Source organism: Strigops habroptila, chromosome 4, assembly GCF_004027225.2.
Source record: "Strigops habroptila isolate Jane chromosome 4, bStrHab1.2.pri, whole genome shotgun sequence".
Taxonomy (NCBI): Eukaryota; Metazoa; Chordata; class Aves; order Psittaciformes; family Psittacidae; genus Strigops; species Strigops habroptila.
Genome location: NC_046358.1, coordinates 764,649 through 828,517, shown reverse-complemented (window position 1 = coordinate 828,517; position 63,869 = coordinate 764,649). Strand labels below are relative to the sequence as shown.

Below are 63,869 nucleotides of genomic sequence, written 5' to 3'. Positions count from 1 at the left end.
CTCCAGTTTTCCTCCCATCGCAGGGGACCATACAGGAGGCAGATCAGATGTGATCTGGTGGGATGCAGCTGTGATCTGGTGGGATCCAGCTGTAAAGCTACTTATTTGTGGTGTGAGTAGGGTGAGGGTTGTTGTTATGAAGCAAAAAGGACAAATGCACAGCTGGGTACAGGTTGAGGGACTGGCTCAGGGTTCATTCTCTGGTTGTGATGGTGCTGGGCATGGATTGGGTCTGGCTGGGATCAGCCTGTGTTGTATCAGTGAAGGCCCAGAGGGATGAGGAAGCTGCTTGTGCCGACAGCACTAAGTAGCTTATGGAGGCAAGTTCAGAGCTCAGCTCTGACCAGCAATTAAAACAAGGATCAGGAATTGGCCTGGCAGCTCAGCCCCCAAGGGTGGGATGTCTCCATCGTTTGCTGGGACCTGCCAGCCCTGTGTGGGCAGGAGGACTTTCTCCTGGCAGAGGGAAAGACCTTGTCAGTGCTACCTGCAACAGCCAGGGTTAGGGCTGTATTTCACAGTGGTTCTTCCATCCTTCCTTATACCTGATCCTATTCCCATCTGCAGCTTTGACCATCACCTTCACAACAGTCCAGAACCCACCAGAGCCACCAAGCTGGTTTTAGGGAAACCCCCCCTGCTAGGTCTAGCTTTTCCCAATGAGCCTTTATGGTTGGAATTTAAACTCTTCCTTTGCAAGACTGTAATATTCCTATTCTGAAGGTGGTGTGGCAAAGCTTAGATTCACCAAGAAGAAGAATGACACATTAAGGTTGTAAATAAAAAGCTCTCCCCGTGTTAAAACCTCCCAGTTGACACCATGTCGTTCATCTGGTTTTGTTTTCCTCGGTGTGGACACACTTATATAGGCTGAGACTTTCTCTTGTCCTTAAACCTGTTAACACCACGTTAATGCACCGAAATGAGGATGGGAAAAGCAGGAACTCCTTAAATAAGCCTTTCCACAACAGAAGGAGGAACACAGTCCTCTCCTCACAGGGCTGGAGCAGGAGGGAAGGCAGTTAAATACTCCCTGGAGCTCTCAGGCAAACTACCCTGCTGAGAGATGAGATTAGTGAGGCTGTGAGTCTCCTGTAGCTGACACCTCCTGTGGTAGCCCAGGGTGATAACACGGGTTGTGTCAGCCTGCAGAGCCATGACACAGAGCCACGGGGGTGGTGGCACTTGTCACCTCCTGCGAGTGATGCTGGTAATGAAGGGAGTGGGCTCAGGGCTGGAGGGACCCGGGGTGAGGGGGAGATGTTGGAGCTGTGGCGGGAGCATCACACACTGCGTGTGGAGTGCATTCTGAATGCAAACTCTTCTGTCTGCTGATGCAGAAGGGCTCTATGTAAAGCACAGAATTACACAATCCCAGAGTGGTTTGTGCTGGAAGGGACCTTAAAGCTCCTCCGGTTCCAACCCCCTGCCCCGGGCAGGGACACCTTCCACTAGAGCAGGTTGCTCCAGGCCCCTGTGTCCAACCTGGCCTTGAACACTGCCAGGGATGGGGCAGCCACAGCTTCTCTGGGCACCCTGTGCCAGCGCCTCAGCACCCTCACAGGGAAGAGCTTCTGCCTCAGAGCTCATCTCAATCTCCCCTCTGGCAGGTTAAAGCCATTCCCCCTTGTCTCATCACTGTCATCACTTGCTCCTTTTGCCAGCAGTGGTGCTCTGCTCGTTGCTAAGGTGAGGTGCATTAACCCGCATGGAGCCTGTTCTGCTGTAACCAGACTGCTCAGGTACATTACCCACACTGCTTAAAGCTTGCTAAAGCAGGGACAGAAGTCCCCAAGGGCAGCTCTACCTCCAGCTAACAACACTTTGGGGAGTTGGAGGGGTTTTAATGGGATGTTTTTCCTCACTGGGGAAATGTCAGTTCAGGAAAAGGCTTTTCCCACATGACAAGCCCTGTGGCAGCAAATCTCCTGCTTCAAAATACCAACTGTATTCTGAAATCTTGGTGCTGTGGCCCTTTTTGTGTCGCCAAACCAGTGCCCATACCCACAGACGGCAGGAATGGGCTCATCTCCCACCTGTGTATTCCTCAGCATCACTCCAAATCCCCCTTTGTGCAGAGCTGTGCCACTGCACAGCTCTGAGACCCATGGTCTGACCAGCACATGGTGCCTCCTGGTGTCCTCCCTGCCATGGTCACTAAAACCTGTCCTTCTGGAATGAAAACGTGGTGCCTGAGACTCCCTGCCCTGCAACGCTCCCTTTCCAGCAGCAACTTCCACACCTCTGGCCGGAGCAGATGCAGTCGGAGCAGAGCAGGGCGTGCAGAGATGCAGTAGATCCTTTGCAGCTTGGTGAGCCTCGGCCATGTCCTGCTGCCTCCCACATCTCATACCAAGAGCATTGGGAACATTTATTCCCTTTGAGAGTTCAGGTCTCTGGGATCTGCTGGGATTTACTTCAAACACTCCATAGGCTCTACATATCCTCCCTCTCAGTCTCTACTGGGGCTATGTCTAGCTCACTGCTCCTGCCTGGAGCTGAGAGAACCAAAGGCTGTGTTAGCACATGGGTCACACCTTGCACACAGCATCTCTCCACCTTTAGCAGACCTCATATATGCTGTGAATCACGGCTGACGGCATATGGGAAAAACTCCTGTTTCTGGGACAGGGTGTATAGAGAGGGACTAACACCATATCAGGGCTTTCCTGAAGACTCAGCCCCTTCCAGAGAAGTGGTCCCACACTTCCACTTATTCTTAGGGTGTAAAAAGAAGGTGTTTGCTCCATTTGGTTCATTATCATAGAATCCCAGCCTGGTTTGTGTTGGAAGGGAGCTTAAAGCTCATCCAGCTCCAGGCCCTGCCCCGGGCAGGGACACCTTCCACTAGAGCAGGTTGCTCCAAGCCCCTGTGTCCAACCTGGCCTTGAACACTGCCAGGGATGGGGCAGCCACAGCTTCTCTGGGCACCCTGTGCCAGCGCCTCAGCACCCTCACAGGGAAGAGCTTCTGCCTCAGAGCTCATCTCAATCTCCCCTCTGGCAGGTTAAAGCCATTCCCCTTGTCCTGTCCCTACAGGCCCTTGTCCAAAGCCCCTCTCCAGGTTTCCTGGAGCCCCTTTAGGCACTGGAGCTGCTCTAAGGTCTCCCCTTCAGGAGCCTTCTCTTCTCCAGGCTGCCCCAGCCCAGCTCTCTCAGCCTGGCTCCAGAGCAGAGCTGCTCCAGCCCTCGCAGCAGCTCCGGGGCCTCCTCTGGCCTCGCTCCAGCAGCTTCACATCCCTCTTGTGCTGTTGCCCCAGAGCTGGATCAGGACTGCAGGGGGGGTCTCCCCAGAGCACAGCAGAGGGGGGCCAGATCTCCTTTCCTCTGCTCCAGACGGGTATTTCAGTGCCAGGCTTTCCTGTGCTGTCACACGCTTGGCTATAGCATATTTTGCAGAATCAGTCTGAAGTGTGGGACTCAGGAGCTGCAGGAGCCTGGGAAGGGGATGGCTGCTTTTGCAGTGTTTGATCTCATACAAGGGTTCAGCCAAGTCCTGCAGGACCACCCTGTGCAGGCTGTTTGCAAGGTTTTCAGCCATGACTTTCAAACCTTTTTGAAGCTGAGGCAGGCATTGGAACAGACACAGGTAATGGGGGTGTGCTGGCACAGTCCTCCCTGGCCTTCCCCAGGCTGAGAATTCGTGCCCCAAATCCTCCTAAGGATGAGTTAGTGTGGGATACGTGAGGATGCTCTGAGGGAATGGCTCTCTCTCAGTCACACTGGGCAATGGTGTGAACATATGGGCTGCTCAGAGCAAACGTGGCTGTGCTCCCAGCACGAGGCACTGCAGAACATGGTACAATACAGCTACAGTCAGATTTTCCCTGCCAGGACAGTGCTGGAATGGGCCTCCACGGGCCTCCTGCCCCTTCAAACACACAGCAAACTCACCACATCTCTTATTTGCTTCAGTTTGCAGTGTATTGGTGCCCAGAACCATAATTGCCATATGCCTGGTACCTTCTCAGCCCATGGTGTTGTGTCAGCAGCTACCCCAAGGTTTCCTGCAGTCACCCTGAGGAACAGAGAAGGGCCCTGCATGGACCTCTCCTTCCTGTGCTGTGTGTGGGCCGTGCTCCACCACACACACTGGCCACATGGGATGGACACAAGCAATAACTGGCCATTCCCATTGCCCATGAGCCTGATTCCTCTGTCCCTTTGAAATCTTGTTTCTTACACTGATGCATGCACTGGGGAGGATGCTTCCTATGGACTCTGTGCAAATACTGCAAGGTGACAGCTCCTCCAAGCCCCCCCCAGGACAGAGTGGTCACTAATGGCTTTCAATAGACACTAAACCTGATTTTTCAGTAGTTACATTTCTAAGTATTTACAGCATCAGTGCCCCTACAAGCCAGAAAAAGGGAATCATGGATCAGTCCATCTGACCCGTGTAATGGAGTTGCACGGAGGAAAGAGATGGGCACAGCAGACCAGGAGCTCTAAAAGGGAAGCCAAAATTGCATCCAGAGCTTTCTCTGTAGGCACCAGAACCCAGGGTTTTGGCTTAAGCGTCAGCCTAGATGTAAGTGACTGATCAGATAAACAGGTCTGACTCAGGTCTTGGCATTTGGGGGCTACAAGGATGCTGGAGAGGGACTCTTCATCAGAGACTATAGGGATAGGACAAGGGGTGATGGGTTTAAACTGAAACAGGGGAGATTTAGGTTGGATATAAGGATGTTCTTCCCTGTGAGGGTGCTGAGGCACTGGCACAGGGTGCCCAGAGAAGCTGTGGCTGCCCCATCCCTGGCAGTGTTCAAGGCCAGGTTGGACACAGGGGCTTGGAGCAACCTGCTCTAGTGGAAGGTGTCCCTGCCCGTGGCAGAGGGTTGGAACTGGAAGAGCTTTAAGGTCCCTTCCAACCCAAACCACTCTGGGATTCTATGATTCAATCCGTGACTAAAGCACATTTCTGTCTCTAAATTAAACCCCCCCTGAAGCTGCAGAAGCTCCATTCGCCTGTAAAATAAGCTGTGGGCAGTGAAGGTGGATGGGGTGGGTTTGCTGACACAGCAAACGGACCTGCACTCTGGCAAAGGAAGCAATTTCATGGGCTGAGGCAGCAGGTTTCTGAAGCAGAAGAGGCCAGGATGCTGCTGTACCCATGGAGATTGGCCAGCACGGGAGGTGCCTGGCTCTCAGCAGTGAAGTGCTCCTGCTGCTTTACTGCTCCAGTGAGCAGTGCCAGGCCGGGGTGAACGTGGCTGCAGAGCTGTGAGACACTGCACACAGCCTGGAAAGCAGCAGCCTGCTGCAGCCCAAGGCAGCCTCTGGGCTCACAGCCCTGACCACGGGGACTCTGAGCCCACAGAACTCGTGACATGAGTGATTTGAACTGTCCAAACCATCACGGTGGTATCACCACTGCAAGCAGCCAGCTTCGAGTGAGGTCTTCCCCAGACCCACTGCCTGCAGGAAGGGAGGCAGGGATTCATCCCTACCCACAGAGACTGATCCAGAGCACTGCCTCCAGCCTGCTGACTCACCATCCTGCTTTGCCAGGCATTGTGGAGGAAAGCCTTCCTCTGGATGAAGGATGGTCTCAGCTTGAAAGAATTGCCTTGTGAGCATCAATGCAGTTTGGGAGCCCATTTGCTCATCCTTCCTGCTCACTCTTGGGGTTTTATTGTGAGTGGATGAAATCTTGGGATCAGCACATGCCTCTCCTGGAATAGCACCGAGATCTGCTCCAGCAGTCTCAAACTGGCCAAGCACAGAGAGGTCACAGAGTGGCAATAACCTAAATGGCAGCAGGGACTGGGGACAGCATCAGCTTCTAGTTAATGGTGTGTGCTGATGGGCAGCAACCCCACTGCTGCAGTGCAGGGGCAAGAGCCAAGGAGTTTGAAGGAAGTGCAAGGTCCTGCACCAAGGAAGGGGCAATCCCAAGGCTGGGGGAGACTGGATGGAGCAGCCCCTGAGGAGAAGGACTTGGGATGTTGGGTGAGGAGAAGCTTCCCATGACCCGGCTTCAGTGTGCGCTGGAGCCCAGAACCCCCCCGTGTGCTGGGGGCACCCCCAGAGCGTGAGCAGCAGCTCAGGGAGGGGATCCTGCCCCTCTGCTGCGCTCTGGGGAGACCCCCCCCGCAGTCCTGATCCAGCTCTGGGGCAATAGCACAAGAGGGACGTGGAGCTGCTGGAGCGAGGCCAGAGGAGGCCCCGGAGCTGCTGCGAGGGCTGGAGCAGCTCTGCTCTGGAGCCAGGCTGAGAGAGCTGGGCTGGGGCAGCCTGGAGAAGAGAAGGCTCCTGAAGGGGAGACCTTAGAGCAGCTCCAGCGCCTAAAGGGGCTCCAGGAAACCTGGAGAGGGGCTTTGGGCAAGGGATGGAGGGACAGGACAAGGGGAATGGCTTTAACCTGCCAGAGGGGAGATTGAGATGAGCTCTGAGGCAGAAGCTCTTCCCTGTGAGGGTGCTGAGGCGCTGGCACAGACTTTTCCCAGAGAAGCTGTGGCTGCCCCATCCCTGGCAGTGTTCAAGGCCAGGTTGGACACAGGGGCTTGGAGCAACCTGCTCTAGTGGAAGGTGTCCCTGCCCATGGCAGGGGGTTGGAACTGGAGGAGCTTTAAGGTCCCTTCCAACACAAACCACTCTGGCATTGTGTGATCTCAATGAAAGGCACCATCTGCAGGCGGGTGCGAGCCCAAGCAGCAGGTCCAGGCAAAGGTCTCGGGGCAGCTCCTGCTCCGTGCCAGCCTCCCCCTTGGATGTGGGCAGCACAACATGAACATAGCCATACTTGCAGCAGCCTGTTGGTGCCGGTTGCCAGAGGACTGCAGGACCTGCTGGCTCTTTCTCTGTGCTGGCACTGGCTGCTCAGAGCCAGACACACAGAGCAGAGCGGGGAAGCAGCAGAGCTGGTGTCTGGCAGAAGGGCAGGGGCCTGGTTTGGAGCATCACTGAGCATGGCTGCTCCAGGTGGTGGGAACGCCTCAGCTGGGATAACCATGTGGTGTGTACACAGTCCTGCGGCTGCCTGTCAATCGCTTCAGTCAGGGAAGAGAACCCTGAGGATTTGCCCTAACTGGAAGGAGTACCAGTGTGTAGGAATATTTCCATCTCATTTTCCTGCCCAGGTGCTTGGGGTATCTACCCAACCACTGAAATGGCTGGTTTAAAGCCCCAGGACCCTAAGGGGATGGGGTGGCAGGAGAGCAGCACTTGCTGAACAGCAGAGCTTCTGCCTGTGGCATGGGGTTGGAACTGGATGAGCTTTAAGGTCCCTTAACACAAACCCCTCTATGATTCTCTGATATCCCCCAATCTGTGTGGACGTGGCACTGCCTGTTCCTGGCAATCCAAAGAGGACCAGGTCTTCCTGAAAGCAGAAAGGGCAGCACACAGCAGGGATTGCTTTGTGACAGCATCAGTGGAGATGAACCAAAGTGATCTGAGCCAAAATAGCCAATGGCAAACGGTAGCCAAGGGATGAGCACGTGCTCCAGCCCCTGCCCTGCTGCAGGATGGGCATCACGGAGCCAATGTGCCCGGAGCATGGAACACTGAGCTCTGCCAGCGGGAGCCAGGACACTGTGAACTGAGCTCAGTTCTGCCCAAGGAAACACTGATTTACAGTGAAGGGAAACGAATTGTGCTGAAAGTAACTTTGCTAAGAGAGGGCCCCGTGAAATGAGCCACATGCACTGTGACTGGTGCAGAGCAAATCCATCAGGATATGCTCTTGGTCACATCTGCCAGCTCATCATATTAAAGCCTTGGTCTGCCTCCTTAGACTTCTCTAAGGATATGCCTGGCTTGTATTGCTAAGGCTTGGCTTGTACTCCTAACAGGAGCCTTCTTACTGACTTGGGAGAGGGAGGAAGCTCCAGCCTGGGGGGCTTTGCACACACGCAGCAAGTGAAGTGTTCACTTCTGACTCAGACTTCTCACAAGACAGGAGAGCTGCAAAGACATTTTGCTTTCTGTCTGTGAAAGAAATGCAGTGGATGGTGAGCAGGAGGGGTGGGAGAAGGAATGAGCTCTACAAAACCACGAAAAGAGATGCTTCAAGTAAAAAATGTATCAAAGCTCAAATACAAAGGTTTTTTCTCTTATCTCTTTCACAGGTTAAGCAGAAGAGGTGAGAAACCTGTCTTCAGTAACAATTAGTGTCAAAAATACCCAAGTCCCCTCCAGGCTCTGTTCCACAGTCCCCGTGGCAGCCTTCCTCCCTCCCCCTGCGTCCTGTGCAGCCCATGGGCAGGAGGTGCCCGGCTCTCTCAGGAGCTGTGCTTGCTGACCTTTTCCATGTGTGAATTCCTAAGCCTCTCACTTGCAGAGGTTTCCAGCCCTGCTTGTAGAGCTCAAGCCCCCACCCAGCAGGCTGCCTGCTCTGGGATGCCTTTCATGAAGTGAGGAGCAGCTGATGGATCCCTGAAGTTTCCCAGTGTCAGCAGCAGCAAATTGCTGTCTTGGATGACAGAAGGGTTTTTGCAGCACAGCAGCTTCATAGTCACAGAATCAGACTGGTTTGGGTTGAAGGGACATTAAAGTTCATCCAGCTCCAACCCCCTGCCACGGGCAGGGACACCTTCCACTAGAGCAGGTTGCTCCAAGCCCCTGTGTCCAACCTGGCCTCATCAACCTGCCTCACCCTCAGCCACCTCCACGTCACCCAGGGGCATCTCTGTCCCATTCACCTGTCCATAGATTTCTTTCTCCTCTTCCCCTCTCCCCTTTCTCTGCTCACCAGCCTTTTTCTCTTTTCCACATGTATCCATTAGTGTCTGTTGGCTTTTTGACATTCCTGACCTGACACCTCCCTTGTTTGCTATTTCCCTCTTTGCTTCTCCTTTTCTTCGGTCACCTCTCTGTCCCTCTCACTCACCCTCCTCCACCTCCCTTCACACCAGAGGGACACCAGGGACCAGCTGGACCCGACTGATGCTGGCAGGTCTCGGATGCAGGTTGCCATGGCAAAAAGCCAGCTCCCAATCTGATGAAGAGCAGAATGAAGCCAACCTGAGGTACCAACCTACTGCTGCAGCCTCATGTAGAAATAGCCCCAAGAGGGATGTGAAGCAGTGCTTCACATTGAGCTGGGAGTGCAAGCTCTGCCTTAGTCCCTGCTTAAGGACAATCAGAACCCCATTAATCCATGTGTTGAATTCTTTGCAGGGCCCAGGGGAAACTGCCAAGCTGTGGGAGTGAGGAAGTGTGATCACCCCCGCTTCCCAGACAAGGCTCATGAGGCTGAGCCAAGCTCAAGGCTGTAAGATGTGGCTGTCTGTCAGAGCAGTGGGATGTTTGCAGTTCAACCCATCCCACCATCCCTTCCGCTCCCGGGGATTTATTATTATCATCACTGTCACAAGTAGTATTATTTAGCATCGAAAAGAAAGGAAATAGCACCCAGGTCCTGTCAGCACGTTAATGCCAGCCAATCTCTTCAGCAGATACCAGGTTTCTGTCTTTCCTGCTGAGCCACATCATCCAGGCTCCTCGCAGCGTACCCAGCCCTCCCAGGCAAGCAGCATTTCTGTGCAGGGCCATGGTCCTCATGGCCTCCAGCCCACACTCGGAGACTCACCCACCCTGGCATTAGGAAAACCTTTTTGTTCTTTCAACTGTCTCAGGCATTTAAGTCTTTAAGGCAGGAAGGGCTTATTCTAAGCAGCTAGAGGATTACTGGGAGTTATAGGATACTCGCTGATCTAATACTCTTCCTTTTTGCTTCAGCTTTTATGCAGCATGAAGAGAAGCTGTGTGGAGACCTCAGAGCAGCCTTGCAATATCTGAAGGGGGCCTACGAGGATGCTGGAGAAGGACTCTTCCAGTATCAGTTCAGTTCTGGGCCCCTCACTACAAGAGAAACATTGAGGTGCTGGAGTGGGGCCAGAGAAGGGCACCAGAGCTGGTGCAGGGCCTGGAGCACAAGTGTGATGAGGAACGGCTGAGGGACCTGGGGGGGTTTAGTCTGGAGAAGAGAAGGCTCAGGGGGGACCTTCTTGCTCTCTGCAACTGCCTGACAGGAGGATGGAGCCAGGAGGGGGCTGGGCTCTGCTCCCAAGGAACAAGGGATGGGATAAGAGGAAACGGCCTCAAGCTGCACCAGGGGAGGTTTAGATGGAGTTGAGGAACAATTCCTTCCCCAGAGGGTGCTCAGGCATTGGAACAGGCTGCCCAGGGCAGGGCTGGAGTCACCGGCCCTGCAAGTGTTCACACCCCGTGTAGCCGAGGCCTCAGTGCCATGGGTTAGTGGTGGCCTTGGCAGTGCTGGGCAATGGTTGGACTTGAAGAGCTTAAAGGTCTTTTCCAACCTGGTTGATGCTATGAGTCTATGATTCCATGCCCTGCGGTGTCCCGCAGAGCTCCAGCCCCGCCAGCCGGGCCGGGGCAGGGGATGGGGACTTGGCCCGGTCCCGGTGCTGCCCCCCGCGCCGTTCCCCCCGGGGCTGCCGGCAGCGCCCCCGCACCCGCCCCGCGGCCATTGGCCACCCGCGCCGGGCCCGCCTCCGCCTCCGCGGACGCGCAAGCGCCGCCACCGCCGGCTCGGGAGCGTTCAGCACCGCGGGTGCGGACAGCGCCCCGCGGCCATGGAGGCCGCGCCGGGCTCGCCGCGCCGGGAGCAGCGGCCCGGGGGGACGCGCCGCGGCCGCCGCCCCGCCTCGCCCAGGTACGAGAGCGGCGGGAACGGGACACCGCGGCCGGGGGCACCGGGGCCGGGGGCAACGGGGCCGGGGCAACGGGGCCGGGGGTTCCCTCCCTTGCAGACAGCGCCGACGTACCCGGAGTGGCGGGCGGGCGAGGTCCGGGCTGTGCTCGGGCCGGCGGGCGGGGGTCCGGGCTGTGCCCCGTGCGGCGGGGCCGAGTCGGCGCTGCGGAGCCGGTGCCCCGGCGGGCAGGAGCTCCCGCCCCGCCGCCACTCCCGGCTCCGTGTGCGCGGAGGTGTCCGGCGCCACCGCGGTTCTGCCGGGGCGGAGGGTGCGGAGCCGGGCTCGGCCCCACCGAGGCGTGCCCCGTCCTCCCACCGAGGGCGCGGCAAAGCCCCGAGCCGCTGCCGAGCCGCCTCCCCTCGGGCCCGGCGCTGGGAGAGGTGCGTTATCGGGGCTGGGCTCCGTTCCCCCTGGCCGGCTTTCACCGTGAGGCCCCGCCGTGCCGCAAGGGGTGGGCTGCTGCTGGTGGTGAAGCCCCGAGTCCCCGCTGCACTAGGCTAAGAGCAAGCACGGTTCTGACTCCAAACATCTCCACTGTAAAGCCCCGCAGCCCCCATCGCCTCCCCCCTGTGCCATATGCTCCCTTACCTGGTGTCTCAAGCCGGGCTGGCAGCCACAACCATTGTCATTGTCTGGAAATGTCAACAAGCCTATAATCATGGGCAAGGAGCCATCCCCAAATTTGCAAGCAAATTGAATTCGTTACACTGGAGGCAACACATCTTCTGAGCTCCTCGGATTCTGTTTGACCAGAGCCCTCCCGAGGCCAACAGCACACAAATTCCTTCTGAAAGGCAGAGTTTCAGCGCTGTCTGGTACAGGACATTGGTGCTGAGACATCCCCACCTGCCTGGGGAGCCAACGGGACAGTCCTTTCCCTTCACACAGCTCTGAAGAGCTCAGCCAGAGGCTGGTGGATCTCAGTGCTGGCCGAGTGACTGTGGCACAATCCAGTGCTGGTTTGGATCCTGGGCATTCCACAGGGTTGGGGCTGTGTTGAGGCACCATTAGCTTTGCTCACTGGAGTAATCCCTGCTCAAACAGGTCTTTTGACATGGATGCTGCAGCCTGTAAGAGTTAAAGAGATGAGTTAAGCCACCTGAAACAGGGGTATGTCAAATTCACCCGTGCTCAAGAACTGTGATTTCTGGCAATAAAGCTCAATAAAGCTCTCGCTCCTGGGCATGCCTATATCCAAATGCTCCTTTACTCAAGGTTCTTCACATGGCTGCCAAAGGGCTCTGCAGTCCCATCCCCTACCCCCAGCCAATGCTCTTCATCACCAAAGCTCAATCCATCATCACTAAAATACAGAGGTTTGAAAACACCCTTCCTCGAGGCCTGGTATGAAAGGTGGCATTTTCTTTCCCTTTTCATTACATTTCTTTTTTCTTCAAAACAAGGCTTAGCAACCATGGCTATACCAGTGCATCTTACACTGGTAGACCACTGCTGTGCAGGCAGCAAATACACCCAGAGCTCTCTCGATGCTGAAGGCTGGGCAAGGATCTTGGATCCCTTGTGTCTTGGTGTTGATTGACAAGAAGCTCCCCAGGACCCGGCTTCAGTGCGTGCTTAAGCCCCCCAGTGTGCTGGGCTGCACCCCCAGAGCGTGAGCAGCAGGTCAGGGAGGGGATCCTGTCCCTCTGCTGTGCTCTGGGGAGACCCCCCCTGCAGTCCTGATCCAGCTCTGGGGCAACAGCACAAGAGGGACGTGGAGCTGCTGGAGTGAGGCCAGAGGAGGCCCCGGAGCTGCTGCGAGGGCTGGAGCAGCTCTGCTCTGGAGCCAGGCTGAGAGAGCTGGGCTGGGGCAGCCTGGAGAAGAGAAGGCTCCTGAAGGGGAGACCTTAGAGCAGCTCCAGTGCCTAAAGGGGCTCCAGGAAACCTGGAGAGGGGCTTTGGACAAGGGCCTGTAGGGACAGGCCAAGGGGAATGGCTTTAACCTGCCAGAGGGGAGATTGAGATGAGCTCTGAGGCAGAAGCTCTTCCCTGTGAGGGTGCTGAGGCGCTGGCACAGACTTTTCCCAGAGAAGCTGTGGCTGCCCCATCCCTGGCAGTGTTCAAGGCCAGGTTGGACACAGGGGCTTGGAGCAACCTGCTCTAGTGGAAGGTGTCCCTGAGGGAGTGGAACTGGATGAGCTTTAAGGTCCCTTCCAGCCCAAACCCCTCTGGGATTCTGTAATCCCATCACACATATCTGTGCCTGCAGCAGCAGCAGCAGCAGCTGGGTAAGGGTAAAGCTGTGCAGAGGAGTCAATGGGAAGGGTTGTAAAACTAAACTCCTCTTGGCAGACTACGTGGGAAGCAGTTTTGCAGTCTCATTAATTTTTCATGCTGATTTAACGTACTCGAGAGTCTCATTAACAAAAAGATTTTAGGTCTGCTCAAGGATACACGACCAAAAAAGCCAAACAAACTGCAACTACACAGAAATGTTTCAGTGCACCAGAGTTTGCCGCAGCCTGGGGAGGAGATGAAGTGCTCAGAAGGTGCCTTTCTTTCCCCATCACTGGACATGGGGAGAGATACCGAGGTGAGAGTGAGACACCACGAACCCGTCCCTCATCTCCAGACAGGGGCACTCATCTCCTTAGAGAGCAGAAGCAAAAAAGCAGAAGCAAAGCTTTTTCCCCAGAGCTCCACTACTGCTTTGCTGTGGTGTGTTCCAAGAGAAAACCTCTATTTAAATCCCATTAAAATCCCCTCCCCATTCTTAAAAAGTCATTTAGAGCTTTCAAAGAACAAGTCCTTAATCTAGGTGGAAGCTGCTTTATAGAATCAGAGAATCCCAGAGTGGTTTGGGTTGGAAGGGACCTTAAGGCTCACCCAGTTCCAACCCCCTGCCACGGGCACAGACACCTTCCACTAGAGCAGGTTGCTCCAAGCCCTGTGCACATGGTTTTAATTCAGAGTGAATTTATATTTCTTCTTGATTTGGGAAGCCTGTCGAGCTGATATACAAGCAAACCCTTGCTGGAGTAAGAACATAAAAAGGAAAGAAAATAAAACTGCCTTCTTCCATTATGAATTAGATTTTGCAGCATTAGATTGAGCAAAGCTTCCTGGGGAAGGGTTGTAGTTAGAGACTCTTGCCCTTTCTCCCTCTTGTTTTTATCCCCCCTGAGATTCTCTGTCAACGGGAGGGGTTGTGGTTGTGGTTCGACTCAGGCATCAGACGGCTCCATTCACTCGGGAGGTGTTTCCCGTCTTTCATATGCAAAGTGCTGCTTTCCCGATCCTCTCCTTAGTATGCAAAGGGTGAGAGAATCTTTCTATTACAGGAAGAGAAGTGCTTACAGAAATGGTTTGGGGATGAGGGTGGACTTAGGCAGAGTAAGAAAGGAACCATCCCTTCAAAACACTGAGTATTTTGGGCTGTTTCTCTGAGACACACACATTCTGTGTGGCTCAGAGGGAAGCAGGACCTGAGACGTGCCAAAAAGATGGAATGGCTGAATTAAAAATGACCAAACGCCGTCATTCCCTGCCCTGCCAAGCTGCCTCCATCATTCCCTGCCCTGCCAAGCTCCCTCCATCATTCCCTGCCCTGCCAAGCTGCCTCCATCATTCCCTGCCCTGCCAACTTCCTCCATCATTCCCTGCCCTGCCAACTTCCTCCATCATTCCCTGCCCTGCCAAGCTGCCTCCATCATTCCCTGCCCTGCCAAGCTGCCTCCATCATTCCCTGCCCTGCCAACTTCCTCCATCATTCCCTGCCCTGCCAAGCTCCCTCCATGTGCTGGCTTAGTGAAACCATCCCAGGGGAGGGAGCTGGGGCAGGCAGGAGCACAGCACGCTGCCCACAACCCCTCCTGCTGGGGTGGGATGCTGAGGCACGTAAAGCCATGTCCTGCTGAGGGGAGCAGTGTCCGAGCTTCCCGGTGGGATGCTGGTCTCTGCGGGGTGGGACACAGCACAGCCCATGCCTGGGGGTGCACTCACTGCATTCAGCCCTCAGTGCCTCCCACTGCTCTGCATCCCAGCAGAGATGGAATGGCAGAAAGGTGTCTCCTTGGGAATCTTGACCTTATCTTGCCTGTTTTCAGGTGGGAAGAAGCTTCTGGCCTTTTGCTGGTGCCCCCCCTGAGGTGGGCTGCCCGTGCCCCAGTACTTGTGTCACGGCTGCACTCCAAGTGACTCGGGCAGTGTCATGAACTGCATTATTGTGCTGTGCAGACATCTCAAGGGAAAAGATGGGAAAGAAGATAGCCTGAGAAACACAACTCATTGCCGTGGGTAGCAGGAGCAGATAACTCCAGCCTACCCTTTGCCCTGCACCTCCCTGTTCTCTCTTTGCCCAGCACCTCTTTGGTTGCACCCAGCTGAGCTTGAGGAATAAACTAGGGGGTGTCTGGCTGCCTCTGTGAGCTTTTCTGTGGCTGAGACACCATTTCTGCCCACTTAATCCCCAAGATGTCAAACATCTGACATGGCCCAAACTGGGAAAGAAGCCAGTTTTAATCGGGAATGTTAAAAGAACCTGTTTCTCTTCCCCTGCTGTTAGTCTCAGTTAGTGTCAGTGGATCAAGCAGAGTCCAGCATGGTGCTGTGCCCACCCCCTGTCCTGCCTGACAGTGATCAGACACCAAAAACTCCCCCAACCAATTTTCTAGCATAGTTGAGGGTCCTGTGGGCCCAGAAGTGTAACAGCAACGTGGTTGCAGGCAAAGAACCAGCCCACATCTCTGGTGCAGAGCTCAGCACATCAAACATTAAGCCCAGCAGCACTGTGGCTAATTGGGAGAGCAGCAAGTGAAGACTCGCATCCTGCAGCACTGCCAGCAGTGATTACCCAAACCCATCATTATCTGTGAGCTCCAGGTTTCCCTGGAGATTCTGGATAACCGAGGTCACATCGTCATGGAGCAGGAGAGAGATGAGCATAAGGCAGCTCCTATCCAGAGGGTGATTGGCAGAGCTGTAACTGTTTAGTCTGGAAGGGAGATAATGAAGAGTCGTAAGTGAATGATTTGAAGCACCAAAGTTATCCTAAAATAGGAAGTCACTGCAGGGGATTAAGAGACAGCATGTGAGAGAAGAGCAGAACTTGATGGTATTATGCAGCAAAGATGGTAAACAAGAAGAGTGGGCTTCATGGGAAGCATTAGAATCAAATATATTAGCATAAGTGCATAAGGACTGCAGCTTATGTGTGATATCCAGGAGTCTGGATCTGCTTTCCCCACCAGGTTTGGTAGCCAAGGGGCCTTTGGAGGAGGAATTTGTCACTTTGTGCTTCCTGCATCTCCCTGACCATCCTCAAAGCCCATTTTGTGTCCTGTGCAGCATTACCCATTCCCCAGCAGATGAGGCAGGCCCAGCAGGACAGCCACGAGACTAACCCAGCCTGACAGCCTCTGCTCCCACCTCCTGTGTGGATCCAGTTGTCGAAATGAAAAGGAATTCTGGCTTTGCTTTGAAACAAGAAAGAACACAAATACTGTGCAGGTGTGGGAATACCATCAGCACAAGCTGTCGGTGCAGCAGTGACACTGGGAATTATCATGCATTGTAGGAACCAGCACCTGCCTGAAGTGTACAAAAATAAGGGAAAAACCAACAGGACCAGGGTAGAGGAAAAATAGGAACTCAGAGGCATCAAAAAGGGGATGAGGAAAGGTCTAGACTTTGCCAAAGCATAACACTGCCACAAGCCCAGCTCTCTGGTGAAACCTCCATGAGCCAGGACTACTAGTACAGAACTACAAACCCCAAGTAAGATGCACAGGCATGCCAGTCATTGGGAAGAGTGGGAGGAATTACACGTCAGGCTTGAGCATGGATTAAGGGATCTCCAGGTCACACTCCAGGGGATGTGGTCATGTGCGGTTCCCTTTGGTTTCCATCTCCCTGGATCTCTGTAACCACTCTGGTCCTGCCTTAGGACCCTGCCATTACCATCAACCAGTGCCCCTCCACAGTGAAGTATCTTGGAGAGTTATTTGAGGAGTTATTACCCAATTTTCCAAACTTTTGGAGCAACATGCACAAAGATGTGTGTTGCAATCCCTGAGTGAGTCATGGATGGCTTTATAAACCCAGCTCAGCCCTCAGGCTGGCTCTAGCTACAGCAATCAGTGGGTGAGCTTTCCCATCCTGTGATAGGTGGGAGGCCTGTAAGAGTCTCCCGTGTGTAGGTCACAGTTCCCCTGCACAGCCTCCCTCCTGCTCTGCTGTTTCACTATGCCCTTATTTTCTCTCACAGAGAAAAGCCAAACACAGGACCTTGCCAGACCTGCCTCGCCATGCCAGAAATCGGGAACACCGAGCCCAGCTACAGCGGCACTTCCTGGGAAAGAATCTGCCCGGTCCATCACTGCCCTGTTCCTGCATCCCCCAGGCTGGGAGCAGATCATCTGCCCTCCTCCAGCCACACGTTGGGACCAGTCTCCACCCAGTCCAACGGCCAAGTGCCATCCAGCTCCCTGGACTCGCAACAGCATCATTTGTATTACCCCTGCAGCCAGCAGGAGCCCGGAGGCAGCTATGGCCTGCCCCCGCTGCCTGGGCACGGCGAGAGGCCCGTGCTGTGTTCCCACCTTTCCAGTGGTGATCCTGGGCCAGCTTCCCACCACGAGGCCTCAGAAACTCCCTGGAAACAGTGGTCCCCAGGGGAGCGGCGGCCGGTGCAGCATCACATTGTAACCGTCAGGTAAGAGGCACGTGGAGAGCAGCTCAGGGCCTTCAAAAAGCATCTCCTGAAGTTGTGGTGGGAAGTGGGAGGTTGGGAAGGGTCTGAGTGGGGATGAATGAAACATGGGGTTGCTCCTCAGCTTGGGGCAGCTGCTGCCCCACACCAGGGAGAGGCTGGACTGGCTTCTCAAGGGGACTCACTGGATAAAGCCAAGGTCCCTCTGTTGCTCCTAGATCATGCAGCTGGGATGATGCCCAAAACCAAGGTCCCTGTGTTGCTCCTAGATCATGCAGCTGGCATGATGCCCAAAACCAAGGTCCCTCTGTTGCTCCTAGATCATGCAGCTGGCATGATGCCCATCTTCTTGTATCTATTTTCTCCTTTTGCACTGTGAGACATCCAGCTGCTAATCCTGTATCTTGGCAGAGTTTCTCAGTGATAAGAGCGGAGATCATTTCTCTCTCTCTCCCCACCAAAGCTGCTGCCTGTGCTGGAAGGGAGAGGCAGCAGAGAGTGAGCACTGGCTTCAGCCAAACAGTGGGGAATAAAGAAGTGGGGAAGATGATTTGGGTTTCCAGGTTGGGCAGCACAAGGGTGTAAATTCTGTATTGTCCAGGAGAGCATCAGGCAAACCCCATCTGTGTGTGGAGCACCCCAGAGCCTTGCTTGGCAGGTGGATGTTTCTGGGGCAGCACACACAGGATGGGTTTCCCCAGCAGCCTGAGCGAGCAGCTCTGCTCCATCCAGCCAGCACCACCCCTCCTCTCTGGGGGTGCCTTTTGGAGTCCACTGTTGGCACTAAAGACTGTGATCCCTTTGCTACTACAACAGAAGTCACCAAAGTCTGATATAAGATGGTGCCGGAATCCTTCCTTGCCTGTGTACAGCAGGGCAGGGTTAGGCACAAAAGCCCTTTCTGGTCTCATTTTGGGAGATGTGGACCTGCTTGAGCAAGTCCAGAGGAGGCCATGGAGCTGCTGCGAGGGCTGGAGCAGCTCTGCTCTGGAGCCAGGCTGAGAGAGCTGGGCTGGGGCAGCCTGGAGAAGAGAAGGCTCCTGAAGGGGACACCTTAGAGCAGCTTCAGTGCCTAAAGGGGCTCCAGGAAACCTGGAGAGGGGCTTTGGACAAGGGCCTGTAGGGACAGGCCAAGGGGAATGGCTTTAACCTGCCAGAGGGGAGATTGAGATGAGCTCTGAGGCAGAAGCTCTTCCCTGTGAGGGTGCTGAGGTGCTGGCACAGGGTGCCCAGAGAAGCTGTGGCTGCCCCATCCCTGGCAGTGTTCAAGGCCAGGTTGGACACAGGGGCTTGGAGCAACCTGCTCTAGTGGAAGGTGTCCCTGCCCGTGGCAGGGGGTTGGAACTGGATGAGCTTTAAGCTCCCTTCCAACCCAAATCATTCCATGATTCTATGATTTTCTAGCCATTAACAGAGGATTTAATTTGCTTGTATTTGCAGCATAGAGTGATTGCAGTAAGAGAAGTGGAGCCTGGATCTGTTTTAGCTCCTACACTACCAACAGGACTGTCAGCTACATTCTCTGTAACAGGTTATTGCAGTAGCTGGATTGTGATTCCCTGGCAGAACGTGCAGCACTGGCAGACAGAAATGTGATAATATAATAACACCAGAATGGGGGGTTTAATCCAAGCAAATCTGCTTGAGGAGCTATTGTGAGGGAATTAGCACAGGCTGGGCACTGTGCTGTCAGAAAGAGACCTCTCTGTCATGAGCTGGTGAGGATTTGTCTTTGCTCCTGTCTCCCAAACCTACAGAGCATTAGTGCGATGAGGGGGACACAACGTAATGTATTACATGTGTCCCTGAGAGTGACTCTGCCATGGGGAACTCTCCTCCATTGCTTTTCCTTTCTTCCAACAACCTGCCAGGAAGGATGAGCTGCCACAATTCACGAGCTGGCTGCTGGGATGGAGCAGGGCATCTGTCCCATGCAGCTACTGGGGTGCAGCAGGACCTTCTCCCAGTTTGAGCCAAAAGCACAGGAGAAGGGTGAAGAGAGGAGGAGGAGCACTCGCTGAGCTAAGCCTGGCATGGCTGTGGAGGGGGGGAAGCCAGAGCTGGGAGCAGGTCACTGGAAGCTGCATTGTAACCCAAGGCTGGGGCTGATTTCAAGGGGGCATTTTAGCGTAACCAGAGAGAGCAGAATGAAAGGTCCTTCAGATGTGGTGACCTACCGAGGTGCTGCCTTTCCGTTCAGTAGGAAGCCTGTGCTCAGGGATCCATTAGCAAACGTAACCTTGGATCCCTGGGGAAGGCTGTTTGTTCCTCAGAGCACTACAAGTAGGAATGACAGACGCTCCTCTGTGAAGGAGGCCCTGGTGAAATGCTTTGGCCTTCTGCTCCTCCAGGCTGGACACACGCTGCCTTTGGAAGGGACCAGGAAACAATAAGATCCACCTTTTTGGAAAACCCTTGCTGAATGAAACAGGAAATCAAAGCTATCTATAGGCATTGCTAGCCCAGCTCATGAAATTCAATAAAGAGGTTTGCTTTTGTCAAGAAATGATTGAAGAATTCAGAAGGAAAGCACTTAAACCAGAGAGGTTTTCATGGATAAGAGTTGCAGTGTGATTTCTATGGGACCGCGTTGCTTGTGGCTGCTCCTTCCTATGGGGTTTCCTTAGAGGGGCAAAACTGAGGAGTGGCTCCATGTCTTCCCATCCCATTCAGTTCAAATGCCAATGGGAGAGGAAAAGACCCTGTTACTCATTAAACTACTCCATGTAGTGCCAGTGCCAGTCAGTCATGGAGGCAATGGCTCGGCTTGGTGCTGTGCAGCCCCTGGCAGGGTTTCCTTGCAGGAAAGCAATAAATGAACACATCTCTTTTCTTTCTGTCTGCAGACATGACAAAGCCTTCAGGATGCCAAAAAGGTATGTTTGCTCTCAAAAGCTTCCTGCCCTTCCCCCCTATTACCATTGCTCCCCTTCGCTGCTCTTAGGAGATGCAGAGTGTTATTGCTCGTGACATCCCAGCAGGCCCCACTTCAGAGGTAAGGTCAGTGCTTCCCACTCAGGGCTTCCCATCCACCTGGAAAATCCCAGTTTGCTTGTGGGATCGATTTATCTGCAGTAATGGATAGCAGCAGTGTCGTGGTAGCTGTTCTTGGGCAGTGCCTAGCTCTACTCCACACAATAGCTTTACATATGTACATATGACAATCCATATGCATGTGTGTGTGTGTACATGTGTGTGTATATACATATATAGAATTAATCCAGCCTGACCCACCAGATGAGTAATCAGGACATAAAATCCCCATCCACAAAATAAGTTCACCTTTTTCCATATAACAAGAGGATTTGTAATGCATTTCCCCAAATTAAAATAATCTGTCTGCTTTCAACTTTTGTTTAGAAGCTGATTTTTGTAGTCTGTGTTTTGGGTATCTTCCACCATCATATACTGCAGCTCCTTCTTTATTTCCTTTTTCTTTCTTTTCCTTGTAACTGGACATGGAATCACCCAAACCAGCCTCCACAAATCAGTTATTCTAACACATAAAGGGCAATTTTGCTTCATTTTCATAGCAAGGACTTCAGCTATGAAAACACACTTGATAAGGCAGTCTTACATTGAAAGAATACCTGATCAAAAGGCACGTGGAAAGCTCTTTGAAGGGCTGTGATGATTTCTAGTGATGAGCAAGAGCTGCGCGATTTGACTCACTGAAGTTAGGAGCCAAAGAACAGGCAAGCAGGAACATCACACCCTGAGGCAGATGCTCTAGAGTTCAGCAATACTTCACTGCCCCATGAAGCTCAAATATTTGCCAACTACTTTTAAACAAAGACTTTTTTCTATTTCAGTAGATGAGAATACAGATGAACTACCTACAACCTGCCAAAGCAGAGCAGGAACCATTTTGGCATCTTGTATCTCATAAGATATTTTTAAGGAAGACAAAAATGTTCCTGCAGTAAAACCTGCACTGGTAAAAAGTTGTGGGATAGGAACTTTGGTAGATCATCCTATAGGACAGACAGTTTGTCCCAGAAGAAAAACAGGACTTGGATGGAAAATGTTAGACCAGCTCTTAAGAAATAAAATAACTGGCAAAATACTTTTGGACAGAGTGAGGTGCTTCTCTGGAAGGGTTTTGTTTGCATGGAAATGGCATTAAAAGTGCGTGTGCCACACTGAGAGGTGCTCCAGGCAGAGCCAGGCCATGGGCTTGCGTGTGCTCTCCACACCCTGAAGGGTACCTTCTCTGCTGCATGTGTAGAAGCTCCTGTAGGTTCAGGGATTGGTTCTGAGGCTGAGATCAGGATTCAGGATCACTCACCCTGAGGATGCAGAAGCCACTTGCCCACACTGTGTTTGCTGCTGGCAATCCTCCCATCAGTTACACATCACCTCAGCAGCTTCCATCCTTTTTTGCCGTGCAGATGTCCATACAATTCCCTATGTAGTGAGGGAATTTAGCCCAATGACTATGGACTTGAGTTAGTTTTCTTTAGGTGACCCTTCAGATTAGCCCAAAGACTCCTCATGGTCCATAGGTTGAGAATGTGCTGGCCAAACTGTGTGGCAGCTACAGCTTCCACTGCACAAGGGGGAAAAAAGGAAGAAGCTCTTTTTAAATGCAATCTTTTAAGTTAAATATGTAAAGCTTCATTTTGCCCTAGGATGCAAGACTCTGGGTTTTCTTATTTCTGACTGAACAGGCAGGAAAATGGAGGGAGGCAAAATGTAATTCCCCAAGTTAATTACAATTGCCTGCAAATATGCAGTTTGAGGTGTAACATGTTCATGAATCACTGCACAAGAGCCTCTGAGCTTCGCAATGGTCAAATCCAGAAAGCCCAAATTCTTTTAGTTCCTTTTACTAACACTACATTGGTTCAGCAGCAGGTGTGTGCTAACAGCAGAAGCACAGTAACAGCCGTGTCTTCCCTTCTCCCGCTTGTTCCAGTTACTCCCAAGTGATGGCAGAGTGGCCGGTGGCTGTGCTGGTGCTGTGCTCGGTGGTGGCTGTGGTCTGCACCGTCACTGCTCTGCTGGTTGGAAACCTGCCTGACTTTTCAGAACCCTTACTGGTAAGCGCCTACAAATCATATATCGATATGAGCATAAGGAAAATCCATAGCCAGACTGATATATCCTTTCTGCCATGTAAAATGAGCCTTTAATTTCCTTGCCACACAAACCAGGATGCTCATTTTGCTCCCCTTCCACTGCTGGAAAGCTGGGGTTGTCCAATAGGACAAGCTGGGTTGGTGGAGATGGGATGGAAGATCTGGCTTTGGCTCCTACAGCCTCTGTGTGAGGCTCTTGAAATGGAGGGACTGCCCCATTCTGAGCACTGCTGCACAGGAGCCTGTTTTCATGCAGGATCCTGCATTTTCTAAGTCATCCCTGTCTCTCATTAATGAAAAATCCTGGGAAAAGTAAGAATAGACTAGACTTTGTCCAGGAAGAGGAAAATTACTCCCATTTCTGTGAGTGACTATTTTACTTGAAGAGGAGAGCAAGAGTCTTCATGTTCTCAGGGAGAGAGAACTGTAACCATCCTTCCCTAGAAAGGAAAGGGGATTTTTTGTCCTGTCAGCTCTGGGAATGCAGTATTTCCAGAGGAAATTCAATTTGTGTCTCTCTCCAAGATGCAGTAATAATCTCATCCAGTTTCTATGTCAAGGAGGAGGATTAAGGAAAGCTGTGCTGCACTAAAATGCTGATGACAAAGCCCCTTTGCTTGGCTGCAGGGTTTCGAGCCGCGGGATACTGACATTGGCAGAAAGCTGGTTGTGTGGAGGAATGTTGAGAGCCACACAGGCTACAAGAAGACCTTGTCCCTTTCTCCATACGCCAAGAAGAAAAGGTATTTGAGTTCAGTTTGGGGAGATTGAGACAAATGCTGGCTGTAAAGTTACTGATTCAGTGTTGCAAGATACCTATGTGAGTTACAACATACATGCTATACTTCGAAGCAGGCAAGGCACTGCAGAGCTTCAAGTCTCTTTGCCTGCAGTGGATTTGGGCTTCCTATTCTGGAAAGCAGGAATTAGGCTCTAAGCTCTTCCTACCTTCACTGATTACCTTTAAGAGACTGCAGAGGCGACTCAGCACGTCTGCACAAGGGGATGTGGTTTCCCACTCAGGCTCATGAAGATCCCTTTAAAGGGGCACAGTCACCCTGATACTAAAAATCTCCCAGCCAAGCAATGCTCTTTGAGGGCTGTGCTGACCCCTAATGCTGCAGCAGCGTTGTGTGTGGCACCAGAGCCTTGTCAGGGAGCGTAACTCAGAGCCAGATGATCCCTAGCTACAACAATGATCTGATCTCTTGCTAGCTATGATGACATTGGCATTAGCAGAGGACAGAAGGCTGTTCAGGGAGAACAAGAAGTGAGGACACGGAGAATGGTGGAACAAATCTATGGAGCAGATGGTTTCTTCTGTGGTCCCCCAGGTGAGTGAAGTCTTATTGACTGAGCATCACACACCCAGAACTCATCACAGAACTATCAGAGTGGTTTAGGACACAGGGAAACGTTGTGAATATTCTCTAAAAAGGCAGCACGCCCCAGCCCACCCTCGGAGAGCTGTGCCACCTTTCAGGTAAAACATACATACATAGAAATAAACCTTACATCCACACAGAGAAATACACCTTATATACATACATAGAAATACAGCTTATATACCTGCATAGAAATATACCTTAAAAGCACCAGTAAAAGGACTAATGTTTCCACCAATACCCATATCAAAACTGAATACTCTGAAAAAATAGCACATGCCCCCCACCCTCTCTGTACCACTCCCTCTCTGTTCCCATTCCCTCCCTGTTCTTTCTTTTCAAGAAACATAAATGTCAGTAAAACCTGGACAGAAAAGCAGAAAACTCCAAGACACCCCAAATTTGTCCCAAAATGGGCGCTAGTAAGTAGAAGAAAGAGGAACAACATGCAGATACATTGACTCGCTCCCCTGCCTCTACTCCCCCTCCGAAACCAAACCCCAAACCCACAGGACATTCGGAGATGTTGGCTGAACCCAAGCTCCCCACATGGAGCAGGGGTGCAGAACCAGGTGCCAGCCATCACTAGAAGCATGCTGACAGCATGGAGAGTGTGTCTGAAAACATCTCAGTGCTGCTCTCCCGCTGCTGACAGATGGATGAGGAGCAGAGGTCAGGTCACCCGAGGCAGATGCTACCACTCACTACAAGTCTTTGTGACCTGCTTCCCTTCAGTGATCTAGATGTATTTTTCCCTGTGAAGAGTCCACCCAAGCAGCTTGGCTGATTCATCCTCATTATCTAATCCTTTTTATATATATTTTTATTTTATTTCTTTCAGAAAAGAGCTATTCCCAGCTGGTATTTATGTCCACAACTGCTGGGAGCTTATGGAACTTGCAAGCTATTCAGTCCATGTGCCAAATTGAACAAGACAAGGTTAGTAATGTCAGGAGGAACACAGATACATGCTGTCTCTTTTCCAACTGCTGTGATCTTTAATCTCTAGCTGAAAGGGAGCCAGACAAAAATAACAGAAGCTGCAGAACAGGTTTCAGCCTAGAAGACGCCAAAGCATTGCACCTACTTAGCAATACACCTTCCAACCCAAACCATGCTGTGATTCTGTGAGTCTATGATTCCACCTGCCACTAAAGTCCAGCTGCAAAGTAGCAGCTGCCATTAAACAGGAATAACCAGACACCGAACAAGGTCCAGACCCAAAGGTGTCTGCCAGGAGCTGCTGAGAATTTTGGGTAGCAGAACCTAATTATTAAAATGGAGCTATAATTTTGGAGGCTGTGACAGCAAGTTTTGTGAGTAGGAACTTTAAGTGGATTAGTTGTGTTTGCCGTAGGATCCAAAGTTTCACATCAGAGGTTATAAAATATAAATCACAGAATCCCAGGCTGGTTTGGGTTGGAAGCAACCTTAAAGCTCATCCAGCTCCAACCCCCTGCCACGTGCAGGGACACCTTCCACTAGAGCAGGTTGCTCCAAGCCCCTGTGTCCAACCTGGCCTTGAACACTGCCAGGGATGGGGCAGCCACAGCTTCTCTGGGCACCCTGTGCCAGCGCCTCAGCACCCTCACAGGGAAGAGCTTCTGCCTCAGAGCTCATTTCAATCTCCCCTCTGTCAGGTTAAAGCCATTCCCCTTGGCCTGTCCTTACAGGGCCTTGCCCAAAGCCACTCTCCAGAGGCATGACTGCTTTGCCTGGAGGGGAAGGTTACTGTGAGGACCAAGGAGCACTGTGGCTCTGTGTGCAGAGGGGGCCTGACGTGACCCTCCCCTGTCTGTTTTTCAGATACGCTCCCATGTTCACTTTAGAGACCTCTGCCAACGTACCGAAGCCAACGAATGCTGCCCGAGCTGGTCCCTGGGGAACTACATTGCTGTCCTGTACAACAGATCTTCGTGTCTGGAGATAACCCAAGGAGACATCTCCCATACCCTGGCTCTCCTTCGTGCCTGTGCTCCAGACTACCACAAAGGCATCCTCACTCCATCCTGCATAGGCCCCGAGCCTGTGAGACAGAAACACTCTCAGTGTGCCCAAGTACCAGAAAAATGCACCCGTTTCAATGCCATTTACCAGCTTCTTCACTTCTTGGTCGACAGGGACTTTCTCAGTCCCCAGACAATAGAGTACCAAGTGCCATCTCTCAAATACAGCCTGCTGTTTCTGCCTACAAGGAAAGGTGCATCTATGATGGGGATCTACTTAGACAATCTTGAATCCTGGGATCTGTTTGATAACTATACATCGATCACTGGAATGGACCTGGGCCTTAAACAGAAACTATTCCAGCACTATCTTTTACTGGATACCAAGTACCCAGTCCTGGCAATAGTAGCTATTTTTCTAAGCATTTATTTTTATTTACGCTCAGTCTTTATTACCTTGATGGTCCTGCTCGCTGTTGTCAGCTCCTTAATGATCTCCTACTTCTTGTACAAGGTGGCCTTCAGATTCACCTATTTCCCTTTTGTAAACCTGACGGCAGTCATCATTCTCAGCAGCATTTGTGCCAACCACACCTTCGTCTTCTTCGACCTCTGGAACCTCAGCAAGAACCAGAACCCTTCTGCTGGGCTTTCTCAGTGGGTGAGTCAAACCATGCACCATTTTGCATATCTCATGCTGGCATCTTGCTTCACAACGGGTGCTGCCTTCTATGCCAGCTACATTAGCAACATAACCGCCATCCGCTGCTTCGCCATCTATATGGGCACCACCGTGCTGGTGAACCTGGTGTTCATGGTGACCTGGCTCCCTTCCTCGGCTGTGCTCTACGAGCGCTACATAGCAACCACCTGCATTTACAAGCCAGAAGACTACTGGAACAACAGCGGCCATAAGAGAGTCACTCTCTCCCTCCATTACGTTCTCAGGGGTCTCCAGAACACGCTGTCTGAAACCTCCAAGCTGCTCTTTGAGAAGCTTCTGCCTTGTGGGGTCATCAAGTTTCGGTACATCTGGATCTGCTGGTTTGCTGCCCTGGCGATAGGAGGTGCCTACATCTCCTGTTCCAACCCCAAACTCAAGCTCCCGACTCTGGAGACGTCGTCCCTCCAGGTGTTTAGACTGAGCCACCCCTTTGAGAGGTACGACTCCGAGTACTGCCACCAGTTCATGTTTGAGAGGCTGGAGCATGGAGAGGGGCAGCGTATGCCTGTCACCATAGTCTGGGGTGTTCTGCCCATGGATAATGGGGACCACTTCAACCCGAAAAGCAACGGCACCCTGGTGACAGATGTCACCTTCACCATCCAAAACCCTGATGCCCAGAAGTGGCTCCTTGAATTCTGCCAAAAAGTGAAGAATAAAACTTTCTATTACCCTGATGCAGAGCAGAAATCTACTGTGTGCTTCATGGAGGAGTTCCTCAGGTGGATGAACAGTCGCCAATGCTCTCAGCGAGACCACAGCTTCAACCTGTGCTGTAACCAGTTCTCTTTCCCTTACAGAAGCGAAGTCTTCCTACACTGCATCAAAATGATGCTCCTGGAACAGGGCAGGGAAGGGGCAGAAACGTATGATCTGGGCCTCAGGTTCGATGGGGAGGGAAATCTTGCTGCCTTAGTGCTGCAGTTTCAAACTATTTATCACTATAGCTTCAACTACACCAAAGCCAAACAATTCTATGAGGAGATCAACCTCTGGGTAACAGAGGAAATGAAAAATGCCCCCGTGGGGCTCCAGAATGGGTGGTTTACCAGTAAACTAGAGCTATACAACCTCCAGCACAGTCTCAGCACAGAAACGATGGTGGTCATGGGGCTCTCCATAGCCATTTCCTTCGTGGTGCTGCTGCTCACTACCTGGAATGTTCTCCTCAGTGTTTTCTCTGTTACTGCCATCGCGGGCACTGTCCTGGTAACCATGGGCCTTTTGGTTCTCTTGGAGTGGCAGCTCAACGCAGTCGAGTCTCTCTTCATTTCAGCTGCAGTAGGTCTCTCCGTTGACTTTACAGTCAACTACTGCATCTCCTACCATCTGTGCCCCCATTCGGACCGCCTGAGCCGTGTGGCCTTTTCCCTGAAGCAGATGAGCTGCGCCACGGCCATGGCAGCTTCTGCTCTCTTCTCTGCAGGGGTCATTATGCTGCCTGCTACAGTCCTGGCCTACAGGAAGCTGGGTATATTCATCATGATGATCAAGTGTATCAGTTGTGGCTTTGCCAGCTTCTTCTTCCAGTCACTGTGCTGCTTCTTCGGTCCAGAGAAGAACTGTGGGCAGATCCTTTGGCCTTGTGCCCATACCATGAAAGACTATTCTGATGACTCTGGGCTGAACGGAAGCTTTGCCTGTGGGGGGAGTGAGAAGCAAAACCGGTTGCGGAAGGTGCAGGAATCCAACACTGCAAATGAGCAATATGAGCTCCAGCCCTTGGCCAGGAAACTCAGCGACAGTTTTGACAACAGCACTTCCACAAGCAAGCTGTCCAACCGGCCCTCAGTGCTCTCGGAAGACACACAGGTTGAAGACAACAGATGCCCTCGAACAGGAATGCCCCCCTCCCTCGAGAGAGACAGACGGAATCTGCAGGACACCCTTGGAGAGCAGCAGGTTGGCCTGTGCCAGTGTCCTGCTCTGCAAACTTCCTCTCCTTACAAGCACAGCAACTCAGAAGCAGAAATTCAGAGGGAGAGACTCTGCCGAGATTGTCGATGTCGAAAGTACGGCTTGAAAGCTTGGGATGGGTCTGGGCTGGACCATGTCCAGCCAGCTGGCATGAAAGAAGAAGGGCAGCTCAATAAATCACAGTGCTCTAGTGACACTGCCCAGCAGCAGTCAGATTATACCTCAGACAACAGCCATCTCCCTGCTGCTGACATCTACAAAAATCACAGATGCCTTTGTTCTCTTGGCAGCTCTTTCGACATGCTCAACATCTCCAGTGAGACATCAATCAGTGATTTTGAGCAAGGCCTAAAGCTTGCTGAATCAGCCAGTTCTTGTCCTGATGTCTTAGAGCTGTCTGATTCGTACAGTCAAGCAGAGAGGGGTTACTTGAATGGGAAGAGAGATACCCTGCGGCTGGACCTGAGGGAGACTGTCTTTGATATCTCTCCAGCAGCATCGCAGCAGAACAGCTCTTCGTGGAAGAATCGATTTGGCTTAGGGAGTGAGAGTCCAGTTGTGCTACCAAACAGCCAGCCAGACATGCCTGATGTTTGGATCAAACGATCTAGTGCACAAAGTTCTGGTTACAACAGTTGAAATCTTGCAGAAAACAAAACTGTACTCTAGGGAAAGAGGAAGCCGAAATCTCCTTGGAACTGTAAATATCAGTTTTTTCCTCCCACCTCTCCTGGAGCTGAGAGTATTTCTAAGTATTTCAGCTGTGCAAATACCCCTGTTTCCACAGAACCAGCAAATCTGATATTAGAGAGGATGTGTTTTGATGGAGTACCTCCTTTGACCTTCCTGTGTCTGGTGCCATATTCACAGCTGTACTGCAAATGTTATTGAGTAAACCTATGTTGTCATTTCCTACAAGGTGATTAGAGTTTGTTTTCTTGTCAAGGTCATGCAGGAGAGAAATGATGAGGTGAATCTCCCCAGATATTTAATGACAGAGGGAAAAAAAGAGAAAAAATAAAAAGCCTGCAGCTATTGAAAATCTAGATATCAAGTGAAGAGTGTGTTGTTAGTAAAGTCTTTTTCTACTTAATCAGGAACTACTTTATGTGAAGCCAGGTTCACAGATCTCATCAATAGTTCAGATGCTATAAAACAACCTCTGAGTTGACACAGTCTCTTCCTGACCATGGAGGAGGCTGCAGAATCCAGCCCAAACCTGTTTCCAGTAACACTTTCAGTCTGGTTTATCAGCAGAAATTCTGGTACTGCCAAAGATGTTCTGTGTGAGATTGCCCCTTTGAGAAAAGTATCCTCATCCCCTCAGTGACTCGGGTGCTTTGTGTGTTGTCTTCACAGCTTGTTACCACTCAAGGCATTCCCCACAGACGTGTAACTTTAAATATAGTTTATCTGGTGAATCTTTAATTTTACTTTTTCTTTTACCAGAAACAAACAGGAAAACAAAAACTTCCTTGCCTTGATCTGTTGAAAAAGAGAAAACATTCTCTAGACAAGTTGACGTAAAATAAAGGCTTATGAAAAACTTTCCTAAATCTGAGTGATGCGTCATTTGCACCAACACTGTGCTTCATTTTCTTCATCTTTCAAGTGCTCAACGTGTTTTCCAGTATAACCAGCAAAAGGAAAGCATACATCTTAACAAGGCTGGCTCCTTCTGACACCCACAAGTAGTTTTCGGTGCTCTGTGGGAGCCAGACCACAGGGAGCTGCCTGATGTCCTTTGGGAATATGCTTTTTTAAAGCCTGTAACCACGTGTGAAATAGACGGCGTGTTCAGCTTCATGTTTCCATGGTGAAGTCTCATACTGGGTGTTGTGGTGGTCTCATACTGGGTGTACTGGCACGTATTTTGGCAACCGGAGCTGCCCTGGTGCCCCGAGCCATCCCTGACTGAACCTCGCTCCCCACCACGGCGTTTGAGTGATTTCTCACTCATTTTGAACACTCTGCTTTAAAACACCTCAAAAATACTCAATAAAGCCCATAAACATTTTACACAGGCGCCTCTTTTCCCCTTACAGCGTGTGCGGGGTAATTTTACCGCCTCAAACACAAGCAGCACACCTCACACCCTGATGGCGTAGGAGGGGAGGGCTCCACAGCCCACAGCGTCCCGCCAAAAGCCACAGAGACCCTCAAGGGCTGTCCCGAAGCACAGTGCGAGGCAGCGGGAGGCTGTCCCCGCCAGCAGCCGGCTCCCCTGAGGGGAGATGTGAGGGGAAACCACTTCACCCCGCTCGGGGAACCCGCCATGCCCGCAGCCCCATCCCTGAGGGAACGGGTTAGTGTGAGGAGCCCCGCCCGCGCCCTCCGCACTGCGCCTGCGCGCTGCACGGGGAGGGAGGGGGGACGTGGGGGGTGGACACTGCGCCTGCGCGGCACAGTGGCCGTTTACCGGCGGGCTGGATTCAAACGGGAGCTGGCGGCGGAGCGCAGCCGCTATGAGCGGGGAACCCTCCCGCATCCCCGTGTACAGCGCGCTGCACCGCGCTGCCACGCACGCAGGTGCGTACCTGCTCCCGGGGCAGGCAGCGCCCTGCCCTGCGCGCTCTGGGGCGCTGGTGTCCGGTCACGCCGGGGCGGGAATGGGGGGAGCGGGCGCGGAGGTGCTTGTGGGGAGCTCCGCTGCTGCCTTGGTCTGGTGGCCGCGGTGAAGGCTGATTGCGGGCTTTATTCAGCTGCCCTGAGGTTTCGGTTAATGCTTTTCTTGCTAAATGAGCACCTCTGATGTTGCTGCATCACAGTTCAGCCCCTTGAGGCAAGCTCCAGAGCTGGGCCTAAGGAGTGTGTGTCCCTTCAGGGGATAAAGATGCGTTCTCCAGAGGCTCTTGGTCCTGTAAGCGTTTTGATAGTACTTACAGCGGTTTGGGAACGTGAGGCACCCAGGTTTAATGTTAAAAACGTGGGGGCTAGTCTGTATCGGTGGAAACGCCTCTGTCACTGTAGTAGTGCTTTAGAGGTTAGACCAGTGATCCTTGAGGTCACAGTGATCCTTGAGGTCCCTTCCAAGTGGGTGTTCTGTGGTTCTATAAATGTGCTTATGAATATGGCATTTGAATATACTTAACTAGGGGAGAGAAGCTTCCTATCCCCACTGTTTGGACCAAGCTTTATATACTCAAACAGCTGTGGTTTAAAGCCAGACAAGCCTTACATAGAAAGCTTGTTCTCAATAGTGTTATTTTAGAAGTGTATCTACTCCTAGTGAATTGAAATATGAAGCTCTCTTAACTGAGTTTCAAGTGAGCTGTGGTGGTTTTTTTGCTTCCAGTACTGAAAAACTTTGCTTGGAGCCCTGTGACATGCTGTCTGCTTGATGTTGAGACCTCCTTTCTTAACATAGAATCCCACATTGATTTGGGTTGGAAGGGAGCTTAAAGCTCATCCAGCTCCAACCCCCTGCCATGGGCAGGGACACCTTCCACTAGAGCAGGTTGCTCCAAGCCCCTGTGTCCAACCTGGCCTTGAACACTGCCAGGGATGGGGCAGCCACAGCTTCTCTGGGCACCCTGTGCCAGCGCCTCAGCACCCTCACAGGGAAGAGCTTCTGCCTCAGAGCTCATCTCAGTCTCCCCTCTGGCAGGTTAAAGCCATTCCCCTTGTCCTGTCCCTACAGGCCCCTGTCCAAAGCCCCTCTCCAGGTTTCTTGTAGCCCTGTCCTGGATTCAGCTGTAATGGTTATTTTTCTCTTTCCTAGTAGCTGGTGCAGTGCTGTGTTTGGGCTTTAGTCTGAGAACAGTGCTGATAACACACCGGTGTTTTAGTTGTTGCTAAGTAATACTTACCCTGATCAAGGACTTCTTCAGTCTCATGCTCTGCCAGTGAGGAGGGGCACAAGAAGCCAGGAGGAAGCAGAGACAGGACACCTGACCCAAACTAGCCAAAGTGGGATTCCATACCATAGCACATCATGCCCAGTATATAAACTGGGGGGAGTTACGCAGAAGGCCCAGATTGCTGCCTGGGTCGGGCTGGGTATCGTTCAGCAGGTGGTGAGCAATTGTATTGTGCATCACTTGGATTTATTGTTTTCCTTTTCCCCTTTTAGTTTTATATTCCCTTCCCTTGTTATTTCTCTTACTAGTGGTAATAGTAGTAGTTTTGTATTATACCTTAGTTACTGGACTGTTCTTATCTCAACCCATTGGATTTACATTCTTTTGATTCTCCTCCCTATCCCTCTGGGAGCGTGGAGTGGAAGAAGGTGGGGAGTGAGCGAGCAGCTGCGTGGCTCTGAGTTACCGGCTGGACTTAAACCTCAGTAAGCCCCTTTAGGCCCTGGAGCTGCTCTAAGGTCTCCTCTTAAGGAGCCTTCTCTTCTCCAGGCTGACCCAGCCCAGCTCTCTCAGCCTGGCTCCAGAGCAGAGCTGCTCCAGCCCTCACAGCATCTCCATGGCCTCCTCTGGACTTGCTCAAGCAGAGCCTGGATTATCACTTTCAAACCTTCCCTCACTATTGCTAGCCTGGTAACTGGGTTTTAACACTACTAAATTATCTGTGGCTTTTTCTGGACCCTTAATCCTGTGTAAAGTTTGAAGACTTTAGTTGTCACTACCTTAAAATCTCCATTCCAAGCAGACAGAATTGTGATTCACCTCAAATTGAAGGTTTAAGAGACCCAGTAATTCTGTGTATTACGGTGCCCTGGTTTCAGCAGTCGTTTGTAGGCTGTGGTGTTTTCACTGTTATCTTTTTCTTGCAGAAATGCAAATGGCTTTTTCTTCAAAGAAACAATGTGTCAGCAGAAGAACAGACCTAGAGTTCAACAAAGATCCCGATTTTAACTTCAGCTCCAACATTCCAGCAGATGGTGTCTTCAAAGCGACAAGCCAAGGGTAAATGGAAGTAAAATATTGACGGATTTAGTACTTGGCAAATGTCCTAAAGCTGGCTTAGCATTTGCAGAGTTTGTCAAACTAACAGACTTGGTAACATGCAAGGATGCAGTGGCCTTCTGGTAATTGTATTTTACCCATCTTTTAAGGTTGCCAAAATCTGCCAAGAAAGGGGAGCCGCTTTTGAAGAAGCCAGTTACAAGAGGGTATGTTTCCTGTTAGTCCTCTCATGCAGTAATGCTCCCTCTTGGTCAGAAACAAGAGCAAATGCTTCAGAAAAGGGCATTTTTGTGGAAGTAAAAGAGGAGGTGTGTACTACAGATAACTTTGCCCCTAAATCTTTGATGTTTGACTCTACAGACCTCTCAACAGATACAAACTAGAAGCTGAGTTGAAGACCAAGAATCAGATGTTGGAAACAGCCAAGCAACAGCTACACTCCAAATTAACAGAAGCACAGGTAAGAAAAGGGGAAAATAAATAAATCACTGAGGAAGTCTTACATTCTGATCTCTACAGGGTCAGATCAAAGAGGTGCCTTGTTCCTTTTCCTGTCTCCGTCAGAAGTTAGCAGAATTTGGGTGGGTTTTCTCCTCTAACACCCATGGTATCTGCTAGAACCTTTAAATCAGAATTGCTGCAGATGTGTTTGGATGGACAGTGCATCCACATCAGTGTTAAATAGTCATCAGAGCTCTAATCCCATTTTAAACTCATTGTGGGTGAATATTTCAAGTTCACAACTATGCACTTGCCTGAAGTTTTATTAAAACAGCATTGATATTGCCAGATGCTTCTTAGTTACACTAAGAGAAAGTGTAAATAATCACTTGCCACTGATGGTTTGAGGTCTATTAGTTCTCTTCTGTGGCTCCTAACATATGGTAGATAAACTATTCAGTTTCCTTGTTCCTTTTGCCCAGTGTCTCCCAACTTTGTTAACCCATCACATAGTGTAGTATGAGAGTCCATATGGTACTGAAGATGTGGGTTCAGGAGTGGGTATGGTCTCATTTTGGTGAGGAAGAACATTCTACTTGGATTTTGGTCACTGCCGGGCACTAAGTTTTACAGTGTTCTCATTCTCTTCTGAGTATGTAACAGAGCTCAGTTTATGAGCTTATGCTTCCTAACGTGCTATTGTGCCTATTGCTGCCTGACCTCTCAGCGCCTTTGTATTCTCCTGCAAGTTTTGTCACGTCTGCTCAGCACTGGTGAGGCCAAACCTGAGGAGTGTTGTGTCTGGATCTGGGCTCCTGGTACTGTGGAGGGAGTCTAGCAAAGGGCCATGAAGAAGATCAAGGGACTGGAGGAAAGGCTGAGAGAGCTGGGGCTCTGCAGTGGGTTCTGTTTCAAACAGCTTGGACTTTCTTGAATCAAGCTGAGATTCAGAATTGGTGTCTCATTATTCTCTGCCTCTTACAGACTGCTCTATGACACACTTAGCACAACTTCTGTCATGTGCAAGAGGCCCAGCTGGTAACCTTCAGCTGTAAGAGCTCACTTTATTTCCTACTTCTCAACCAGTTACTAATCCATGAGATGATCGTTCTTCTCATCTCACAGCTTGATTTCTTTAAGAGCCTTTGAGACCTCCTACGAAATGTTCCGAAAGCTTCTGACGCCATCAGCTGGATCAGCCTAATCCATGTGCTTATTGATTCTCTTGGAGAATTGCATTCCACTTGTGAGGTTGATCAGCTTAATCTGATTGCCTGGTAATAGCTGAATTGTGTGAGGACTAATGCTGGGGCTTAAAGAGTCTAAGGGGCCCTTTTCTTCCCAGTGTTGATGTGCTCTTCAGTGCACCAAACGCCTGAATTATTTATAGATATGAGAGGGAGCATGAGAACAGCTATGCCCGGGTTGCCTAAAAGGAATTTGTCTCTAGGATCCAATTTTTCTAGTAATTATGATGACGTGGACATGACAAATGTATTAATCCTGTCAAGAAGCAGGAGTAAGGATCTGCAAGAGACTAATTTGCTGTGGTGGTTGGGACAAAGGGCAAGATCTGAGCCTTGGTGCTAGTGGCGTTGCCGCTGGCGTCGCACTCAGTGTTACTCACTAATGAGAAGACAATCTCCTTGGAAACATGATTCACTTACAACCTGTGTTAATGACAGTGTACCATAAAGGGCTTAAAGGAGAAGAATGAAGGCCTGGTACAAGAAGTTGAGAAGTTCAAGAAACTTCAGGAGACTTGCATGGTGATTTTAGAAAGCAGAAACATTGATCCTGGTAAGGCCCATGCGCTTCACGTGCCATTCCGGTCCTCATGCTTCAGAACACGTTTGTTTTTCCCCTGTTGTGACAGTTCATGAGACATTTGGACTCTGCTTCCTCATTAAGGGAATACTGTTGTAACTCCAGGGGAGTTTTGGTTTTGCCCCCTAGCTTGAGAGAAAAAGTTGCTTCCTGGAGTAGGCAACATCCTGGATAAACTTTGAAAGTCATTTAGTCTTTCTTGCTGTAGAAAGCTCACTTTGCAAAGCTGTTAGTTTTTGCAGGCGAAGTTACCTGTGTCTTAGAGGTTCACTAATGCATCTCATACATTAGTTACAGGCAGCACCATTTTGGAGGAGGAAGAAAAGACACAGGAATGCCAGAGGCAGACAGTGGTAAGAAACTTTTGCAGTAGCACTAGGAGTTAGATGGGCTTTGAGGGGTCTGTGTGCTGCTGCCTTAGTGGGAACAGCTGCTGAGAGCTCTGTTTGCATTGTATTAAAATTCTCCTTTTGGCTCTTCAGCTGCTAACAGGGAAGCTCATAGAAGAATTGAGGCTGTTTAATCAAATGGCTGCAAAAGAAAATGAGATACTTCAGGTAAGATGGTGACCTGGTTTGACTTGACCAAGTAACAAGCACCTGGTGCTGAGTGAGATCCTGAGGGGTGTTCTGCTCCTCATGATCCCTCTCTAGTCTCCAAATAACCAAGGCTGAAAGCCTGCAGTATTCAGCTTCTGGTATAAATACACACACATTGAGAAGCTGTATGTGTTACTCCCTTTCCAAATAGAGGGTTTAAAGGTAAGTTTATGGTGGGGCAATGTTAATTCTCATCCAAGTCACTTCAAGTTGAACCATCTACGACTGAACTTGAAACAAGTTAGAAGGTGAAAGTGATACTAATGACTGACAGCTTTCAAATTAGATCCAGTCTGAAATGATGGATGTCAGCACTGGAAAGGAGCTCGCTCTGCTTAGACCAGCTCCTCTTGAGAGAAGAGTTTTTTGAGGCTGTTTCAGGTGCTTGTAAGCACCCAGCAGAGCGCTGATCCCCCAGTCTAGTTGTTGTTACATGGGAATTCAGGAGATTTGAACTAATTTGGAACCTGTTGCAGACCAGAGACTTCAGGCAGGCTCCCTGGGAACTAAGAGGTATGTGTGCACAAGCAGCTTCAGTAGTATTGTCTACATACAAACCAAAATAGACACTAAATTGCAGTTCTACAAGCCCTAGTGTAAGACATTGAAGAGCTAATCAGTGATATCGTTATACAAGACTTCCTGAACTTCAATCAGAGATAAATTGCCACTTTCCTCAATGAATCGAGGTAAAAGACATCCCAGTCAAGGTGGACTAATCCCAGTTTCGTGGCTAAGACCCTGCTGAGGAGTTCAAATGCTTTAGCTGGAGCTGCTTTACAACGTGGCTTTGCTGTTCAGTACTTTGTTCATAAAACATAGTGTACACCAACTTCTCTACAGACAGCAACGGTGAAGTGGAAAGCAGCAGAAAAGGAGAGCCGCTGCTCCCTGGAGCAGCATTCCTTCTTCCAAGCATCCATGAAGGAGTGTTCAGCAGTACTTGACAAGCTGGAGCTGCTCCTGGCTATGTGAGGAGTGAGAATGGACTGTACTATCTGGTTTTGCTGTTCTATTCCTTAGTTCAGTGGGCTCTCCTTGTCATACCTCACTCTCTGACATGGTGGTGAGAACCAATGCACCGTCCCTGCTCCGGTGGCCCCCACTGGGTGCTCTCCACTGCTCCCCTCGCCGGTGAACGGCTCCTCTGTCCTGGGCTCTCGGCGTGTTGTGTCTATTCGTGGTTTTAATCCATTAAATACTAGAAGCTTGTTGACAAGCGCTTTTCCTTCCCTAGCGCAGCGCTGCCCGCGGGGCCCCCCCCCGCAGCGCCGGGGCTGGTCGCTCCCCTCCCCTGGGGCTGGGCCGCGCTTGCGCGCCGGGGTCAGCCCGTGGTAGTCATGGCGGCAGCGGTACTCGGGCGGGCGGTGGGTGGTGCGGGGCTACGGCAGAGGCTGCGGCTGCTGCGGCGGGGCTGCGCGGGGCTGGCGGTGGACGACACGGTGAACGGTCTGACCGCGGAGCAGCAGCAGGTACCGGCGGCGGGTAACGGCGGGCAGCGCGCCACCCCTTGGGAGTGTGTCGGGGCTGGCGGGCGGTGATTGGTTGCGGCAGGGGGCAGCCGGCCTATCGCCAGGCGCGCAGAGGGGGCGCTGCCGCGGCCAGGGCGCGCCTCGGACACCCGCGGGAGGGCAGGGTCCGGTCCCTTCGGCGTTTCGTCGGCGGGGAAGGCGCCTCCGCATGGTGGAACACCGCGCAATGGCGCACCAGAGATGTCCACTGCGTTCACGATGCGCCTGTTTGATTAGAAGCCATAGTGTCAGAACGGTTTGGGGTGGAAGGGACCGTAAAAATCATTTAGTTCCACTCCCCTGCCATGGGCAAGGACACTTTCCACTAGGCGAGTTCCTTATAGATATATGATCAGATATGAATATGTTTGATATTATAATCAGAAATACAGTCACCAAAAAAGCAAATTAATTTGGCCTCATCAAATCCTCTCAAAAGAAGTGTTGCAGCTTTTCTAGCTTGTTTGCTTGCCCAATAGGAGACCTAAAGATTTAGGGTGACGGTTCACAGCTTTACTGTTCTCTTCTGTGTTCAACAGCCACCTGGTGCTAGCTATTATACCACTTACTCCCTGCTGCCCAGGGCATGGAGTGAAAGGCAGTGTCTTCAAAGGGCTGATCCAGACAGGCTTCTCCAATGAAGCTCTTTTCCCTGGTGTTTTTTAGCTCTGGAGCTGTAGCCTTATTTTCAGATAATTACGGCAGTGCAAGCATATGGATGTACAAAATAAACATTATCTTTCTTGTTTCTTTCTTATTACAGATTTACTCTTGCCAGGTTTGTTGTCATGCTTTATAGCCTCAACTTAACTTGATTATTTTTGTGCTTCTACATTCAGCAGGTGTAAAAGAAAGAAAATACTCTTGTACTTTATACCTGTCTGGTGGAAAAGCTAAAAAAGGATCAGAAATAGATCTTCAGTAATGTTAAACTGTGAATTAGTTATTAAACTCTGAATTAACTGCTTTAAACTGGCTTAGAGTATCAGGGATGCCTGTCTGAATTTGGCCATCAATCTCTAATTGATAAAGATGTTTTCATTATGGCTTTTAAGCTTTATTCTCAAGTGTACTGCTGTCAGCTTTGTCACAATGGAAACATATCTAATGTGGTTTGGTTTTGTTTAAAGCTTTTAAATCTGTCAGTGGGGGCAAAGCTCATTCCCTAGTACTAGAACCCAAGGCCAGGGTGGCCATGGAAATGAAGACATCCTCCTCGTTGTAAAAAAGAGGATGCTTTGGTTGTGGGGTTGAGAAGAGCAGAGAAGCTTGGGCATGTTTTGGATTGTTGCTTCTACCCCTTATACAGATTCTGGTTAAGCAGCAGAGGGTTTTAGTTTCTTATGATTGTTCTTTCACCAGCATTAATATGTGGAAATAAAGAACCAAAACGAAAAATGGGTTATTAAGATCTACCATAACATTTAGGCAAAGTTTTAAAATCTTTGTATTAAAAATGCTTCAGATATTGTATATGTTTTCTTAGAATGTGTATAGACTTCTGCAGAATGATGTAAGTAAGTGTTTAGACTTTAAAACTCAGAAAAAGACTCTATTTTTAACACTTGGAATGCTTATTACAGGCATCTGCATATAATTAAATGAAACTGTAAGCAGCTACTGGATGGGGTTAATACATTATAAACTCTGTTCATCAGCTTTCAAAGTTTCCTGCCCAAAAACATCCCCTAAAAGCTTAGTGTGAGCAGTAGCTCAGTAACATTCTCTCATGCTGGGGTAAGATTGTTAAGGTTAAATGCTGGGAGGAACTTAAGTACATCAGTATCTTCTTAAAACACTAAAGAGCCTTTCAAATGGTTTATCAGCCTTCAACATTGATTTCCTTATGGGCTTCTGCTTCTGCGTTTGGGATCCTGGAGTCGCCTGGCTGGGAATGTTGGCAGTATCCTAGGGATGAAGACGACAATGTATTGATGAGCTGTAACGTATGTGTTTCTCCTCATCTCTTTTCCCAGCTTAGACAAACCATGACAAAGTTCTGTCATGAGCATTTGGCTCCAAAGGCCCAACAGATTGACCAGGAAAATGAATTCAAAGACATGCGGGCAAGTATTTCATATGTGCATCTCAAATAGCTGGTAGTGAAAGCCTGTCTGTGCTTTGATCTGTACAGTAATCCAGACAAAGAATCTGAGCCACACCACAGGAACATGTGCATTAACTTTTCAACCTTGAAAGCCATAGAAAACCCAATTTTTTGATTTCCTCTTTTCTCTTGTGTTAACAACCTTCAGCAACCTGAGGCAGAACCCAGCCAGGATGTGATTAAAAAGGCTTGATAATGGTCGTGTTTGGATTATTATCATGATATTCCTGCTTGGCTTTACTCAGACTCCCTCTGTAATGTGTGCTTTATATTCTCCTAGCCAGGAGCCTTTCTTGGCCATCTGAGTTTCCTCTCAAATTCATGGTGAAAATATTGTGTGCAAATGCTGAAATGCAAAGTTTGACTCAAGCTGAAACTTGCCTTCCGAATAAACCCACCGAATTCTGTGCCACGGGCTGGTTTGATTGATGAAAATGAGAGATCTAACTATTGGTTTTCATAAGCTCCACAAGACTTGAAAAGCTCAGAACATCTGCTTGGATTTCCCAGAGCTCTGATGTTGACATTTTCAGGGCTGGGTGTGCAGCTTTGAAGTGAAGTGTATAAATTTAGCCTGGCGCACCAGATGTCATCTGGAGCTATTAAATAATACTTTTTGAAGTCTCTGGAGACTATTCACTAATAATTATCTTATTGCTGGACACTGGGGCCATCTGACAAACATTTACTTGTGTGTCTATCACATAGTGGAGGAGAAGCAGAGAGGGGTGGGCCCTCCAGCATGTGGTCCTCCCTGGTGGCATCTTTTTCTACTGCATTACGTCTTCCTTCTTACTCCATGATGCCTTGTGCCAGGCATAGCTGATGTACGTGTCTCTCATCAGCCAGGAGCTCTGTACCTCAATTGTGTGGCTGTCACCTGAGTGGTGGCATTGCCACTGATAAATCTGGGTAATGGATAAATACAGGAGTCAGCAGTCAAGGAGGACAGCTTGTTCTCTAGCAATGAGCTTTGTAGCATGCATGTCCAACCATGCAAAACTCAGTAGTGCTGTTCAGTGTCCATGTGTGTCCTGAAAACCTACAGGTTATGTCCTTGAGTGGCCCTTGTGGATTGATCTCCTTTAGCTTCACAAGTCCAAGGTGTCCACAAGTTCTCTGTTGTGGTCACCTTTAATGACTTCTCTAGTACCACCTTCAAGGCAGGTACCACTTCCATCTGCCCTGGCTGCAACATTCCCCTTTTATAATCTCTCCCAAGGAGGCTTCCTGGGCTTTACTTACCAGTTTTTGCTTTACTAGAAGAGCCTTAAAGTGCCAGCAAATAGCAACTCATATATATATATGATTACAGTCACTGTAATATATATATATCTCTCCAGGGTTTCATCCATGGATAGCTTCTGCTAACTGCTATTTGCAGCAACAGCAGGCTGATAGGCCTACGCAGTGTTGCTAAAGCAGTGACAAGGGTGTGTGGGGTAAAAGATGAGCATAAATTTAAGTCATAACATCCTAAATTATCTTTAGCAAGAGAGAGTCTATAAAAGCCTGGAAGTGCTGGTTTTAAATTTACAGGAGGCTTTGAGTCATCAAAGTTCTCCTTAACCAGGGCAACCAGTTACATCTCAGGACCTGTCCTTCCAGAATTAAACTTAGGCTTGTGAATTTTCATGGAATTCAACAGTTCACTCCCATGTGTAGCATAACTAATGTCCTTAAGTCTGCCTGGGTTCTTAGTCCCAAGGACAGAGCTGCTAGTGCAGGAGGAATAGGTATCGATGTATTTATCTCTGAGATATCATAAAAATAAGGTAAATTGGTGAGTTACTTGGGAAAACTTCCTATGCCGTTGCCCTGACTGTGAGTCTGGACTGATTGTTTGTTCTGTATTTGTAGAAGTTTTGGAAGAAACTTGGGGAACTGGGAGTTCTGGGGATCACAGCTCCTGGTAAGTCTGTTCCCACCTTTTACCTTCTGCTGGGTAATTCTTCAAACAAAACATACTTAAACTCAACCTTTCCAGTTCATAACAACGTGTCTATGATGTGACATCCATTTTGTCCAGAAGCTTCTAGCTGTTCTTAAGAACTCTTCCACAACTTCTGTTATTCTTCACTGCCTCAGAGTCCTTGTTCCTTGTTAGACTCCTGGGTGACTACAAAATGCCTTTTCCAATTTAAAAGCACTCTTCAGGAGTGGTTTCTCCAGATATACACAGCTCAAACGGGTTTGCACTTCTCTACTATGAAGCATTTGCTGCAAGTTTTGCAGAACGAGAGCTAGAGATAAAAGTATCCTAGAGCAAACATCCATCTCTAATAGGAGAAGTTAAAGGGTCTAAAACAACCCCCTGAAAAGCTGTGATAACTAATGGCGAGCTGACCACATCCAACCAGTCAGAAAAAATCAGGGTAAATCTTATTCAGCCTCATCCAGGTTAGTTGAAAAGTGTTTTGATTCATGTTATAGTTGACTGAGGCTGCTGTGGTCATGCTGAATGCGCTAACACAGTGTAATGAGGAGAAGCCCTTAGTGCAGAAAAGCAGGCAATGGGGCCTTTATTTCCCCATCGTAAAGTCTCTGCTTCTAGATGTGTGCGTGCAAAGGCTTGTGCAGCAGCAGGCTGAATAGCAATGCCTCCAAATAATGCCTCTGCGTTTCTTTCAGTGCCACTGAGTCTGCTTGAAAGAGTCTGGATTTCTGCTTTCTTTCTCTTTACTTTTCCCAATTTACTGCTGCTCCTGTTTTTTCTCACTCTTACCTTCTTTCTTCTTTGATGTTGTGCCTGAGGCTTACAGCAGTTTCCCACACTATAAATAAGCTATCCCCTCCTGAGTCCTGTCCTTCTTGATTTCCTCAAAGATTTACCTCTCAAACCCTCCTATGCCCAGCAGTTTTGGCCTTGTTTTTGATTGTAGAGTTGTGTGCACTTGCTTTGTTGGCATTGGGTTTGTTGTAGGAGGAGGAGACTGGGATTTAGGATATGAAGATAATGTGAAATCTTATGAGGGCGTATGCTCCATTAAATGGCATGTTTGGGCACCAGTGGAACAGGTCCGTTAAAGGAGCATTTTAAACAACAGTCCTTTTTGTTTTCTTCTTAAAACTAAGAAAACTCTGTAGTTTGTAATTTTACAGTTGTTTTATTAAGAGCTGTGTTAGGAAATGCAAATATGAAGCTACCATGGAACGATAATACAGGCATGTCATATAGAGTGGTTGTGAAAGGGCAGCATCACTCTAAATCACACTGTGATTTGTATTACATAAGAAGCTGTTTGGCAGGATTATTTTCGTGTACCTCTTGCAGTACAACACAATCATAGGCCAATATTGCTTATAGGAGGCAGTTACTTTTCCTATCTTGAGGCAATAGCACTAAACCCATGATTCTGTTGGAGAAAACTCTCTTGGTTTGGCATATGTAAGAAATTGTTAAACCTGTCATTTAGGTCTTAGATAGTAAAAGCCTAAACTCTGATTTGTGGTAGAGGGAAGTGATGTCAAAGGATAAAGAGTCCTGCAGATAGAGACAGGAGTCGGAACGAGTGACATGGGAGGAAAGGCTGTTGCGTTGATGTGATGAGTTAGGGGCAGTAGCCCTCCTCAAACCCAGGTTACACACTCAGCTCTTTGGTCACTCTGAGCTTACAGATGTATTTGCTCTTACCTCTGCTGCTGCTGACTTATAGCGTTCACATTGATGACAAGTAAGTGCTCCCAGATGAACTCCCTGACTCCTTTGCAGTGTTTCTGTTCTCCTGTTTTAGTTCTCCTCTGAGCAGTACAACCGCTTGCTTCTTGCCTGTAGAACAAAGCTTTTAAGCTGGGATGTGACTGTGTTTGTGTGCATATATGTGTGTATATACATGTATATATTTATGTAGTCTGTCAGCTGCTCAAGGCCATTGTGCATTTCTCAGTCTCCTCTTTTTCCCCTGCCTTCCCTCTTTCCCTGGTGCCTTTAATCTTCACCACCAGTTTCACACTCAGCTCAGTCTGCCTAGCTAGATCCCCAGTTCTAATGATAGTGCAGCTCTGTCTCACTTCATCCTCTCTTGAAATCCACATTCTTGCTACTGGTGACTTACAGCAGTTACACTTATGGATCATTTTCATTCTGAATCAGCCACCCATCAAAAAGCTGGTGTCCTGCACATTTATGGGCTTAAAAAAGCTGCTGGTGCCCAACTTCTTGAACAGTTTGAGGGGTCCTCGTTGTGACAAACATGCATGGACTCTACAAACTTTGCCTGTGTTCTTTTGTCCTCTCACCTAATACAGGTTTCCACTCGGTGATTTAATCTTCATGGTAATATGAAGCTTGCAATAAGGACTCACTATTGTGCAAGTGTTGGCAGCATGTTTTAGATGTATCCTTATGCATGTTTTATGTATAAAACTATGATGTGCAAGTAAATTATTGATTATGCTGAAGAAGTAATACCACTGTGCCTTTAAGATAATGAAACTGTAATTCAGAGAGGATGGAGAAGGGCAGAGGTGCCCAGCTCAGGGACAGTGTCAGTCAAAGCCAGAAGCTCTCTTGTAAGTGTCTTTGATCTCATTCACGACTGATCCCAACCCTGGGATTTTGTGCACATGTGAGATACTCCATGGTGGTTAACGTGAGGTTTCTCTTCTCTTTTCAGTGGAATATGGTGGATCTGCTTTGGGGTACCTGGACCACGTGCTGGTGATGGAGGAGATCTCCCGTGCGTCAGCAGCTGTTGGGCTCAGTTACGGTGCCCACTCAAACCTCTGTATCAACCAGCTGGTGCGTAACGGCAACAAGGCCCAGAAGGAGAAGTACTTGCCCAAGGTGTGTGGTTGGAAGAGGGGGGAAGCTGGGAAGCATTTGGGTTTTGAGTGTCTTCCATTTTAAACACTAGCTGGTATCAGTCACCCAGCCTTAGGAAATACTCTACCTGCCAAACTTCCCCTTCCTTTTTGTCCAATTAATCCATATTGACCATTTATACCTGTGCTAAGGTCCATGTCTTTAGGCAGCATAGTTCAGCTCTCTGGAGCTGTGTTACTAAATGTGGCTTTGAGGTGACACTGGATGATATTCTTCCAAATTCCAAAGCGTTTTGAGAGTTCTGAATGAAAGTCACTGCTTTCCTATTTTATAACCTCCATTTCCCACTGCCCAAATGCTTGGTTTGCCTGTGCTAGTTAACTGCACATGAAACTTCTTCATTTGAGGCATTGATGCTTGTGACATGTTAAACAGAGTTCAGTTTTCAAATGCATGGAAACACTTAACCTGTACATTGAATCCCAGCTACTGAAATTATCAGCACAAGAAACTTGATTTAAACCACATGAAAAGTACAGTGTCACTTCCTCAAAGCATTGTGCAGCCTGCTTGTATGTAACCCTGAGTTGTCCTCTTTGCTGTTCAGGTGGATCTTAATGCCCTCATTCGCTGCCTTTCAATGGGGTTTGTGGTCAGTTGGGTTCTTGTCGTGGTTCATGACAAAGCACTAGTTTTGAGCGGATCATGGAGACTTCTGTAGGAATGCACTGATGGGTTGAAGTGGTTCAATGTGTATCTTAAGCATTGAGTCTGCTCTTAAAAAAACTAAGAGATTAAAAGGAGAAGAAGATGGATAAAAGTGCACAGGGAGGAAAAAAGAAGCAAAGAGGAAAGGGCAGGATGAAAGGAACAGTGAAGAGGAAGCAACAGCCTGGTATGAGCAGGCACAGGAGGGTGTCCATCTGCTATTGCAATGTAAGTGTGGGGGTACTGGGCAGTGAGAACACCAAGAACTTTGCAATCTCTTTTCATCCCCCTCCTTTTGTTTTTAACAACTCTTGTTGATGTAAAAGGGCAGTCATCAAATGCAGCACAAGGAGCTTGTGAAAGGCATATGGCTGCCTGCATGGTTCTTTGGCACCTTCCTGGAGATGGTGTTTTGTAAGCAGGGCTGTCTCATCTCGCTCAGCCTGAGTCGAGTCATCCTTCTCATCCCGCTGGGCCCTGGATCTGTTCCCTCAGCACAGCAGCACAGGGAGCTCCCTGCCTGGACTCGGCCAGGAACAGCAGCTCTCACTTGTGGTTCTCACATAGAACAGCTACTGTGGAGATTCAGTGGCTAACGAGGGAACAGAAACACTGCTGCTCTTCCTCCTGCCTTCCTTATATTTGTCTTTTCTTCCAGCTAATCAGCGGGGAGCACATTGGAGCCTTAGCAATGAGTGAACCCAATGCTGGATCTGATGTTGTGTCCATGAAGCTGAAGGCAGATAAGAAAGGTAAAGCCTGTTGTGTGCTGCTTGGACAGATAGCTGATATCAGTAATGTTCCCTGTAAACTTAGATTAACCTCCCCAACACCACTGAGTTACAGTGCTTAGCCTTGGGTGTAGCAGGCTGTGTTTGCAGGCTTGTGCTGCCTCACAGGAGGTTCAGTGTGTGATAAAGCCAGGGAGTGAAGACATGAGGTGGATGGTTGAAGGTCTAAAAGTGGACTTCTACTGTAGTGCTGGAGGTTGGTGGTATGATGGAACCAGTGGTAGGTGCCTTAGTTTGTCAGGTGTTTATTAAACTGTCTTTGTATTCCAGAAACTAAAGAAATGAGTTTTCCTGAGCTTGGAAGGATTTGTGCATGGTGTTTGTGGGGCCTTAAAGAGCATCCTTGGAAGCCTGCTTTGAAATAAATGGAGGGAGGAGATAGGTGTTGCTCTGTTGTGAGCTAACAGATTGCTGCCCTTTGCTTCTAGGAGACTACTTTGTTTTGAATGGGAACAAGTTTTGGATCACCAATGGGCCAGATGCAGATGTTCTCATCGTTTATGCTAAAACTGATATTAATGCTGTTCCAGCCTCCCGGGGTATAACAGCATTCATTGTGGAGAGGGTAGGTCTGATAATGCTCACAAGCTGCTTGTAGTGTGATTTGTGAAGCTTAACTCCTTCACCCTAACTGGCTCATGTAGAAGCCAGTTGGTTTTCTTTCTATAATTGAATTCTATAGACCCATATCCAAGCATATGCCCAGTCCTTAGGGCTAGAAATGTAGAGAACAAGATTCTAATATAAAAGGTTTTGCTTGTTGCCAGAAATTGTCACAGCTATTGGAGGCCTTGTCAATATGTCCTGCTATCCCATTACCTGACTTAGTGTGTTTGGGTTTTAGTTTTGTTTTGGGCTATTTTTAAGCCAAGACATTAAAATGGCTCTATTCATTTCTTCCCCCTCATTTTTTTGCACTGCTCTTTGGAATCCTGAAATGACCCAAAAGTGCATGCAGAGCAGAGCAGGCCAAAGGGAGCAGGAATGGGCTGTTCAGTGGGGAGCCCTTGGAAAACAGGAGTCTATTGGATTTTCTTCTCCTCTTTTAGTTGTTTGAGGCTATGCTATACACATCTTTATGCTATACACAGGAAGCTGTAGTAAAATAAATGGTACTTGAAATATAAAATCCTGGAGATCTGACGGACTTAACCTGACTTAGTGGTTGGAATAGCTGAGTATACTGGAATATACTGAGTTACTTTCCTTACTCTAGGAGAGTCAGTGTTGGCTGTTGTGCAAATTATTCATTTCTTTAACATTTATATGCATTAGAAAATGGGTGCACTCAGTTCATATGTGCCCCCCACGTGCACATGTTTCTCTGCTCATCTGCTTCCTCTGCACTTGCGTTTGGCTTTCACTCCCTTGTACCCTACACATGTTCATGTAGTCAGGGCAGTTTCACAGCTCTCTAGTGATTTTCTGGAGTCTGTCAATTGAGATCTCAAATGTGTTTTTACTGCTTGACTTGGCAGGGAATGCCAGGCTTCAGCACAGCCCAGAAGCTCGACAAGCTGGGAATGAGAGGCTCTAATACCTGTGAGCTCATCTTTGAAGACTGCAAGATCCCAGGTGAGCTGGGCTCCACTCGTGGCAGTATGTGTGTGGTGGTTTCCTGTCTTAATCAGATAAATGGGAGCAATAATTGCAGGCCTGTTTGGGCTGTGACCTGGAGGGCTCTGCAGATGGTTATCTGCTGGTTGGCAGCATTGCAGGAGAGCTGGTGAAATTGCACAAGTGCAGTCTGCTGGGTTGCAGTCAATGAGCACATCTGATGCTAGGTCACTCCTCGTCCACCTGACTTAACCACTGCTTCGGCAAAGCCTAGGTGAGGCTTCCAAAGAAACTTGTTTGTTACCATTAGAGCTCCCCACTTGTACGTAGGAAAGAGCTTATTTGCCTTGAAATTCTCCCCCCAAATCACTGGAGACTGTCCAACAGATTTTTGGGTTGCCTGCAACAATTGAGTCCTTGTGGGGTCAGTGCCATTAGTTACTATAGCAGGGGTCACTGTAATGCCCATTTTTGTTGCTCCAGTTGCTATTTTTGTTGATAGAAAAATGACCTCCTCCATACAGCAAGTGCAGGAGATGCCTTACCTGAACTCAGGAAAATCCTAATTGCGTATCTGCAGAGCAAGTAACTCTGCTGCTCCCCGTGCACCAAAAGCTGGAAGAGTTTCAACTGCAATCTGACATTTCTATCTTCACTGGGTCCCTCTGCTCTGATATCAGTGCCCAGTCTTCAGATCATCTCCTGGGCAATCACCATCCAGAGCAGTTCTCATGGTAACGGGATTTCCATTTCCCGGTAACTCAGAGCAGCACATCATTGCAGTGTTGAGTTGACAGCCTTTGCACTCTGGCCATTAATTCTGCTTCTGATCTTCTGCCTTGGAAGTTGAACCCCTTTGATGACATCTCCTATGTCTGCAGGATCTTTCTCTCAGTTTGAGATGTTCTTTAGCACTGCAATTCCATCCACTTTAAAATACATGGGTTTCGCTGCCAGCCATGCTCCAGTGAGTGGCTGGTGGTTTTCTCACAGTAAGTGTTCTCCATAGGTTCATTCAGTCATGTTGCATTGCTAAAACTTGGTTCAGAGCCCCAACAGTTGTATTTATTCATATTTTCTTGCTGCGATACACAACCAGCAGCTCTGCCCACCCTGTGCAGTCAGCAGTTTGTCCTTCAGCTCACCACGTACCTATCCATCCCTTCTCCCTGGGATACATGAAAGTGTTCAGGCTCTCCAGTCCTTTAGCTGTGAGTTGTCATTACTCACCAACAGCTTTGTCACTTTATTATTACTGATGCTGGTGTTTATGTTCTCTTCTTCAAAGTAATGTTTGCTATTAGTATTTTTCTTGCTTGTCTGGGGTCTTTGGAGCTTCATTCTTCTTCTTCCGCTTTCTAGCTCCAACGTCATGATGCTGGCTCTGCAGAGGCTACACTTCTCCATATGCTACATCAACACCCTCTTCAACAAGCAGGAGATAATGCAGTCCATGAGCTCCTGCCACTGAAAACCAGATGATTTCTTTCAGGAGACAATCTGCATGTGTCCATGTCCTGTCTCATTTTCACTTTGCGTATCGCACCTCTCAGATCTCTTGTGATCAAAGCCTGAAGCATGTGTCAGCTCTCCTGTGTGGCATGATCAGTGGATAATCTGTCCATCTACAAAGCACAGTTGTGAGGCTTTAAGTTCTTCCCTGATTGGAAGAGTACAGCCTTGCTGAGATGAGCTTTTTGTTCCTGCTTCTCTTTGTATACTTGTTAACATCAGCGTGTGCTTCAGCTTGTCCCAAAGTGAAGCAGTTTCTTGAGGCTTTTTCTCAGCCCATTATCTAATGTGGCCATTTTCCTGTTCCATTTTCACAGGAATAAGGCTTATCTTTTAAAACCACTTATAAGAACTGCAATGTTCTGTTCAGCCCCTTCACAGGAGGGGGGATAACGACTGTTTGTATTCTCCACTCTCAGAAGACTAATACACACCACTCCGATGTGTGATAAGTGGTGAGCTTTGCCTGCTTGCCTGTGAAGCTTCAGTTCCTGTGCTGGGAATGCTGAGAGGTGACCCAAGCACATCCGAGCAGGATTTGCGTTCTTTTCAGAGCCACACTCAGCAGCCATCAGGTGGCAATGCTGTCAGTTTGGGTGAGATACAAACTAATGGGATGGTGAAGGGGGCTCCCAATTTGGCCTCCTAGGCTGTTAAGTCTCTTATTCTTCTTGGTACAAATGCTGAGCTGGAGGATCTCTGGAGAGCATCTTACTCTGTAGAAAACAGGCAAGAGAATAGCAGTGATTGCAGATGCACTTCGTAACCCTTTGCTGCCTTTTCCCTTTTGGCTTTGGTTGGATTGAGAAGACTTTGCAGTGGTAGGGAGTATACGTCCAGCTCATCCTGAATGTGTGTGTCGCAAGCCGAAAAGGAAGGTGAATGAGACTGAAAGCTTGAATCCTCTCCCCGGTGACCAGAGGCCTGAGACAACAGCAGAGCTTAGTTTTGTGCATGAGTAAATCAATTTCCTTTGCCAATTGCAGCTGAAAATGTCCTGGGGGCACTGAGCAAAGGAGTCTACGTTCTGATGAGTGGATTGGATCTGGAGAGGCTCGTGCTGTCTGGTGGGCCATTGGGGTAAGGCTCCGTCATCTCTTGTAAGGCCAGATCCTTCACAACCACCTAGCCTGGGGTCTCAACTGGGGATGCAGCTCTCAGCAGGATGCATCGTGGATGGAGAACTGAGATAGTGGGCAGCTTCTGAAGGAAGAGAAGGCTGGGAGGAGGTGTCTGGGTCAGGGTTGTGGGAGGAAGAAGCTGCAGAAGAGGCAGGAGCAGGGAGATCCTGTAGCTGTTGAGTGCTCCAGCTACTGGGGGGAACTCAGCTCAGCACTGCCAGGCAGCTAAAGCTTGCTCTGCATGTGCTCCACCTTCCCTTTAGCTCTCTTCACCTCCCCACTCCTCATGCAGTTTGAAAGCATCGATGTGGAACACCCACTGAGGGGCAAGGGGTGGAAGCAGCAATGCCAGAAAGAGAGTTTGCAGATCTGTGCCTCCCAGTGCAGCACAGGCCACAGCCCCTCCTGAACATGCTTTAGAATATATTGGTTTGACATAAACCTTTCCAGAGATGGTAAATCTGCCTTGGCCCCAGTTGCTTGTCTGTGTGTCCCTACAGTGTGTGTTACTCTGGGAATAACCAGCTCGTTTGCATTACTGATTCCTTAAAATCTAAAGCACTCTCCACACTGTCACATACCCACTGGCCTGGGCAAAGGCTTTGCTCTTCATTTATTCAGTCCTTAAGCTCCCCAGTAATTACTTTTACCCTATAGTCCTTTTGTCGTCCCAAGTGGTCTCTCTTCACTAATCCTCATGGGGAAAGACCATCTCCCACAAAGCAGAAGGAGGATTTTCCACCCTTCTTTTTCTTGCCTATGGCTAGTACTTGAGTTGGTGGCCCCTGGAGATGCAAGGCATCACAAGCTGTCCTGGCTATAGCTGTAAGAAAGCTCTTCAGCTCAGTGCCCTGAATGAAGAAGGTAAGACCTTACCACAAGATGTCCCAAATGAGCAGCATGTAGAGCAATAGGGAGAAAAATAGGACCTTTGGATTTTAGTCTTAGCATTGTTTTGAGTGGAGCTTTGGGAAGGCAGCAGCATCTCAGTTCAGGTATGAGAAGCTTTTTGCCTTAGATCGTGCTTCCAAGGTTTAGTTATTATTAATTCATAGTTGTGTTGTTTTCCTTTTCCTGCATATCTGTGCCTTTAGGCTCATGCAAGCTGTCCTTGACCATGCAATTCCATACCTGCATGAAAGAGAAGCCTTTGGGCAGAAAATCGGCCACTTCCAGGTGAGGCAGAAAAGGAATTAGATGGTTTTTTGTTGCCTTGCTCTTCTCTTTTAAAATGAGAAGACAGAGAGCTGTCTTGGGAGGCTTTGCATGGAGAAGGTTACCTGGAGTTTTTGCCTGGAGCATGATGTGGTGAGAAGGTGAAAGGATCTCTGAGGTGGGTGAGGGACTGCGGCTTTCATTGGGAGCTTGTGGATTGACACAACCTCCAGCTCCATCCTACATGTCTGCTGAATCCAGGTCTTCTCAGCTGCCTGGTTTCTCTGGGCAGTTTGGGGAGTGGGTGAGCCCCAGATTATGCAGAGATTAATCTTCCCCTCACTCATGTTGACATCCCTCTTGTCTTCCTCAATGCAGCTCATGCAGGGCAAGATGGCTGATATGTACACACGCCTGATGGCCTCTCGGCAGTATGTCTACAACGTGGCCAAGGCCTGTGACCAGGGCCACTTCAATGCCAAGGTGAGCTCACCTCCACCCAGGCTGTGTCTGCTGGGGGAGCACCTTTCCCTTTGATCCCAGATCATAAGCAGGGTGGAGGTTCTGTGCTGGGGGTTAAAATAACTCACTCGCAGCAAAAAGTGCTTTTCTCCCGCCCTCCAAATGAAAAGAAAACCTTGTTCTACAAGGCAACAGATTTAGCAGCTTCAGGAGGTGTTTATTGGAAGCCCAAACATGATATCGTGGCTATTATCAGAGGCTGTAGCAGTCATTCCGAGGTGGTGTCATCTCCCCAACCAGCACTGTCACCACACCTCTGTCAAAGGAGAGGACTGAGTGTTTAACAGAGCACAGAGCCCTGCATCCCAAATCAAATCACATTGGCCTCCTGTGGGTCTGATGTGAGAGACCACATCGTGCACTCTATTTATTTATTTGTTTTACTTTTTCTGTCTTCATGTGGCCTTTACAGACCTGCCACAAGTGTTCTGTAGTGACAGAATGACCACTGCAGCTTCTTGCTCACTGGGGAATGAATCCTGTGCCTTTGTGATCCAGTGGTTAATCACAGGCTGCTTAGCAGATGTCCATAGAGTAATGGAAAGGTCAGAGCAACATGGAGATGGGAGACAGGCAGGGTTGTGAGGCGCTGGCACAGGGTGCCCAGAGAAGCTGTGGCTGCCCCATCCCTTGCAGTGTTCAAGGCCAGGTTGGACACAGGGGCTTGGAGCAACCTGCTCTAGTGGAAGGTGTCCCTGCCCGTGGCAGGGGGTTGGAGCTGGATGAGCTTTAAGGTCCCTTCCAACCCAAACCAGTCTGGGATTCTATGAGGTGACACCTTTCCTGACTGTCATCACTGTGACTGTCCTTTAGGACTGTGCTGGAGTGATCCTGTTCGCAGCAGAGTGTGCTACGAAGGTGGCTCTGGATGGGATTCAGTGCCTGGGTAAGTCACTGGCAGCATTTGCTTCTGTGGGTGATTGCTGGAGAGAGCCAAGAGCAGTTCTCTGTCCCATCCCACCTTCACCCCCTCGAATCAGAGAGAAGAAATGACTTCTGGCTTCTTTGTGGTTGCAGGGGGGAACGGTTACATCAATGACTATCCCATGGGACGCTTCCTGCGGGATGCCAAGCTCTATGAGATAGGGGGAGGCACCAGTGAAGTGCGCAGACTGATCATTGGTAGGGCTTTTAATGCCACTTTCAAGTAAGGTCCAGCAGTGGAAAGGCAGCACCCTGACCACCACGAGGCCTTTGACTATGGAAGCTGCAGCGTGCAACTCTTCTTCTTCCTGCTTATGATTCTGGGTTGGCCACTTGTGGACTCTCTTCTGCCTGATCTGCGAACAGATGCTGCTGGACTGAGCTCTGACAAAGTGAATCAGATGGTAGCATGGAAGGAAAAGTGTTTTCCCCCTTCTCGTGATCATCTTGACTCATCCTGTTCGTAAGCCATCCTGTTTCTCAGTGTTTCAGGGCTGAAGTTCATCCAGGGGACATACCACAACCGAAGCAGGCTGGTGAGCTCTGTGCCTGAAACCAGAGGCACAGAAAGTCAACCCAAACCCCGCGAAATGGACAATGAGGGAACGATAATGAGTGCCATTTAATAGCTAGTGCTTAGCACACTGCCACTGGGAGGTGAAATTGCCTATCGTGACCTTCCAATGGGATTAATAACTTCTATTTTGGGAGCTTGACGCCAACCACATCATGGGGGTGGCTGTCACGAACACTCACTCATTGATGCACAAGCAGTGGTTTAGGTGATGAGCCCTAAAACCTTGTTAAAACACCACATCTGTTTCTTTCCTACTCCCTTTCCTACCCCGCTGCTGCGGCCGTGCAGCCCCAAGCCCTCACTGCTCTGATTGACTGCCGCCCGCTGGGTTATTCATCCAGAGGTGTCACCATCCATCATTCCGGGAACAGTTAAACCCTCAGACCTGCATTGTGACACCCGTGAATGGGGCAGGCAGGAGGAGGTTGACTTTTGGGGTTGGGGTTATTTGTTATTTTCCTTTCTGGAGGTTGTTCTTTTGGCAACAGCAAATGCTCACACTGCACCGCGGGTTGGCTGGAGTCAGAGCGAGTGCGGCCGTGTTTGGGGGTGTTTTCAGTGCATAGGAAGAGCAGCAAAGTGGAGTTTAGCTAGCTTGAGTAAAGCAAATGGCACAGCAAAATGTCAGTGAATCACAAAGCAAAATAGGATGCTGTAAATATGACACAACAATTAATTAAACATTTGCCATGTAGGCAACTTCCCGACAGCTTTAACAAACATGAGCTTAAAGCTTTGTGTGGTTTTTGGGTTGTAGTTGGGATCTGTCTGTACTGGGTGACAGCAGAGTCACAGAGGATTTTAAAGAGCCATAAATGGAAGAGAAATTCACTTTCCTGAATCACCAGGTACGTCCCCAAGTGTTTATGGATGTTCCAGAACTTCAATGAGAGCTGCTGAAGCCAATGGTGTTTGTGCCGCTTTCTGAAGCTTCACGCTTACTGAGCCACAGTGGGTGGCTGCCACTCTGGACGTGTCCCAGGATTGGGTTTTCAGCTTTAATCTCTGGCTGGAGGTAGCAGAGAGGGGACAGAAGCGGCCTGGCAAGGAAATCTTATTGAACCTAAGGATGCTGTGGAAATGAGCCTTGAAGCACAAGTGGGGTGCGCTTCACATGTGAGACACTAAGTGCATTGCTGTACATTAATATAAGAGTTTATGTGACCAGGCATTTATATTTTATCACAGAATGATTACAGATGTCATCTGTATGTGCAAGTCACAAAATCATTGTGGTTGCTGCACCCCAGTCTAGTGTCCTGTGAAAGACAGCATCTCCAACCCCAGAAACTCCTGTTTTACCTGTGTGTTCTTCAGCTCTTTAGTACAGGATGAACCACTGCACTTTTCCTTGAAGGCTCTCAAGGAAGGAACTGCATCCCTGTGTTATCTCTGGCCAGAGGAGCTTCTCTGACCCTGTTAAAGCCACATCAGGATGTTGTGAGATTCAGGTTGTTAAAAACAGGTTTTCTAAGGTGTCCTCCAACATGGGAGAGGTCTGATTTTAATACACCTAATAAATAGTGCCTTCATTTCCCAGGCTGATCAGCACCTTGGAGCTAAAGGTGAAATGAATCAATGTCTAGTGCATCACGGGACAGGGTGGAGGGAGAGCAGGGTTGTGTTGATCAGCACTGCACGGGCTGCCTTGGAAAGGGCTGTTTCCCCTTGCACTGAGCAGGCTTCACTGTGGTGTGAAGAGAAGGGCTGGGAGGGCTCTTTGGGAGAAAAGGGGTTTAATCTTTATAGGACACTGATAAAAGAAGCTTTTGCTGGTTGAGCTGGGGGTGTTTCCCAGCATAAGGCAAGGACAGACCTTGCCTGGTCCCCATGCAGTGCATCCCGGCCGGTGTAGCAAAGCAAACAGCGCTGCTTCCCCTTCCTGTCCCTCCCTCTTTACTACCAACCACAGCTTTTCCTCTTAACTCTTGTTTTTATAAAGGAATATATTTATAGTGGTACATGGGGCTGTGCCTCAGGCCTCCTCTGGAGAGCAGCAGAGCTAACAGGGAAAACAGGGGCGATGTGCCTCTGGGCATGATCTGAACAGCATCTGCTCTGGATTTGTAATAGAAACTGGCCTGGCCTGGTAAGCCCTTGGCTGGTGGCAGGGCAGGGTGAGACGTGCTGCACCATTCCTGGTTTTCCAGATACTTGCCCTGTTTGCAGGCCGTGTACTTGGGACAGAAAGGGAGGGAATAGTTGTGAAGGTAAATGTAGGGTTTACTTTTAGCAGGGTGTGTAAAACGGGGGGGTGTTGGAAGAGGCAGGTGCATAAGGAAGCATCTCGCAGCTTAGTGGGAATCCACAAATCACAGAATCCCAGACTGGTTTGTGTTGGAAGGGACCTTAAAGCTCATCCAGTTCCAACCCCCGCCACGGGCAGGGACACCTTCCACTAGAGCAGGTTGCTCCAAGCCCCTGTGTCCAACCTGGCCTTGAACACTGCCAGGGATGGGGCAGCCACAGCTTCTCTGGGCACCCTGTGCCAGCGCCTCAGCACCCTCACAGGGAAGAGCTTCTGCCTCAGAGCTCATCTCAATCTCCCCTCTGGCAGGTTAAAGCCATTCCCTTTGTCCTGTCCCTACAGGCCCTTGTCCAAAGCCCCTCTCCAGCTTTCTTGTAGCCCCTTTATGTATTAGATGCTGTCTGTCCTGGTAGAAGCGGGGCTGAACCTGCCCCAGTGGTACCCACCAGCTGAGTTTGGAGCTGCTCCTGGTGCTGGTTTGTAAGTTTAAAGCCTCCATTCTGCAGCCTCTGGGTGGGTTTCCCACATTTAGCAATTTCTTGATCCCTTGGAAGAAGCAGCCCCACGCTGGGTTCCCATGCAGAAGCTCCTGGGACACTCGGCTCTCTTGGTGTATGATCAGAGCTGCTCTGCAGCTTGGTCCCTCTGCTTGAGCACTTGATGGAAGAACAGCCTGAATGTGATGTGCTGAAGGTACAAAGCTCTGGCTCAGTTTGATCTCTTGCAGGTGAATGTTGCAGCTGAAGGTGTTCTGCTGAGGAGCAGCTACATCTTGAGCTGAGGATGTGCTCATCTCGGATCTCAGTTGGCTGCAGTAGGGTAAGCGTGTGAGGCCAAGGCTACCACAGCAGCGAGTGGCTTCTTTACCTGCTCTGAGCACCAGAAGGTTTGGGCCAGAGCACGGCTCCTGCCCCGTGCTCTGGCCATGGACACTGCAGCTCTGCTGTCTTCAGGCTGTGATAAACACAGCATTTACCCCAGGAAACTCATTCTGTGTCTTTAGTCGATGCCCCTTTGATCTGTGGGTCCCCTCTGGAGCTGTTTGCAGGAAAAGGCAGCCTGTGGAATAGCTGGGCACTGCCAGAACAAGTACTGAAACCTATTTGATGCAGGAACCCATGTCAAGAGGGAAGTGGGAGGTGTAGCAGAGAAGATGGGCTGCAACATCACCGGTGTCCAGCAGCTCCTCCAAGCCATGTCCAAAACTGGAGTTCAGAGGCCTGCGTGTGTGGAGGTGCTCAGCATGAATGTGAGATTTGCTTTATAAAGACACCAAGGACATTTAGTTTCATATATGTCTGCAAGGCAAAAACTGCCGCAGAGGGGTTTGGCTGCAGCAAGACCAGCTCTGCTCCATACCGAGCACTATTTGCATAGGGAGTTATGGCCACAGCGTGGGGCTGAACTGTGGTTAGAGCCAATCTCCTCTAGTCTGACAAGGTCAAACCGCCCCGAGATGTTCAGGATGCAGGAGAGGGACCCATGTTTGTGCAGCATCCTGGGCAGGGACATGATGATCTCCACATCTCAGCAGCCTCTGTGTGATGGTTTCCCCCGAAAACCACCTCCCAAGTCCCTCGGGTGCCTGCCTGCTGGGATCTTTGGTTTGTCGGGGTGCTGTAGGGTGACCTGCTCACTCCCAGCAGCTCCTGGGATGCCCCCTGCTCCATCCCATGCCTGCCCTGGGGGAAGGCAGAAACCATCACCCCACTTCAGTGGCAGCAGGGACCGGGTGTGCTCGTGCATGTGCATGGCAGAGGATGCGGTTTCTCACCCGTGGGGCTGCTCTGTGAGGGGAAAGGGAGGCTTTGATAACCCGAGGGGAGGAGGATGTTTCCCTCCTGCACCGGGCTTTGCTGAGTAATTTCAGTACAGGGTGACACATAACAGCAGTGTCATCGAGTCTCGTTTTCACCGTGCAGAGGAGATGTGCTGAGGCTGAACCCTGTGAGCATCCTGCAGCTCATTGCTCCATCCCTGCTCTGGAGCATCCCTCCTGCTCCTGCCTCCCTTGTGCAGCACAGACCAATGCAGTATTCAAAACCGCTGCTTGTTCAGGCTCTCACCCTTCCCCAGGCAGAGAAAATGAATCAGATGAACCATTCCCTCCTTCTGGCAGAGCTCTCTGCGGTTAAACATGGGTGATGGAGCAGAGACCTGCTGCTGTGTCACCTCCCGGTTTCCCACATGTGGCTGAGCCGGTTTCTTTGCCAGAGTGAGAGCTGGTGCATCCACACGCTCCTGCTGCCAGGATGCAGAGAGGGCTCATGCCAGGGCTGCAGGCAGCGAGGGCAGGATCGCTCCATCCCGCCTGCGCTCGGGAACGCTGCGGGCAGCTGCCGAGGAGGGAGCTGATCCTCTCCTTGCACCGAGGCGCCCGCTCAGCCCCGGCCCCGGCCCGGCCCGGCCATTGGGAAGAGATTTCTATTCACTATATAAAAGAATTCACAACTGTGAAGGGGAGACAAAAACATTCTTGAGCCGAGGGGACAATATTGTGCGAGGGGGGCCCGGGGGGAGCGGAGCAGAGCGGGGATCGCGCCCGCACCGCCTGCACCTGCTGTTCGCTGAAAGGCTGATGCTGAGCAACCAGCAGCTGATGCTGAGGCCCCGTTGTCAGGTTGAATGGGGGGAATAAAGCCCCCGACCGGCGCTCGCCAAAGGGGATGGCAGGCGGCCCAGCGCCGGCCGGCAGGGGGAGAGGAGCCGGGGCCGCGGCACGTGGAGCGCCCGGAGCTGCGGGTCCAGCGCAGGGCTCGTCGTTTCGAAGGGATCCGGCAGAAACGGGGTGAGCCTGAACCCCTGAAGAGCTCGAGCTCTCCCTGAGCCAATGCTGCTCCAGCCGCGGTGAGCGGGGTGGGGGTGAGGTCCCCCCAAAGCCTTTGAGGCAGGGCTGCTGCAGGATACCCACATGCTGCCCGTTGCCACCACCATCATCCAGGGAGGATCCTGCTGTCCCCGCTCACCCACTCTGGTAGAGACAGATGTAATGAGAACCAGTAAGTGGCACTTGCATCGCTTAGCATCATCACCCAGAGGTGCTTGGGGTGAGCCTGGATCTCTGTGGGCAGTATGATGAGCACCGGGACACCCTGCTCAGCACAGACCCCATCAGAGCATCACCTTCATCCAAGCACAGAGCAGGGCAGAAAGGGAATACAGAGCTTCTGGAGGGTGTTTCAGTGGCTCTGCACAAGCCCCATCCTGCGCAGGGACATCGAGTGTTGGAGCTGGGGCAATTCCAGCCCTCGGGAGCGCTGGTTGCAGCTGCTCCCTTCAGAGCCAGGGTCTCCCTGCAGCTGCTGAAGGGATGAATGTCACTGCCGTGCTCCGGGTGCCTGCAGGGGAAGAGGGCTGTGCTGGATCGAGCTCTCCCCATGAGCCAACCACCCCCAGACTGGCTGTGCTGGGGCATTAGGAAATGCACCCCCCGTGTCCTCTCCATCCCTTGCTGCTGAGCACAGACCTTCTCTGGAGCAAGAACAAGCCCATCGTTGGTCTGAAGGAGCTTGAGACCCCCAGGACAGGAAAAAGCAGCAGCAACCTCCTGGTGAGTCCAGCCCAGGGAGGAAAAGCAAGTGGTTATTCCGTCAGCCCAGCGGGGTCCCTGGTGTCATTTAGCCATTGGGTGCTCACACCAGCATGAGGAGAGGTCACTGCTGAGGGGCTGGTCTGCATCTGAGCTGATGGGACCTGCTTGGGACACCCCCTGGGGTGGGTTCCTTTGCAACCATGGGGTTGGATCCAGAGCCAGGGCACAGGGCAGTGTGTTGGGCTCCATCAGCCCTGGTTTGTGGGGCAGCTCTGGGGCTGTCCTCAGCTCTGGGGGCTCTTTGCACCAGGCAGAGTGTAGAGAAGCCTGAAGGCTGCTCTGCTGTATGTGACTGCCCACAGCAGCTGCTACAGGCCTGCATGAAGATATGCTGAGGTTGACCCATCGGCTTTGGATGGTTCTAACAGTGTCCAGAGAGGTTTGTTGGGATGGGAAGATGATGGTAGATATGTGCAAAGGGGATGATGGGGCTCTGCAGCTCTGCAGATGGTAGGGGCCCTTTTGCTTCAGCAGCAGCCCTGACTCTTGCAAGTGCAGCTTGTTAAAACACCCAGGACTGGTGCTGAGGGGTTCAGGAGGGGGCACAGCCCCATGGACAAGGTTTGCCTCCAGGCGGAGCTGAAACCCCCAGGCCTGGGGCAGAGCAGCAGTTCCTGGGCCCTGCAGAGGAGCTGAAAGTGCCATTAATGACTAAGCCCGGCAGCGGTGCTTTCCTTGTCTGACTCTGCAGGTCCTGCCCCTCCTGCTGCGGTTCCTTTCCAGACCCATGAGATCAACAAAGGGAAAACAAGCTGGTGAAGCAGCGAGGTGCTGAACTGGGTCCTGCTGCTGGGATCCAGCCCCTCAGGGGACCATCACTAGCATCAGCATCCCTCTGGGTGCATGAAGAGATGGGTCAGGCTTGGGCTGCCTCTGCCCTCAGCTGTGTTTTGATTGTCCTGGCATTGGTGTAACATCAAGGTAACCCAGACAATGTTCATGTGGGTACGTGATCTGGAGAAGAGAAGGCTCTGGGGAGACCTTAGAGCAGCTCCAGTGCCTAAAGGGGCTACAAGAAACCTGGAGAGGGGCTTTGGATAAGGGCCTGTAGGGACAGGACAAAGGGAATGGCTTTAACCTGCCAGAGGGGAGATTGAGATGAGCTCTTGGGCAGAAGCTCTTCCCTGTGAGGGTGCTGAGGCGCTGGCACAGGGTGCCCAGAGAAGCTGTGGCTGCCCCATCCCTGGCAGTGTTCAAGGCCAGGTTGGACACAGGGGCTTGGAGCAACCTGCTCTAGTGGAAGGTGTCCCTGCCCGTGGCAGGGGTTGGAGCTGGATGAGCTTTAAGGTCCCTTCCAACCCAAACCACTCTGGGATTCTGTGATCTGGACCAACCTCCAGGCCCAAGGGAGCTGCTCGCTGGGTGAGGCTGAGCTGAGCCCCTGAGCCAACAGCCCTGTCTGACTCTGCGTGTATAAACCAGAGTCAAGCGCAGCCACTGGTGTGTGTCTCATCCAGGTGCTTTCCAAGCTTGTGCATAGGGAAATCCCACTGAGATATCACCTGTGTTCAGGGAGTCCTGGAACCTATTTATAGCACGATTTTCCAAAGCATCGCCCAGGGAAGTGTCCCTGATCCCTGTCCTCACACACGTCTATCACTGGGAACAGGACACTGGGACAGATGGAGCTTTGCCCTGGCTTTGTGCAGCCCCCCCATTCCCTCAGCCTTTCCCACATCAGGACATTCGGGGTCTGTTTTTCCACTTTTATCAGGGAGATGTCTGGGAGGCAAACCCTGACTTGACTGCGAATGTGGAGCCTGTTCCCAGGGACAGAGGGTGTGATGGGCACTTTCTTCCCTGGATCTATGGGGATCCCTCCTGCTCCTTGTGCTGGCTCGGTCACTGTTTGCCCACAGAGCTCCCACATCCCCGCTGAGACACAGTGCTGATCCCTCCATAGGGATTCCCCTGCCCATGGGAGTGGCTGGTGTCACCCTGGGAATGTTGGGACTGTTCTATTCCCTGAGGAGACGGCTGCAGTCGCAGCTCACAGAGGCTCCCACCCTCCTTTACGCTGACTCAGCACAATTTGGTAACCCAGCTATTGCCACCAGCAGAGACATCCCCCTGCAGCTTTCCACCCGCTGCTTTTGTATTAGAAACTCCTTTCATGGCCATACATCTCTTGTCCTCATTGCAGCATCGCTCAGGACCATGGGTAGGATCAAGCCCCTTTTGCCCAGTGTCCATCATACATCAACCCTCCTGTGCCCACCCTGATGCTGCTGCCGGCAGCACATCGGGTCCCCCTGGCTCTGCCCCATCCTGGGCTGAAGGAACCTCCAGAGCGACCCTCAGGGGTAGAAACCTTTTGCCTCCTGCTTTTGGCTTTACTTGTGGTTGCTCCCAAGAGCTGGGTGCGTGGAGGAGGCTTTGCTACACCACACGTCTCGTCACCAGCAGGCTGTGAGGAGGCAGAGGTAAGATGATGAGTGCGCTACAGCAGAGCTTGGTTCAGAGCTGAAGAACAAGCTGGTTTTTATGATGTGCAAAAAATGTCCCGAATTCAGGCAGATCCCACCTCTGGGCTGTTATTTGCACGGGTAGGGGTGACATCCAGCCCCCAAACGTGGGTTGTTTGGAGGGCACGCGGCACGACAAGCCCCAGGACCCAGGACTGCAGCATCCTCAGGGATAGATGACTCAGACCAGCAAGTGCTGGGATCGAGGGAATCATTAACTCTGTGGCAGCTGTGGGGCTGCCAAGTGAATCTGTTTAACCCTGCCAGGTACTGCCTGACCCATCAGCAGGGACCGCACTGTGCTAAGAGGTTCAGAGTCTTGCCCAGGGCTGTCTGGAGCACAGCAGAGCCCAAACCCCCCTGGGCTTCTGTGTCACGGTCAGTTTTACCCATCCCCGGGGTTAAAAACCACATCTTGGTGCTGCTGGGTCTGGATTTAGTGTCCAGGCATTGGCTCTTCTTATGCCTTTCTCTATGAAATTAAGAAGCTCTTTAATGCTCAATGTATTCTTCCCTGCAGGTACCCACACACATTGCAGTCAAACCCCCTCCCAGTGCTCCAGTGCAAAACCCAAACAAGTTCATCTCTGGAAGCATCTCACAATGGAGCTTTCTCTCTGTCACTGAATCATTCCTGTGCTTTCTCTCTGCAGCTCCCCCTTTCCCTGACATCCCTTCCCAGCCTCAGGCTCCCACAGCACACGCTGCAAGGTCAGTCCTGGACCGAGACTGAAATCAGCCTCATTTCCTTCTCCCTGCCTGGGGATGGGGTGGGATGAAGAGGCAGAAAACCCACAGGAAGCCTGAGCAGGGACCACATGCAGCCAAGTCACTGCTGGCATCAGACCAGTGTCTTTAATTGCTGCGTCTCTTATTCTGCGTGTGCCCAATCCCAGGTGACTACAATGGACAATGGCATTGAAATCAACTATGTCTCCATTCGGAGCCACCCGGCCTCTCCTTCCTCTGCTCTACAGCCACGAGTCCCATGATTTATTCATCCTGGGCTGCACTTAAACATCTGCTCCGGTGCCATTTGAGTTTTGGCTTTAACACTTCATGGAACACAGTGCAGGTGGCAGAATCAGAGATGAAGGATGATGATCACAGTGAAGATGAGCTGCTGAGGACTCAGCCACGCTCCCCCCGGCTCCCTCCAGCTCAGGAGGAAGGACACGAGGAAAGCTCTTGGGAATTTAATGCCCATCGGGTCTGTACATCACATGCTTCCCTGTTTTCCCATTTCTGAATGGACTGGGGGGAATTTTCCATCCTCACTGCACTTGGGTGGGTGCTTAAAGAAGAGAAGAACATCTTGCGCTCGCCGGTCCTCGGGGGTTTGGTGCTTTGTTATTGCTGCAGCAGAAGTTTCCTGGCAAGGGGATTAGTTTCAGTGGGTGATGTGCCTGTGAAGAAGACAACAACTTCTTTCTGCCCACCCCAATGGGACTAACAGGCTTTTCATTACACTCTCCATCCCAGCCACACTGATGGGAGGAAGGAAACTGCACTGGAGCCATCTCACATCTGCGCCTCCAGCCCTGGATGCGGGGAGGTGGCTGCTGGAACAATGCTGGATACAACCTCCCATGTGCGTCTTCTCCAGCACCACGTCACCCTTTTCGCCCCCATCATAAAATGACACCAAACTGGAAGAGGAACCCAGGAGAAGGCAGTGCTGTGGCTGCAGGGAATGGTCTGCCTGAAGGGCAAGGTCCTGAGCATCCCTCTTGGGATGCAGTGGGAAGAGGAGGTGTTTTCTTCCTCCTCCTTCCCCTACCCTGGTTTTCCTCTCCTCAGTTTAAGCAAACCAGATCTCATCACCTTCTTCCCAGGCTACTAATGGAAATGGTAATGGAGATAGTGGGACCTTTTCCATTTTCATTCCCAGGTGCCTTAAAATTGCTGGGTTATTTCCTAGGGCAAGAAGGGATGCTCATGGGTTCATCCCATTGGATGCTCGCGGGTTCATCCTGGCTTATCCCAGCAGGATCTGCCTGGATTTCCCTCCCCAGGATAGACCTGCAGATAGAGGCTGCAGGGATGCTGCGTGCTGGGGCTGATATTGCTCTTGCTTGGCCAAAAGTTAAGGGAGTCTGACCTGGTCCACAGCGAACGGTTTTCTTTTAACCAAAGCTCTGTGTCCCCCCATCCCTGCTCTCACCACAGAGCTACAACCCCCCTTAAACCACATCCATTCCTCACAGCAGTTCCCTGTGTTTATAG

The 63,869-nt window shown here is 50.4% G+C and overlaps 3 protein-coding genes across 3 annotated transcripts; all 3 read left to right on the top strand.

Annotated features, from left to right (window-relative positions):
* The first annotated feature begins 10,473 nt into the window (after positions 1–10,473).
* DISP2 (dispatched RND transporter family member 2) lies at positions 10,474–29,918 on the top strand. The gene is made up of 8 exons (XM_030483567.1): positions 10,474–10,620; positions 16,866–17,312; positions 20,156–20,185; positions 22,228–22,351; positions 23,018–23,133; positions 23,606–23,724; positions 24,617–24,714; positions 25,582–29,918. The coding sequence occupies exons 1-8, from the start codon at positions 10,541–10,543 to the stop codon at positions 28,999–29,001; spliced, it is 4,434 nt and encodes a 1,477-aa protein (XP_030339427.1). The 5' UTR covers positions 10,474–10,540; the 3' UTR covers positions 29,002–29,918.
* Positions 29,919–30,760: 842 nt separating this feature from the next.
* On the top strand, positions 30,761–37,304 carry KNSTRN (kinetochore localized astrin (SPAG5) binding protein). The gene is made up of 8 exons (XM_030483696.1): positions 30,761–30,891; positions 33,089–33,221; positions 33,371–33,427; positions 33,582–33,681; positions 35,348–35,462; positions 35,781–35,842; positions 35,972–36,046; positions 36,932–37,304. Exons 1-8 carry the CDS (start codon positions 30,828–30,830, stop codon positions 37,061–37,063), a joined length of 738 nt encoding a protein of 245 aa, XP_030339556.1. The 5' UTR covers positions 30,761–30,827; the 3' UTR covers positions 37,064–37,304.
* Positions 37,305–37,392: 88 nt separating this feature from the next.
* Positions 37,393–54,624, top strand: IVD (isovaleryl-CoA dehydrogenase). Its single transcript, XM_030483658.1, has 12 exons — positions 37,393–37,560; positions 39,576–39,665; positions 41,567–41,618; positions 44,323–44,492; positions 45,838–45,931; positions 46,399–46,535; positions 47,449–47,545; positions 50,026–50,119; positions 51,255–51,336; positions 51,694–51,798; positions 52,651–52,723; positions 52,855–54,624. Exons 1-12 carry the CDS (start codon positions 37,429–37,431, stop codon positions 52,986–52,988), a joined length of 1,260 nt encoding a protein of 419 aa, XP_030339518.1. The 5' UTR covers positions 37,393–37,428; the 3' UTR covers positions 52,989–54,624.
* The last annotated feature ends 9,245 nt before the right edge of the window (positions 54,625–63,869 follow it).

Excerpts from the sequence above, each read along its gene's own strand:
- DISP2 (XM_030483567.1), top strand. The coding sequence starts at position 10,541 with ATGGAGGCCGCGCCGGGCTCGCCGCGCCGGGAGCAGCGGCCCGGGGGG. Across the intron at positions 20,186-22,227 it reads GCCTTCAGGATGCCAAAAAG|TTACTCCCAAGTGATGGCAG; the intron begins GTATGTTTGCTC and ends CGCTTGTTCCAG. Across the intron at positions 22,352-23,017 it reads ACTTTTCAGAACCCTTACTG|GGTTTCGAGCCGCGGGATAC; the intron begins GTAAGCGCCTAC and ends GCTTGGCTGCAG.
- IVD (XM_030483658.1), top strand. The coding sequence starts at position 37,429 with ATGGCGGCAGCGGTACTCGGGCGGGCGGTGGGTGGTGCGGGGCTACGG. Across the intron at positions 50,120-51,254 it reads CTGTCTGGTGGGCCATTGGG|GCTCATGCAAGCTGTCCTTG; the intron begins GTAAGGCTCCGT and ends CTGTGCCTTTAG. Across the intron at positions 52,724-52,854 it reads GGATGGGATTCAGTGCCTGG|GGGGGAACGGTTACATCAAT; the intron begins GTAAGTCACTGG and ends TTGTGGTTGCAG.
- KNSTRN (XM_030483696.1), top strand. The coding sequence starts at position 30,828 with ATGAGCGGGGAACCCTCCCGCATCCCCGTGTACAGCGCGCTGCACCGC. Across the intron at positions 30,892-33,088 it reads CCGCGCTGCCACGCACGCAG|AAATGCAAATGGCTTTTTCT; the intron begins GTGCGTACCTGC and ends TTTTTCTTGCAG. Across the intron at positions 33,682-35,347 it reads CCAAATTAACAGAAGCACAG|TGTACCATAAAGGGCTTAAA; the intron begins GTAAGAAAAGGG and ends TGTTAATGACAG.